Genomic DNA, 66,945 nt, shown 5'->3' with positions numbered 1-66,945 from the left:
GCATCCAACCGCTTCAGGCTCGTGACCACCCGATGTGGCTGTACTCGGGTCTCGAAGACACCACTCGGATTCACCCAGAGGAGGTCCCTGACAAGATGTTGGAAGGGTGGCTGTCGAGTATCACAGGGAACAAGGACAACCCCCGAGGAGCCAGGAGGATTCCTCCACTCAACCAAACATACGAAGTGGACAAGGTCTGACCTTGCGTTTCCGACTGTGATCTTGCTTTCTTTATTTGTTCTTTTTGGATCAGTTGATTGACTTTTGTCTCGTTTGTTGTCCTCTAGGCCACTACTGAGATGTACTCGACACCCAATGGAGCACAGGAGCAGGCCGAGGAAGGAGAGGCGAGTGGAGGCGAAAGTGGAGACGAGGGAGAAGAGTGGGAATCTGACGGCGAAGGAGAGGGGGATGACGACGACGACTCCAGTGAAGAGGAGGAGGAAGAAGTCGAACCTCCCCGCTCGGAACGGCGATCCAAGCTTACACACGACCCTGCGCGAGAACGTGGTAAGGCGACTGTCCCTGTTGGGCAGTCGTCGAAGCGCCCTCGGACCTCATCTCCAGTGCCGACAGAAAAAGCTCCCAAGCACCCATGCGCGACGCCGTCCAAGCCGCCCAAGGCTCTGCCCAAGATGAAGATGACTGTCCCCACCATTTCTGGGTAATAGTAGAATTTGTTTTCCTTTGTCGAACGTGACGGACTCTTGGTTGACTCATTGAATAAGCTGACTGACTTTCAAAATTTGAAGTGCTGCCACCTCGGAGATCTCCGCCAAGGACGATGATCAAGAGACGGAAGACGCTGTTACCTCCAACCCCGGTACGATTACTGATGCTCTGCTTTTAGTCGACTGACGATTTCTTATAATTCCGGTCGATTGGATTTTTCTTGTAGCTCCTCCTCATGTCATTGACCTCCCTGATGATGACGATGAAGTGCCGCTGAGGGCGCGAAGGGACAGGAGGGCGCCGGCTGGCAAGACCCCACAAACTACTCCGGCGCCTGAGGCCGCAGTCCGGGAGGGTGGTGATACCACTCGGGTTTCTGTGACCTTCGCTGAACCTCTGACGAGTGTCCGGCCTTCGACGTCCACTGCAAATCCGCCTTCGCTTTTTGCCACACACCACGTCCCTGAGGACCAAGTGGGTGCCGCTAAAGAGGCTATACGCCAGGCGGGGATCATGATGGAGCAAGTGAAGGTGGTTCGGGAAGCCAGCCAAGCAGCTTATGACGCGAGCTCAGCTCTTCAGAGCAACGTCCAGGTCAGTCGATTCACCGCTTGTTCTGTTAGGATATGCTATCTGAAGAATCTCTTTTCCGAAGATCTTTATATTTGTACGCCCAATGGGTGTGTCTATTAATCTTTTTGACGAGTGGGGGCATGCTAAGTGCACCCACTGGGTGTAGTCCCCGAGACTACGGTGGACTGCTGGCAGTCGACTGTAGTCTTTATATTGTGTTGCTTTAGCTGAACTTCTTCACTCGGTCTGGTCAGGCCATGTCGAATGGAACTGTACACGGTCGGCTGCGGGCAGTCGATTTTTTTGGTCGAACCAGTGGGGGCACGCTGAGTGCACCCACTGGGTGTAGTCCACGAGACTACTGTCGGATGTTTTTGATTCGGCTGTAGTCTTAGAAACGCCATCATTGTCTCTTGGTTACTCGGAAGCAACTTATCTTGGATGTCTGTCGACTGATTTTTTGCAGAAATCCTGCGAACTTGTGGCTCGCTACACTGAGTTGGAGAACAAACAGATCCAGCTGAACCTTGCCTTGAAGCTTGCTCAGGAGAACTTGCAGAAGGCGAGGGACGAAGCAAAAGGTATGGCTGGTGAGCTTTTGTCGACTGTCCTTTCTTTCTGGCCGTCCTCGATGTTGATCTCACTTGCTGTTTCGCAGACAAAATGGAGGAGGCTCTGAACAAGAAGGATCAAGACCTTGCCGAAGCGCAGAAGGAGGCCCTGAACAAAACAAAGCTTGCTGAAGAAAAACTGGCTTCAGTCGGTACTCTTGAAAAGGAAAACTCCAGGCTGAAAACTGCTCTCGACGCGGCTAATCGAGAGGCCGGCCGTCTGAAGAATGGCAATATAGCTCGGAATGACAAGGCAAGTGAACTGGCGGGGAAGAGGAACGATCTGGAGGCTTATCTCGGTGGACTCGCCAAGAAGCTGTTCGTCATGCTCGAGGGTAATTACTCCGGCCCGACTGACTTGCAGTTACCAAATCTGCGTAGAGCCACTGACTTATCCTTGAATTGTGTTTACAGAATTCTGCCAGAACTTCAAAGAGGAGACCAGTCGAGTGGAGACAGACTTGGACCCCATCAATTCTCCAGTGAAGGACGAGGCTGCTATGAATGTGATCCGACTGGAATCTCGTGTTGCCGGCGTTGTTGACTATCTTGCTCGGTTGAAGGTTGCGATGTCATGGATTGACACGTCGCTCTGGCCTAGGACGACGCTTCAGAATGACCTCGAGTCCCTGATGACTCGACTGAATGAAGTCCCAGGTCGAGTGGCGGAATGGAAGAAATCTTTTGCTAGATGTGGCGCTGACGTCGCTCTGTCTCTGGTCCGCGTCCACTGCAAGGAGGCGCGAGAAGAAAAGTTGGCCGCCATCCAAGTTGCCAATACCAGGAAGCACAACTTTCAAGACTTCATGGAGACTTTCATTGCTGCTGCCACTCGCATTGCAGACGGGATCGACTTGGACAAGTTCGTCGCCCCTTCCAGTCCTCCGCATGAGGAATAAAAACTTTTATGCTTCACTTTAAATTTGCCTCAGAATGCCGAGTGGATTTTGTAATCGTTAAACTCTGTCAAGCTGGAGGCTCGAGTACTTTGATCTGCGGTCTAGAACCTTTGGATCTTATCTGAACTTGATTTATCATTGAATATCTTCATAAATTATCTGTTGAGTGGAACTTGTTCTTCACTTGAAATAACTTTGTATTTGTGGTGCAACTACGAAGCAGAAGGTAGCAGTCGATTTGCACCTCGTCGTCCTTGCGGATTGGGATGTGTTCCGTACTTAGGCGAGCACTGGGCTGCAGCTAAGCCTCCGAGTGGAAGGTCTGCTCTCCACTCGGTAGGATTTTAAAAACTTAGGCGAGTACTGGACTGAAGCTAAGCCCCCGAGTGGGAGGTCTGCTCTCCACTCGGTAGGATTTTTTCAAACTTAGGCGAGTACTGGACTACAGCTAAGCCCCCGAGTGGGAGGTCTGCTATCCACTCGGTAGGATTTTTTCAAACTTAGGCGAGTACTGGACTGCAGCTAAGCCCACGAGTGAGAGGTCTGCTCTCCACTCGGTAGGATTTTTTCAAACTTAGGCGAGTACTGGACTGCAGCTAAGCCCCCCGAGTGGGAGGTCTGCTCACCACTCGGTAGGATTTTTAAATACTTAGGCGAGCATTGGGCTGCAGCTAAGCCTCCGAGTGGGAGGTTTGCTCTCCACTCGGTAGGATTTTTAAACACTTAGGCGAGCACTGGGCTGCAGCTAAGCCTCCGAGTGGGAGTCTGGCTCACCACTCGGTAGGATTTTTAAATACTTAGGCGAGCATTGGGCTGCAGCTAAGCCTCCGAGTGGGAGGTTTGCTCTCCACTCGGTAGGATTTTTAAACACTTAGGCAAGCACTGGGCTGCAGCTAAGCCTCCGAGTGGGAGGTTTGCTCTTCACTCAGTAGGATTTTTAAATACTTAGGCGAGCACTGGGCTGCAGCTAAGCCTCCGAGTGGGAGTCTGGCTCACCACTCGGTAGGATTTTTAAACACTTAGGCGAGCACTGGGCTGCAGCTAAGCCTCCGAGTGGGAGGTTTGCTCTCCACTCGGTAGGATTTTTAAACACTTAGGCGAGCACTGGGCTGCAGCTAAGCCTCCGAGTGGGAGGTCTGCTATCCACTCGGTAGGATTTTTTCAAACTTAGGCGAGTACTGGACTGCAGCTAAGCCCCTGAGTGGGAGGTCTGCTCTCCACTCCCACTCGGTAGGATTTTCAACACTTAGGCGAGCACTGGGCTGCAGCTAAGCCTCCGAGTGGGAGGTTTGCTCTCCACTCGGTAGGATTTTTCAAACTTAGGCGAGCACTGGGCTGCAGCTAAGCCCCCGAGTGGGAGTCTGCTCTCCACTCGGTAGGATTTTTAAACACTTAGGCGAGCACTGGGCTGCAGCTAAGCCTCCGAGTGGGAGTCTGCTCACCACTCGGTAGGATTTTTAAACACTTAGGCGAGCACTGGGCTGCAGCTAAGCCTCCGAGTGGGAGTCTGGCTCACCACTCGGTAGGATTTTTAAACACTTAGGCGAGCACTGGGCTGCAGCTAAGCCTCCGAGTGGGAGTCTGGCTCGCCACTCGGTAGGATTTTTAAACACTTAGGCGAGCACTGAGCTGCAGCTAAGCCTCGAGTGGGAGGGGGATTTCACACGCAAACAAAAGCAACAACAATTATAGGAAAATTTGTAACACTCTTGTCTTTGATAAATAGACTACATAAGTTTTTCTTATTACATCTCATTCGAGTGAGAATTCAAGTGTGAAAGGGGCGGAGCAGTTCTGCATTCCAAGCTCGCGGCTCATCAATCTGGCGATCGACATTGTAAAGGTGATACGCTCCATTGTGGAGGACTCTGGTGACGATGAAGGGACCTTCCCAAGTAGGAGCGAGCTTGTGTGGTTTCTGTTGATCCACTCGGAGGACCAAATCTCCTTCTTGGAAGGCTCGACTCTTCACATTTCTGGCATGGAATCGACGCAAGTCTTGCTGATAAATGGTCGATCGGATCATAGCCATTTCTCTTTCTTCTTCCAGGAGGTCGACTGCGTCTTGCCGGGCTTGTTCTGCTTCATCTTCGGTATAAAGCTCGACTCGGGGTGCATTGTGAAGTAGATCACTCGGCAGGACTGCTTCCGCTCCGTAAACCAGAAAGAACGGAGTTCTTCCAGTCGACCGATTCAGGGTAGTCCTCAATCCCCACAGAACCGACGGAAGCTCGTTGACCCAAGCGCCTGCTGCGTGCTTGAGATCACGCATCAGCTGAGGCTTTAGTCCTTTGAGAATCAGACCATTTGCCCTTTCTGCTTGTCCATTCGACTGGGGGTGGGCGACCGATGCGTAGTCGACTCGTGTGCCTTGAGAGGCGCAAAAAGCTCTGAACTTGTCTGAATCAAAGTTTGACCCATTGTTGGTGATGATGCTATGCGGGACTCCATATCTGAATGTTAACTCTCTGAAGAAACTGATAGCAGTGCAAGCATCAAGATTCTTGATAGGCTTAGCTTCAATCCATTTGGTAAACTTGTCGACTGCCACAAGCACATGTGTGAAACCGCTCCTGCCTGTTCTCAATGGGCCAACCATGTCCAGTCCCCAAACAGCGAAGGGCCAGACGAGTGGAATGGTCTTCAGGGCTGATGCAGGCTTGTGCGACATGTTGGAGTAGAACTGGCACCCTTCACACTTGTCGACTATCTCTTTTGCCATTTCATTCGCTCTTGGCCAGTAAAATCCCGCTCGGTATGCTTTAGCCACAATGGTCCGAGAGGACGCATGATGACCACAGGTCCCCGAGTGGATATCATCAAGGATTATCTGACCTTCTTCTGGTGTTATACACTTCTGACCGACTCCAGTCGCGCTTTCTCTATACAACTGTCCCTTTATGACTGTAAAGGCCTTGGATCGACGGACGATCTGTCGAGCCTCTTCTTCGTCCTCCGGGAGTTCCTTTCTCAGGATATACGCGATGTACGGTATCGTCCAGTCAGGGGTAATTGCCAAAACTTCCATGATTAGGCCGACCACTGCCGGAATTTCAACTTCAGTCGGATCTGTGGCACTCTTTGGCTGCGGGGCTTCATTTGTAAAAGGGATTTTCTTGGACTGATGGCGAGTGGATGTGTTCCAAAAACACATTGCTGGGGATGGCTTCTCTCTTGGAGCCTATCTTTGCCAAATCATCAGCCGCTTGATTTTTCAGTCGGGGGATGTGATGAAGCTCTAACCCCTCAAATTTCTTCTCTAACTTTCTCACTGCATTGCAATAACCAGTCATAGCTGGACTTCTGACGTCCCATTCTTTCATCACCTGATTAACCACCAAATCTGAGTCGCCATAGACCATGAGGCGACGGACGCCGAGTGAAATGGCCATGCGCAACCCATACAAAAGTGCTTCATATTCTGCTTCGTTATTGGAGGAATCGAAGTGAATCTGGAGAACATGTCTGAGCTTATCTCCTCGGGGGGAAACCAATACTACCCCAGCACCGGAACCATTCAGCATCTTAGATCCATCGAAGAACATGGTCCAGTGCTCCGAGTGAACTTGAGTCGGAAGTTGCTGTTCGATCCACTCGGCGATGAAATCTGCAATTGCTTGGGACTTGATAGCTTTCTTTGCCTCAAACTTGATATCCAGGGGAAGAAGTTCAATCGCCCATTTGGCCACTCGACCAGTTGCATCTCTGTTGTGCAAAATCTCTGATAGTGGAGCGTCGCTGACGACTGTAATGGAATGATTAGAGAAGTAATGTGCAACCTTCTTCGTGGTCATATAAATCCCATATACAAGCTTCTGGTAATGAGGATATCTTTGCTTTGAAGGAGTCAAAACTTCAGAAACATAATATACTGGGCGCTGAACTTTGAAGGCCTTTCCTTCTTCTTCCCGCTCGACCGTAAGTACCGTACTGACAACTTGTCCTGTGGCTGCAATGTAAATCAGCAAAGGCTCCTTACTGATTGGGGCAGCAAGCACCGGCTGGGTGGAGAGCAGAGCTTTGAGCTCTGTAAACGCTGCATCAGCTTCTGGAGTCCACTCGAACTTGTCGGACTTCTTCATCAGTCGGTAAAGAGGCAATGCCTTTTCACCGAGGCGAGAGATGAATCGACTTAAAGCGGCCAAGCATCCTGTAAGCTTCTGGACGTCATGCACATGCACAGGACGTTTCATCCGGAGTATAGTACCAATATTTTCAGGATTGACGTCGATTCCCCGTTCGGAAACGAGAAAACTGAGTAACTTCCCACCTGGAACTCCGAACGTGCACTTTGACGGATTGAGCTTGATATCATACCTCCTGAGGTTGGCAAAGGTTTCAGCAAGGTCAGTCAGCAGGTCGGAACCCTTCCGTGACTTGACCACAATATCATCCATGTATGCCTCCACATTCCGACTGATTTGAGTGAGCAAACACTTCTGAATCATCCTCATGAACGTGGCTCCAGCATTCTTGAGGCCGAACGGCATGGTGACATAACAGAAGCACCCGAATGGAGTGTTGAAAGCTGTTTTGATCTCGTCAGGCCCGTACAGACGGATCTGATGGTACCCGGAATAGGCGTCTAGGAAAGACAAACGCTCACATCCCGCAGTCGAGTCGACTATCTGGTCGATGCGGGGGAGAGGAAAATGATCTTTCGGGTAGGCCCGATTGATATGCTTGAAATCAATGCACATGCGAAGTGACTTGTCCTTCTTGGGGACCATGACAACATTGGCGAGCCACTCGGAGTGGTAAATTTCTTGGATGAACTCCGCTGCTAAGAGCCGAGCCACCTCCTCGCCAATGGCCTTCCTCTTCTTGACGGCGGACCGTCGAAGATGTTCTTTCACAGGTTTAAATTTTGGGTCGACTCATAGACGGTGCTCAGCCAGCCCCCTGGGAACTCCAGGCATGTCAGCAGGCTTCCATGCGAAGATGTCCCAGTTCTCATGGAGGAACTGGATGAGCGCTTCTTCCTATTTGGAGTCGACCGTCGTTGAGATGTGAGTCGGAGCAGCGTTTGGATCGGTCGGGTGAATGTGAACCGCCTTCGTTTCACTAGACGACTGAAAAGCTGATTCTGAAGCAGGCTTCTTAGCTCGTAGCAACTCACTCGGATCTGCAGTCTTCTGATACTCTTGCAGCTCGACCACCGCCATCTGAGTGTCAGCAATCTTTGAGCCTTTCTGAAAACACTCTTCTGCTTTCTTCCGATTGCCTGTAACAGTGATCACACCTTTGGGACTAGGCATCTTCAATTTGAGATACACATAACATGGTCGAGCCATGAAGCGTGCATAAGCTGGCCTGCCCAAAATAGCGTGATAAGCACTTTGGAAATCCACAACTTCGAATGTCAACTTTTCCTTGCGGTAATTCTTGGAATCACTGAAAACCACATCAAGAGCAATTTGGCCGAGTGACTCGGCTTTCTTCCCAGGAATGACTCCATGGAAACTCATGTTACTGGTGCTGAGCCTGGACATCAGAATGCCCATCCCTTTCAATGTTTCTGCATACAGTATGTTTAAACCGCTGCCTCCATCCATCAGGACTTTGGTCAGTCGAGTGCGTTCGACAACTGGGGGTCGACCACCAGAGCTTGCCTCCCAGGGGTGGCAATGTGCGTAGGGTGATCAGACTGGTCGAATGTGATGGCAGTCTAGGACCACTTCAGATAATTGGGTGTTGCCGGAGCAACCATATTTACCTCACGGTTAATAACCTTCAGTCGACTTTTGCTCTCAACATCAGCAAAAATCATCAGGGTGGAATTGACCTGGGGGTACCCATCGTCACTATCTTCCTTGTCCTTAACTTTGTCCGACTCCTTTTCCTTATCTTTGGACTGCTTGCCCTGAAACTGCTGGATCAGAAGCCGACACTGTCGAGTGGTATGCTTTGGGTAAATGAGTTTACCCTCTTCATCTTTCTTGGTGTGGATGTGACACGGTAGATCCAAAACATCATTTCCATCTTGGTCTTTAACTTTCTTGGGGTTCCAAGGTCCTTTGGGTTTTCCCTTAAATTTTCCCTGGGTTACGACCAGGGCCTCCCCAGGAGCGGCTGGCTCAGCTTTCCGCTTCTGTTTCCGACTGGAATTTCCTCCGGTTTCCTAGGCGACAGCTTTATGCTTGCCACTCCAGAGTCGATCCTCATCTTCACCATTAGCGTATTTGGTGGCAATCTCCATCATCCGATTCAGAGACATCTCTCCGGTTCGACCGAACTTCAGATTCAATTCTCTGTACTTAACGTCTTCTTTAAAGGCACAAACTGCTTGATGATCTGGTACATTTTCAACTGTGTGATGCAATGTGATCCACCTCTGGATGTAATCCCTCAGAGTTTCATTCGGTTTCTGCACGCAAGACCGCAATTCCATAAGGCCTGTAGGTCGCTTGCATGTTCCTTCAAATGTGGTGACAAACACTCGGGAGAGATCCTCCCAAGTGTAAATGCTGCTGGGTGCTAACTGATTCAGCCACGCTCTGGCTGAGCTTTCTAACATGAGAGGCAGGTGCTTCATGGCTACCTCATCGTTCCCACCGCCAATCTGGACAGCCACTCGGTAATCTTCGAGCCAAGTATCGGGCTTGGACTCACCGGTGAACTTACTAACTCCAGTTGCCAACCTGGAGTTGGGAGGAATTACAGCGGCTCTGATGGCTCGACTGAAACACTCCGGTCCTGAAACATGCACTCTGCTACTGGTAGGCGCATCTCTGTCGTGGCCTTCTCGGTGAGCTCTATTCCTGTCGACCAAACCTTGAACGAGAATGGATCTCGCATCAAAGCCTGGTTCCCTGGGGTCGATGTAACACCCCGGATATGACTTTCCCAATTTGTACTCCAACTCTTGCCGTTTCCGGCGTTAACTTATTTTATTTTCTCAGGTTCGGTTTTTTGTCTCCGTGTGTTGTTGCCTTTGTCATGCATCTCATATCATGTCATCATTTGCATTGCATTTGCATACGTGTTCGTCTCATGCATTCGAGCATTTTCCTCGTTGTCCGTTTTGCATTCCGGCGCTTCGTTCTCCTTCGGTGGTCAATTCTACCTTTCTTTTGTGTGTGGGGATTAAACATTTCCGGATTGGACCGAGACTTGCCATGCGGTCTTGGTTTACTACCGATAGACCGCGTGTCAAGTTTCGCACCATTTGGACTTTGTTTGATACTCCAACGGTTAACCGAGGGACCGAAAAGGCCTCGTGTGTGTTGCAGCCCAACACCCCTCCAATTTGGCCCAAAACCCACCTAAGCCCTCTCCATCATCTATAGCGTTCGATCACGATCGCGTGGCCGAAAACCGCACCTCATTTGGACTCTCCTAGGTCCCTCTATGCCTATTTATAGACCCTTCCCCGAAATCCGGATCTCCTTCGTCCCCGAACCCTAACCCCGCTTCTCTCCGCGCGCCGGACGTGTCCGCCGGCGCCGGACAACGTCCGCCGCCACCGCCGCCCAACCGGGATCCGCCAAGTGGCACGCTGCCACCCACCGCCGCCGCGGCCCGCTCAGCCCACGGGGAGCACGCCCCGGGCCGGATCGGGCCCGAGCCGCCCCGCACCTCACGCCTCCTCCGTCCCCGCGCCCGGTGGCCGGCGCCGCCGCGCGCCATTGCCGGCCTCGCCGCACCGGCCGGCGACCGCCGCCCCGCAGCTCCTCGCCGCCCCGCCACTCGCCGGCGACGCCGCGGCCGGCGACGCCCGCCGCCGCCGCCCCGGCCTTCCTCCTCCCGCCTCTCCGCCGCCTTCCCGAACTCTCCGGCAAGCCGCCGGCCTTCCTCCCCGACGAACTCCGGCCGGCGAACCTCGATCCCCGTGCTGCTACAGTAACCACCCGATCCAGATCTGGATCTCGGGTTGACTTTTTATCCCTAACCCTAGCTCATATGCTCCTGTTCATCGTGCTATAACTTTGCATCCGTAGCTACAATTTGGGCATATAGCATATCAAATTGTTCATCTCAGAGAGTACATCATTTCGTTCCATTGCATCATTTTCATTTGAGCTCATCTTGATGCCCGAAATGCTATTAGAAGAGGGCTACTTGAGATATTTGTCAGATCTGCTACTCCATTTGCATATTTGTCTTTTTTTGCCATGATTATTGTGTGCATGATATGCCCATGAGCTCTACATATGTTTTGTTAAGGGTTTTGCCATCTTTCCAGAGGTGCAACCCATGTATTTTTGTGATGTGTGTGGTGACTAGTGCAAGCTTGCGAAGTGAGGCACTTGGTAGTGCTGATTTCAGGGACTTAGCAATTCCACTAAGTCCTTGATCTGTTTATTTCATATGGCCATATGTTCATGTTCTTTCCTAGCGATCCGTGCCTCTTTTGAGGATGATCAGTAAGGATGTTTTGTTAATCTTGTAGTTCTCTATCCATCCATGTCTTTATTTGCAATTATGGAGCACCCTAGCTTGAGTCAATCGAGCTCTACTTTTGCTACTTTATGAATCTGGGCAGATTGTCAACGTGTTTGCAATTTTGCCGATGATGTTGTAGTTGATCCGTGCATGCTATGCTATTGTTCTTGCCATGTCTAGCTTGCATTTTGTGTGTTCTTGATGGGTGTATACTTAGCTTGTCATGACTTGCTCCGTAGTGAGTGCATCGAGCTCGTAAACATGCCTACTTGATATCTGTTTCAGCATGCTCCAGTTTTCACTAAGTCTGTGATCTGATTATGTTTTTGCCATGTTCACATGCTTGCAATTGTATTTTCTGATCCCTTTTGGCTCAAGGTCACTAAGGGAATTTTGTTAAGCTCTTTGAGTAGCTCCATGCCATGCTTTACTTTGCCATGTTCAGGTCCTGTAGCATGTAGTTTTGTTGCTCCAAAGAGAGCTACCTGATCTGAAATTCCAGACAAGTGTTAATTTCACTAAGTCTGAGATCTGTTTGCCATACGCATTTTTGTCATGCTTGTTTGAACCTGTTAATGGATGATTTGGCCGTAGCTCAGTGCTAGACTTTTGTTAAGCATCTTGAGTGCATCCCTGCCATGTATTTTGTTGTCATGTTTGGGTGTTGTGTCATGTTCATCTCATTGCATTTAGATGACCACTTGCTGTAAATCGCAGACCGGTGTCATATTTGTATCGCTTGCCATTTCCTAACCGTAACTCCGATTCCGGTGATCTTTATATCGTTTTCAAGCGATTTCATCTCATATTTCCAGTGGCACACTTGGATTTCCATGTTGAGGTCAGGATCTTGCTTTTCCTGTCACATCTTGCATATGCATCCCGCTTCGCATCCCGCATTGCATACCATGTTTGCATCATATTGGTTGATCCTTGCACGTGGTTGATTGTGTCCTTATTGCTTGTTTGTATTGTTTGGGTAGAGCCGGGAGACGAGTTCGCTAACGAGGAGCCCGTTGAGTTTGCTTTCGAGGATCCAGTCAACTCTGACAACTTTGTAGGCAAGATGATCATACCCTCGAAATCACTACTATCTTTGCTATGCTAGATTGCTCGCTCTTTTGCTATGCCAATGCTACGATGCCTACCACTTGCTTTCAATCCTCCCAAATTGCCATGTCAAACCTCTAACCCACCATGTCCTAGCTAACCGTTGATTGGCTATGTTACCGCTTTGCTCAGCCCCTCTTATAGCGTTGCTAGTTGCAGGTGAAGATTGGAGGTCGTTCCTTGTTGGAACATTTATTTACTTGTTGGGATATCATTATATTATCTTGTTATATTAATGCATCTATATACTTGGTAAAGGGTGGAAGGCTTGGCCTCTCGCCTAGTGTTTTGTTCCACTCTTGCCGCCCTAGTTTCCGTCATATCGGTGTTATGTTCCCGGATTTTGCGTTCCTTACGTGGTTGGATTATAATGGGAACCCCTTGATAGTTCGCCTTGATTAAAGCTTTTCCAGCAATGCCCAACCTTGGTCTTACCATTTGCCACCTAGCCTCTTTTCCCTTGGGTTTCCGGAGCCCGAGGGTCATCTTATTTAGCCCCCCCCCCAGGCTAGTGCTCCTCTGAGTGTTGGTCCAACTGATCGATGTCTGGGGCTACCAGGGGCAACTCTGGGCTGGCCTACCCGACGTCTGGCTCATCTGAGTGTGCCCTGAGAACGAGATATGTGCAGCTCCTATCGGGATTTGTCGGCACATTCGGGCGGTGTTGCTGGTCTTGTTTTAACCTGTCGAAGTGTCTTGAAGAACCGAGATACCGAGTCTGATCGGAACGTCTTGGGAGGAGGTCTTTCCTTCGTTGACCGTGAGAGCTTGTCATGGGCTAAGTTGGGACTCCCCTGTAGGGATTTGAACTTTCGAAAGTCGTGCCCGCGGTTATGGGCAGATGGGAATTTGTTAATGTCCGGTTGTAGATAACTTGAACCTTAACTTAACTAAAATGAATCAACTGAGTGTGTTACCGTGATGGCCTCTTCTCGGCGGAGTCCGGGAAGTGGACACGGTGTTGGAGTAATGCTTGCGCAGGTTGTTCTCTAGATTTCTCGCTCGCGCTTTGCCTCCTCTTCTCGCTCTCTTTTGCGAACAGGATAGCCACCATATATGCTAGTCGCTTGCTGCAGCTCCACTTATATTTACCTTGCCTTACCTATAAGCTTAAATAGTCTTGATCGCGAGGGTGCGAGGTTGCTGAGTCCCTGTGGCTCACAGTTTACTATCACACCAGATGCAGGGCCTGATGATTCCTCTCCAGGTGACGCGCTCGAGCTCAAGTGGGAGTTCGACGAGGACTCTCAACGTTATTATGTTTCCTTTCCTGATGATCAGTAGTGGTGCCCAGTTGGGGGTGATCGGGACCGTGTCGCATGTTGGGTTATCTTTTATTTTGGCGCCGTAGTCGGGCCATGAGTGTTTGGATGATGTAATGTTATTTATGTATCTTGATTGACGTGGCGAGTGTAAGCCAACTATGTTATCTCCCCTTTATTATTATATTACATGGGATGTGTAAAGATTACCTTACTTGCGACATATGCCTTCAATGCGATTATGTCTCTAAGTCGTGCCTCGACACGTGGGAGCTATAGTCGCATCGAGGGTGTTACAAGTTGGTAATCAGAGCCTTCCCCGACCTTAGGAGCCCAATTGCTTGATCGTTTTTAGCGGTCGAGTTGTGTCTAGAAAAATGTTTTGAGTCATTTAGGAATTATATATCGGAGAGTTAGGAATTCTTTTTACTTCCCAGTCTCCTCATCGCTCTGGTAAGGCATCCCGACGTAGAGTTTTGACTCTTCTCTTCTCAAATTTCACAAAAAAAATTTAGGATCACGCGGGTATCTTGGAATCGTTCCGATGGTTTTATGATGAGAACATTGTCTTGGTGCCTCCTGTCAGGGGTTTTGTGGAAGTGTCCCGGGGAGTTGAGCTCTGAGGTGTTGTCGTCATAATTTTATCATTGCAGTTCTGGAATACCTGAGTTTAGTACGCCGACATCGAAAATCTCTTTTATGCAGTTCGTTGGTGAGATAACCTCGACGCCACCCAGTACTGGGGCGGGAGTTCGGGAGTATCGCCATAACTTGTATAACGGATGCTTTTCGAAGGTTGAGATAGATGGTTTCCGAAGTTTTTCTAGGTTACGTGTTGAAGGATGGATACAGCTGGATGTAGGATTTGCTAGAATTGGGTGAGATATTATGCTTTCCCTGTATCCCCAACACCTGATTGCATAACCGGAAAGGTTCGGGAGTTTCATATGTGGGAATTCTCGTAGCTCTAGTTCTTCTTCCACGGATATTGGTTTGAGATTGGGATTTTTTTACCGATTATTCGTTCTTGATCCGTACCTTGTTGATTTATTTCTCTACCTGAATTCTACGTGGCTTCTCAATTTATGGATATGTGACCATTTCAAGAGGAATGCATTCGTTCATTTTGTTCGGATGTGAAGACTATATCCGCTGGACTGTATTCGTTCATTTTGAGCCGACTGGACTGTATCCGCTGCAACGGATCGACTGTGGATCCTGTTCCGCGACTGAGAAACAACGGAATTCTGGTCTCCCGCTGCCCGGAGCAACGCTCTGATTTGCAACAAGCCTCTGCCAGCCTCTGACTGGGAGGGCTGAATCGACTCTGCTATACGGGCCGAAGCCGCCAAATTCTGAACCGGAGCACGATATACCTGCGGGGGCGGAAAGAGTTGACGTCGACTGGATTCTAGAGCCCGTTGACGCGCTCGCCCATCGAGTATTCGCTGGAGATTCTCCAGTCGAGTGCGCTCGGCCAAGTTAGCCAAGCGCGCGTCCTCCAAGGCTCGGGCCTCGGGGGTTTCTCCAACGATAGGAGTGTGGAGTGCATCCATGTTCCGGCGGCGAAGTTCCTCCTGCTGCAACGACGTGAGAGGCTCGGGGAGATACTCCTCGTGAGGACGCGACGGGTCGCCCCCATCCGCGTCTCCGTCAGCGCGGGGGAAACCGGGAGGACTGTGTGGCCCATCGATCACCAGAACCTCTGCAGCTGGGTCATTGTTGTCGCATTCGGATGCGGTCTCCGCCGAGCCAGTCGAACAGGCCGTAGAGGGATTCGTCGGGCTCGATTGCCGCGACTTGTGGGGTGGCCGACTGGCGGGCCACCGCATGCCTCACCCACCTCTGAAGCCTCGACCGACCGGAGCGCTTGCGCCGGCGAGAAACGGGGCGGGGAGATGCCACGGGAGCCGACCGATACTGGGTCGACGACTGCCGCAGGAGGACACCACGGACGCATGCGCGAAAGTGCGTCGCCCCGCGGACGGGGAGCGCGTCGACGTCGAGTGGAGCCTCCTGAAGCCAAGCGGAGTCGTCGGCGATGAACGTGAGCGTGCCGAGACGGATCTCGCGGCCCTCCACCAAAACTCCGCTCGAAACCATGATCAAGGAGATCGGAAAAAATCACAACTTCTCAAACTAGGCGCTAAGACTCCTAGCCCCACGGTGGGCGCCACCTGTCGTGGTTCTAACTCTGACAGTGATGTAGGGGGGTATGTATGGAGAGGCTAGATCTTAACTATGGAGGAGTTGTAAGCACACGAGGATTACGAGTTCAGGCCCTTCTCGGAGGAAGTAACAGCCCTACGTCTCGGTGCCCGGAGGCGGTCGACTGAATTATGTGTGTATGAATAACAGGGGTGACAACCCTTGATACTGAGGAGGGGGGTGGGCTTATATAGAGTTCGCCAGGCCCCTCCAGCCCTCAGTAATGCAAGGTTTAAAGTACATTAAGACTGGGGGTTACTGGTAACGCCCCTAATAAAGTGCTATGATGACCATAAAAGCTACTTAATGACCGACCGTTTGCGTGCAGGGTGACTTTAGATCTCCTGGCAGTCGAGTGGTTGGATTTGGTCGAGTGATTGCTTCGTGGTCGAGTGTCTTGAATCTGTCGAGTGGGATACCTCCAAGTCGATTGAAAGGTGACTTCTTCTAGGGATGTCCTTGGGTAGGGTACTTAGGACAGGTCCATGCCCCTATTCTAGATACATAGCTTCATCAGCGCGCGCTAAATTTTAGCGCGGCTGTTGGAGCCAGCGCTGCCCGCCGCACTTTTTCAGACGATGGGCGCGCTGCAAAGCACTTTTTAGCGCGCCGCGTGTTGGGCGGCTGTTGGAGATGCTCTAAACAAAAGAGAATTCCTATTTTTCAACTCCCACTACCAGTACATATATATGCATACATATACACATGGGTTCGGTTCATGTGCCTATCCGATCCGAGGATGGTGTGTTAGCTTAGAAGAGTGGCCGCCATACACCATCATATTACATCAAAATTACCTATCAAGATGCCTTGTCTAGGAGAAGAAAGAAAATATTGGTTCAACCCAGCATCCAACGTGCACGCATATGATACACTCCATGATGCATCCATCATTGTGCAACCGCTTTCATTTCCAAGGTTCCGCCGAGGCTACACATGTCCATCCACCACCGTCCATGCCACGAACATCCAGCGGACCAGCAGTATCCAGCTGCGGGGGCTTCACCGGGACCTTTTGCCCACGTGGGCCCTCGGCATCGGCGCATCTCAGAATGGACGGACCAGGTCTCTCCCCGTTGGTTCGCGCTTCCACAAGGGAAAGCAACGCCCAACGAACATGGACGGGTGCGCTGGCTGTCGTTTTCAGGGCTCGCGCGTATGTACGAGAGAAAAGGGCGCTGCCAAACCTGCCCGAATCCAGCGTCGCCACACGAACGACGGAACATCTAAAATAATCATCAGGTTTCTCAAAAGAGAAAAAAAACTTCTGAAATATATCATCATGCGGCGTGTAGAAATTCAACCAGCAGAAAGGCTGCTTTGATGTTTAGTGCTTCGGCCTTTGTTTTCAATGCAAGTGTTTTGGGGTTGTCCAAACTTTTCAGCAAACTGTTGGTTAGCCTCGACAGCAGAAGGGTGCCTCATTTCAGGAAGGAAGACCGCACGCATCAGGTTTTATTCGGTCGGCGTCGGTTTTTAGGTCCTCATTTTGACTAACGAAAATGTGCTATAGTGTTCTTTTCAAAAAGAGGAAGAGAATTCCTCTTTGGTCTATATATATATCATCAAAAGCATGTCATCTGATTCGTATTCAAATGAAAATGACACGTGTGTAACATGTTGACGAGTCAACTCACCGAGATATATAATTTACCATGCATTTGCAGTACATACACTCTTACTCACGACTCACATCCTGAATAACTGACAGGACACGGAGCTCATTTGAACTGAACTAACACGAGAAAGGAGCCGCCGCAACGTCAAAATGACACGAAACCAGCACAAAAATCATATCCCAGAGAATGATCTGCACTGATACCAAATAGAACACCGTGAGTGAATGCATAACTCAAAGTATAGCCGAATGGAATTTTGAACATCAGGAATTACTAAAGGGCAAAAGTGGATTCTAGCCACAGATACAACACGGACGACTAAATACATGCTCCGAGTTCAAAAAGGCAAACAAAGACGACCAATTTGAAAGGTCAAGTAACATTATTTTTCTGTTTTTGTGGAGAACATATCCATTGCCATCACATTATGGTGCTACCAGCCTACCATGCTACTGTCCCTCCGAAAGCGATGTGAGTGGTCATTCAAAAATTTCGAGAAAAAACTTTAGATAAATCATTTATATAATCAAGCCTCCTGCATAAAGTATAAAGAGAAAACTATAAATATTAGCTTTATGTTTATCCTTTTGCCCTCATAACAAATTTTCTATTTTGGGTCACCGATTCTAGACCAGATTTTTATAAGATATAATATGACATGTTAGATTGATTTTATATCCATGTTATCGGAACTCTCAAAGAACAACTGTATCATTTTCCCAGGGGTGGCAGGCCCTAACATGATCTGATGTTTTCTACCTTCCTGTTACCAACCAGTCCCAAAGAAAATACAGAGGCCCACATGCGTTTGATGCAAATTTTTAGCTGCTCTATTAACATCTGCCAGCTGGTATGACCACGATCCTTCCATTTCTGAAGGATGCTAAGAATGTAAGCAAACTGTGGTGAATTTGTCTTTTTTGTCTGGAAATCTAGATCAGATTCATCTAACAAATTATATGACATGATAGACCATTCCATGTCAATGTTGTCGGAATTTCCAATGAAGAATTGTACAATTTTTTCGAGGGGTGACAGGACCTGATATGTTCTCATGTTTCTACCTTCCTGTTATGTACCAAATAGACACAAAGAAAAAGACAGAGGCCCACATGCGCTCGATGCAAATTTAGCTGCTCTATTAACATCTGCCAGCTGGCATCACCTCCATCCTTCCATTTCTGAATGATCAAGAACGTAAGAAGATTGGGTGGTGAATTTGTCTTTTTTGTTTGGAAATCTATGCCAGATTCAAATAACAAATTATATGACATGATAGATTGATTCTATGTCAATATTGTTGGAATTTTCAACAAAGAATAGTATAATTTTTCATGGGGTGGCAGGACCTGAAATGTTCTCTCTACCTTCCTGTTATATACCAAAATGTCACAAAGAAAAGATAGAGGCCCACATGTATTCTGTGCATTTATTTTTCGAGAAACATGTTCTATGCAAAATTAGCTGATGTGTTAACATCAGCCAACTGGTATAGCCATCTGTGAATGATTATGAGAATGTAAGCGGATTAAGTGGTGAAAATGATGTTGTATAGAGCAGTAATCATATATTGTTGACACTGTCCACATTCCCCTTGTCAACAAAATAACCATCTTAAGAGAAATGCATATGTGACTTTCGACGAGCGTGCATGTAAGCATTGGTCGACGTGGCATGGAAGCACCGTAACAGGAGAAAACACCAGATTAATTCTCTGAGGGTGGAACCCAAGTGTAGCAATAAAAAGTAATTAACATGCTTATGGGCACTTGAACAGTATTGTATAACCATGATGCTCACCTCTAATGCACAATCCAGGGTTTAGCTTTCTTGAATTCAGAAAGATAAGCAGACTAGGCCAATTGAACAAAAAATTAGCTGTATGGCAAAATAAAAGTGTATTGCATATAAAAATGCGCTATATGGGGTGAGCTTTGGCTAGAGCATCCATCTAACGTTATGTCAATGCCGACGGTGAAGTCTTAGGACAAGAAGCACTAGTGCATAGCGGACGGTTAAAGCAATTAGATCACTGCACAACATTGTTTGAGATGGTTTGCGCATACACAACGCAGGCCTCCATAAGCGTAAGTGCACAGTGGACGGTTAAAGCGCGCTTATAATATCAAGAGAGACCGGGGTAGACCAAACTTGACATGGGAGGAGTCGTAAAGAGAGATCTGAAGGACTGGAATATCACCAAAGAACTAGCCATGGACAGGGGTGCGTGGAAGTTAGTTATCCACGTGCCAGAACCATGACTTGGTTTCAAGATCTTATGGGTTTCAACTCTAGCCTAACCCAACCTGGTTGTTGTGGTTGTTGTTGTTTGTTTCTTGTAAAACTAATGAACTCAGTATACCATTTTTTCCAGTTATTTTTATCCTGTTTTTGTGACCTTGATGGCCGAATTGAGGGTTTATATATCTGTAAAGTTGGGCGCGCCTCACGCCTTTAGTCTAAAAACATGTAGTTTGTCAGATATTTTCAAAAGAAAAACTTTCATATGTTTGTGTGAGATGTTTCTTCCTTTGATCCAGTATGACAATGCATCTAATGGCATAACACGTAATAAAGTTTGTTGTGACACCATAAATATTCTTTTTTTTAATAGTTGGTTGAACCATGGCTATCTACCGTTTATTCGTGTGGGGATACACGCTTTTCAGCATAGGCTACTGTAGCTCATCATATTTTTAATCCCACCTAGCACGCGAACGCAAAGCACAACACATGGTAAAATCGTTAAAAATACATTAGAAGAAAATCTGTATTTTGTTTGACATTGTATGTGTTCACGTCTTCTGTATGGGTGCAAAATTTTATGAATAAATGATCCATTTTGTGCTCTGGGAGATAAAAAAGCACAAAACCGGTGCTCTAAAAATGTAAATATTGGATACTACGCACTTTAATTAGACTTTGGATATTGTGCACTATACTCATTGAGTTCACAATGCTGTATGGATCTCGAGATACCAAAATCCGCATCCTGCGGTTTAGAGATATGGACCAGCTGAACCATGGGTCAGCAAACCCCCTCTCCATTTTTCTGCTCTGTGGCTGAAGTACAAATTTCTGATAGTAGCATATACGGTGGTTGAATACTATTTTTTGAGGTGTGCATGAATACGTCCATATGCGAGTGTCATGGTTCTTTTGTATCCATAGTACAAAATTCGATGTGTTGGTTCTTTTGTATTTGTCTTCTGTCTAGAGTTTTCTTGTAAAAATGATGAACTCATAGAACATTGCTACTATTAGTTTATCCTGTTTTGCTATCTTGATGGCCGGTTTGGGACTTCATATCTGTCAAGCTGGGCACGTCTTCCATCTAAAAACATGTTTCTGTGAGATATTTTTAAAAGAAAAACTTTCAAATGTGAGTGTGAGATGTTTCTTTGGTCCAGTATGACAATGCATCTGATGGTAAAACATGTAATAGAGTTTTGCTGTCACACCGTAAGCATTTTACCCGCGGCTAAAGTACAAATTTCTGCTTGTAGCATATACGGTGGCTGAATACATTTTTTTTGGGAGGTCTGGTCGAATAATTTTGCTAGTCATATTCTAGTGCTTGGTAGAAAATGAGACAAACTCACCAATACTAAATTTGTAATATTGGATCTAATATTACTGCCATTCCAAGAAGCAAAGGCAGAAAAGCTAAGAATTGCTCACCGAGGTTACAGAAGAACCAGCCATGGGTTCTCACACTGAGGTTACTGAAGAAGCAGTCATCGTCGATTTCTTTTCTTTCCCCTGGCCTTGGCCCTCTTCTGCCTCGCCTCCTCTTTCTGCCTCTCAGCCTCCTCCCTCTCAAACTTCTCACTCTCCCTCTTCTGCAAGAAGTCCTGCACCGCCAGATAGATCACCTGCATTTCCAGCAAAAACACGAACCAGAAAATACCTACGAAATCAGCACCGAAATCCAAAAATAACACTGTCCATCAACGCAATTCGCCACCATTCATTATTTATTTTTCGAAACAGAGGCAAAAGCTTTGCCTTTTTCATTAATTAAGAAGAAGATAGCTGCCCAGTTAATTGCCGGAAAACTGAGCGAAAACCGATACATCGAGGGCCAAGCCCACACTAGAACTCAAACACCTAACGCCCGACACCGCGGATGACGCCTCGCAACAAGCCAACCCGCGAAACCTCATGCGAACTACTCCCAAAATAAAAAATACCGTAGAAGAGGAAACAAAGCGGCGACTAACATGTTGCAGAGTTGACCCTCACGGCGGCACATACCACCTGGTTGGCATGTTTGGTCTGCTCCGCTTTGACAAGGCGAATCAATCCCTGGGTGATCGCAGGCATGGCAATGAGGCATTTGATCAGCTCGGTTAAGTCATGCAAAGTGTCACCTTCATCAATCGCGAAAGCGCAGCCTTTTGCAACAGCCTGTACTTCATCGGAGATAGAACTAGCTAGGCTGATCTCAGTGGTCACCACCGGAGCAACTAACCCCAAGGTCAGCGGCTGCATGGTGTTGCCAATGTCCTCAGTACCTTGGTCCCTGTGGTTTGCCACCAGCGCCGCCTGCGTCGTCGGCAGCGACCCCTGCAGACCAACTGATGCCTCCGCCCGCTCCAGTAAGCTGGTTGCACGTGCCAACCACAAGCACAAAGAGTCCTCAAGCTTATGCAATGGACGGAGCGCCAGCTCCATCATGACCTGAGGATCAGAACCACTCGAGGCAAGCAAGGATTCAGAAGATTTTGCCACAACCTCATGATCAGAACTACCTCCACTAGAAGCTTCAGAAAACCTCACAGACTCGAGAACTTCAGCATGCACTACAGGAGCAACAACGGAAGCCCAAGAGCGGCTATCAGAGGACGGACATGGCGGAGCTGGAAAGGCACGCGCACAGCGGCGAGGAGCTCTGACGGAGGAGAGGCGAAGGCAACAATCCCTCTCACGGTGCCCAGAGCGGAGACATGTGAGGCATCGAATCGGATCGCGGCAAAAGGCGGCCTTGTGGTCCGGAGCCAAGCAGCGGAAACATCGACCATAGGTTCTCCGTCTGAAGGCCGCAGCTTGCACAAGCTTTGCAGATTGAGAAGCATGGTCACAACGCACATTGCCACGGGGACGACCCTTTCGTCCTACGAAAATCCAAGGACCTTCCCCAGGCTGAGCATCCACGGCCTGCGCTGTATCACAAGAAGACGGCACGGAAAAGCAAGAAGCTGATGACACACAATCCACAGCAGCATTCGTCGCCAGCGGCGCCAGCTCCCCCATCATTGCAGCGCCGGAAGTGCGGCCTTCGGCGACGGTCAGCGGCGTGCACGGCACGAACTCAGCATCTTCACCCGGCGACGACTGCGTAACCAAGGCAGCAACTTCGGCCCCATCCCCAACATCGGGGCAAGGCAGGATCTGCACACAGGGGACGACGCCATGTGTGGCCGCCGGATGCAACAGCAGAGCCAACTCCACCTCCTTCTCACCAACAACGGCTGTGCAGCCACTCTTGGCCCCAAGCAGAACCTCCGTCACATCTGCAGGAGCAGGGCTCCGGTCAGCCGGAGGCGACAGGGAGACGGAATCCAGATCCGCCTGATCTGGATCGAGCTAGGGGAGCCCAACTTTGGGGGACGCCCGAGGCTCCGGCGGCTCAGTGGAGACGGAGCCGACAATGGAGGCGGGGGCGGCGGGCGGCGGAGCCGGAGTGGTCGTCGACGCAGCCTTGGAGCAGCGCAAGCGGTTGATCTGGACCTCCCTCTGACCTCCATTCTCCGCTCGAATCCTACAGGCAGGGGGCGAGGGAGTACGCGAGGCGCTGAGAGGGTGGCCGGCGGGGCCGGGGTGGCCGCCGCCGGTGAGGGCTGGTGGAGGGGCGCAGGGTCGGGGTCGGGGGAGCGAGCCGTTGCTGCTCCCATCTTTTCCTCGGCGTCGTGGTTTATCAAAAAGAATTCGGCCACGTAGTTCCCACCATTCATTATTCAAGGGGGAGCGAACTGATTCGACAGACAACAAAGAACAGACGCGTCACGCACCCCGATTGTGAGGAGGGAGAGCCCGACGAACGAGACCGTGAGCAGCACCGACACCACGGTGGCGGTGATGCTGTCGTCGTCGGCGGCCACCCTCATCATGGCCTCGGTCTGCTCCACCTCTTCGATGGCGGCGGCAGGCGGGCGCAGCCTCCTGGCGAGGCGCAAGCGCCCGGTGCCTGCCCCGGCATTCCTACCACGGCGCGGAGCAGCGACGCACCTCGAGAAGAGCGCTGGCCTGGGTATCGCGGGTGGCGCGAGAGGGAGGGGAGAGAGGGAGCACGCTGCCGCCATTATCTTCCCGTCCCTCGCGCCAGCGGAAGGAAAGGGCATGCAAATGAACGGTCGGAACGAACGGGGAAATGGATGGGCCAATCTGGCGCTCAATGGGCCCGTACCGGGCAGAGTGGATGGGCCGAGGCCTGCCGTGTCGCGCGCCGAGCGGCCGAGAGAATTCCAGAGAAATCCATCCCCATCCAGACGAAGGAAACCGATGAGGACGCCACCGCTGTGCCGCGCGGCCGGACCCGTCCGCATTCGCCTCGCCAGTTTGTCTCTGACACGCACTCGAGGAAGAGAAAGCCAACGAACGAGCGCTCACCGCACCGCACTCGACTAACCGCGACACCGCAGCCCGGTGGTGGTTCCGCCTCGCTTCGCCGGCGGCGTCGTGGGATTGTGATTCGGGAGCGGGAGAGGTCCGGGATGGCCGGGGATCGGATGAGCTGGGCGAGGCTGCTCAAATGGAGCCTCTCCTACATGGACGGCGCGCGGCCTTCGCGCGACATCAGGTGGGGCGAAGGGAAAATGGAGGCTTTATGTCTTCTGCTGTTTTCATTTGGACTGCGGCTGAGGCAAGCGTGTGGTGTGCTGTGTTGTGCAGTGAGGAGGAGCGGAGGTGGCTGGCGGAGGCGGTGGAGCGGCACATGGCGGAGGACGTGGTGGGCCGTCTGAGGGAGATCGCGCTGCTGATGAGAACCCCGCTCTCCGTCCTGGAGGCGCAGGGCATCACGCCCGAGGACATCGAAGGTACGGATCAGTCGTCGAGGATGAACGGTGGTCGATTGGTAGTATTAGCTTGGATTGTAGAGTTTTGATGATAGAGTAAGGATGATGGATGTGTGGAATTGTGGTGCTAACCATTTGCCCACCCTTGAAAAGACTGGAATATGCATGGTTCTGAACAATTTAGGTGAAACATATGCGATTCTGAATATTCCCAGCATTCTGAATATTCTGTAATTCGCAACATTGCGATTGGTATTCGTAATTCACACTTGCCGGTTGGCGACAGTGGATTTGTAGTATTAGAGTGGATTTGAGAATTTGGATAAACTGAGGATGCTGGATGCGTGGAATAGTGGTAACAATTTGCCCGCCCTTAGAAAGATTGGAATATGATTATTTTGAACAATTTTTAGGTGAAACATATGCGGCAGTTAGGAATGTTCCAGCATTCTGAATATTCTGTAATCCGTAACATTGCGATTGGTATTCATAATTCACCAAAGCTTTTCAGGTCAACGGGAATAAAACCCTTTGTCTCGTCCTTCAAAATGTTAGGCCTCTTTTGAAGATTGTCATTTGTTATAATCTTATCTTAGCCCAATAACACTAGTATTTTTGTTTGCCCTTGATTGGTGCTGATTAATTACTTGTGACCGTTGCAGATTTGCTCGCAGAGCTGCAAGTACATGTCGAGTCTATCGACATAGCAAATGGTATGTCTGATCATTGTTATATTTTTACATTCCTTGCTACTCATGGAATACCATGGTCCAACTATGGTGTATGAATTGGCTTAGCATGGGAGGCATAAGTCATATCCTTTTGACGTCCTCTTGGGATACTCACGCAGCCACGCAGAGATCTCAGTCAAGCAATGTCCTTACACAACATTTTTTACTATTCTAATTTCTAAACAATTGAAGTCCCAGTGTCCACTGAACTTTCTGATTTCCGCAACTCATCCTTAGTACTCCACTGCTACGGGTTAGTGATCGTGAAAGCACTAAAGTTCTGCAGATGTATTGTTGTTATTATTATTATTGCATTTCTGTGACGTGAACTCGGATTTATTACCTTGAGTTGAACCTACAGTTCCATCTGTAGGAAACAAAGGTAGCACTTGGAAGACATACTTTACTGGTGTCAAACTGAAAACATTCACGTCACTGGATGATTCAAAGGGATATGTAGTTTCTCTTGAGGTGGCTAAACAAATGGATGGAGGCAACTGTAGTGGGTTTTGCCAATAAAACACTGCTCTTCAGGTGAATTCTCAGCTTCCCCTTCCACTATGCTAGTATTACAACTTCCAAGGGGAGCTGATCTGTTAGGGTCCAAAAGATTGTTGCGTGCCCAGAATTGTTTGATGAATGAATAGATCGATAACAAGCTTGAAATGCAGAAACAAGGGTCATGCAATCACCAAAGCATTGTGAATATATTGCCTGTGTGAGCTTTTCAGTTATGATTACAGGTCGTTGTTTATTGATTTCCCCGTTTGTTCCTCTGGTATGCTAGATCTGCATTCTGTTGGTGGCTTGGTTCCAGTTATTAGGTACCTCAGAAATACTAATGCACGCATCCGAGCCAAAGCAGCTGATGTGGTAACAACGGTTGTTCAAAACAATCCGACTAGCCAGCAGCTGGTCATGGAAGCTAGTGGTTTTGAGCCACTTGTATCCAATTTTACATCAGATCCTGATCTCACTGCACGCATAAAGGCTCTTGGTGCACTATCCTGTAAGTAGTTTCCTCTTTCTGTTCAGATGCTGTACCCAATATGTGTCTGTTAAGTTTCTGGTTTGACAATTCGCTCTCATCATGTTCAGCCTTGATTCGGAACAACAAACCAGGAGTTGCTGCATTTCGTCTAGCCAATGGATATGCAGGACTGAGAGACGCCTTAAATACAGAGAGTGCAAGGTTTCAGAGGTAACATAATTGATCTAGCCTGAGTATATTCGCCAAATGTCCCGCTAGCATGCTTGTGACAGACACGTGTCTTCTCTGACAGGAAAGCACTAAGCCTGACTCACTATCTGCTCAGTGAAAGCCATTCCGATTGCTCGGTATTTGCACAGCTAGGATTTCCTCGTCTTATGATGCGTTTGGTATCCAGTGATGACTCTGGTGTTCGAGAAGCGGCATTAGGAGGCCTGCTTGAGCTTGCAAAGGACACAACACTGGGGAATAGGAGTTTACTAGCAGAGCAGGACAGGCTACGACGGCTTCTCTGGGGGCGTATACAGAGCATAAGGATGATGGCTCCTGAAGATCTTGATGCTGCACGAGAGGAAAGGCAACTCGTTGACTCATTGTGGATTGCATGCTACCATGAGCCATCCACACTTCACCGGGAAGGATTTGTCGTTCTGCCTGGAGAGGAATCTTTTGAACAACCTCCTGATGTGGCTGGTAGATTCTTCGAGCCACTGCGCCGAGCTCCATTGCAGAGGGCACCTCCTAGTCCTGATGAGAGATCAGATCCAGGAAATGGAACTGCGGGAGGAATTATGCTGCTTCTAGGTCCAGCACCAGGTAACTCAGAGTAATTGATCAAATTGATCATCCTGAACTGGGCACCTACGTGAAGAGGAGAGACTAGGCGTTTGATGTCCTTTATCTATAGCTAGAAATGTCAGGGCTAGTTCTATCAACTGTGTAATTCGAGTCAATAATCCGAGTCTGAAGTGGTATCTTGTTGTTGAGTGTTGTGTATAATTTGCAGTCTGCAATAATGTCACCCTATGCTCGAGTATGTGTATGTAATTGTAATGTGTTGTCTAAATATTGACAGTCGTATGTACTAATATGAACCATAATTACAAATAAATATTGCAGAAGTCATTATGTAGGTTTTGTGGAAAGGAGGTGACGGAGCGAATGAACTAACCAGAGCTCGACATTGCACATGCTGCTGCTATTCTTCCCACGCCATGATCACATAATTGTGCTACTGCTCGACAGTGCACATGATGTTAGAGCATTATTAGTAGAGCCCTCAAACCCCTAAAAATAACTGCTTTTTTACAGTTTTCGTCGAAAAAAAGCCATAGACTAGAACCCCTTAACCCTCAAACCCTCAAATTTTTTTAAAGGTCCAATCCTTAAACCCTTTCCCAATCCTCAAAAGTAAGGGTTGGGGAGCAAAACCTATCCCAACCCTCATTTGGCGGTTATACTCGCGCGGGAGGGAAAAATCCTCCCAACTCCCGCGTCCACGCTCGCGACCGCCGCTGCTAGTCGCCCCCGTCGCCGGCGGCCACCCCGTCAACCTCCCGCGCGCAACGACAACGTCGTTCATGGAGAATATTCCGTTATAAGGGTTGGGTTTAAAAGTTCTAATCTTTGTCTCTGTTTTTCAATTCGTAAAAGTGCATAAAAAATTTATTTCTGGACCCTTAAAATGCTAGTGAAGGTTTGAGGGTTCTACTAGTAATGCTCTTAGCCTGCTTATCGTTGCCATAGCTAGGACGTCTCTAGCCAGCTGCAACCGTCAAGCTTCTTCAGCCGCCGTCTCTTCACCAACCTTTTGATCTTGAGAACGTCGTTCTGCTTGCCAGCATCTGCCAGCGCGCCCGAGAGCAGCACGTAGCTCGCAGCGTTTTCTGGCTCGACGGTGCGCACGCGGGACGCCGCCAGCTCCGCGAGCTCGACGTTCCCGTGACTCCGGCAGGCACCGAGCAGCGCCCCCCAGACGAAGCAGTCGGGCTCCACGGGCATCGCCCTGATGAAATCGTGCGCCTCGACGAGCCTCCCGGCTCGGCCCAGCAAATGCACCATGCAGGCGTAGTGCTCCAGCCTCGGCACGATGCCGCGCTCATCTCGCATGCGCTGGTACAATGCCTTCCCGGCCTCGACCATGCCACCGTAGCTGCAAGCCGTCAGAACGGCGGTGAACGTCAGGTGGTCCGGCGTCGCTTCTTCGCCCAGCATCCGGTCGAAGAGGCTGACTGCTTCCCGGCAGTGGCCGGAATTCGCCAGCCCGAAGATCATGGAATTCCATGTCACGGTGCTCCTTTCTGCCATTTTGTCGAACAAGCGGCACGCTTCGTGCACAAGCCCGGACTTGGCGTACATGTCGACGAGCGCGCTGCTCACCGTGAGCTCCTGCTCGACACCGGTCACGACAGCGTAGCCGTGGACCTCCTTCCCATGCTTTGTGTCACCGACTCCGGCAAATGCTGGCAAGATGCTACTAAGCGTGGCCGAGCTTGGCAGGACACGGGCGCCACCGGCCACCATTTCCCGGAACAGGGTTCGCGCTCTGCCGTACTGGAAGTTCAGCACCGAGCCAGAGACGAGCGTCGTCCATGTCACCACATCTGGCTGGAACCCGTCCTCTTGCATGGCGCCGACCAGATCGCTGGCCATTCTGCCATCGCCGGCCATGGCAAAGCCCGACACGGCAGCATTCCAGGTGACCAGATCGGGGCTCAGGCCGAGGCCCCGCATCTTGACAGCCAGCGCCAGCGCGTGCTCTGGAAGCCCGTGCCGCGCGTAGCCCGCGAGCAGCGCGTTCCAGACGACGAGGTCTCTCGCCGGCATTTCATCGAACACCTTGCGGGCGCTTGGAATGAGGCCGCACTTGGCGTACATGTCGAGCAGCGCGGTCGCGACGACTTTGTCCGAGGCGAGGGCGGGGCGCGTGAGCACGAGCGCGTGGATGAGGCGGCCGGAGGCAGCGTCGGCGAGGTGCGCGCAGGCGCGGAGGGCGGTCGGCACGGAAGCAGGGTAGGGGTCCACCGTGCCGGCGATGCTGGCCTGGAGGCTCAGGCGGGTGAAAAAGAGATGGAGCGCGTGGCCGTGGCGACCTTGCCGGGAAGAGCTGGCGAGCTGCTTCATCCATGAGCTAGTTTCGGCTCCGCGCATTTGCTTGCCGACTCGAAGGCCCTCTCCACAGCTCCACTTCCAAAGTTGGCGAAGTTGTAGTTGAAAACTGCGGAGCAGCTATTTCCTGAATTTCGTGGAGCTGGTGGAATTCCGAACAGCCTGAAATACACACTCGTACTTCCAGACTGCGGAGTCTTAAAGGTAGTTCAGTAGCAAATGCAGATTGTGGTATGTATCAGTGGCATCTGAAATGATTGTGCTGGGTTTGTGGTTCGTGAATGATAGGTATGGTTTTCTCCTCCAAAGTTCTAGTCGTGTGATGGTGCCAGAGCTGGAGTTTGATGGCGTGTTCGGGTGATGTCATTGTTTGATTTGTTCAACGGTAATGTTTTTGCCATTGATGAGCTAACTTGGAGCTCCGCAAAGTTGCATATCAGCGATAGAGCCGCATCGAGCTTGGTGTGAAGGTGATCCGTCATTTTTTTCCTTTGGTTACTTTTGTGGTGGTGTCAGAGGGAAGTGACAGGCATTGATGTCAAGCTTAGATGATTCTTCGGTCTTGATTGTAATTTTACTTCTTGACTAATATTTCTTTGTGCAAAGGCTAGCATTTTATTGTCTTTTTTGTTTTTTTAAGTCGGTATATAAATGGCTTGTACTATCATCCTATGATATAATGAAACACGTATTACTAAGAAAGAAAGAAAATCAACAACTTTATTTTAAAGCATAATCGTCTTATTAGGGTTTTGGACCTCGGAAAATCTCTCCAACAACTACCCTTGTCGATTGGCGATATGCCGGTGACTGACATCTTGTCGTCTTCCTCCTCCTTCGGATCTCCCTCGAATGATCTCCTCCCTAATTCCCCCTCTTCCTGATCTCTTCCCCAGTTCTCCTTCTCCCGCTCTCTCCCTTCCGATTCCTCCCCCATATCGTTGCTTCTATACTCACCTAGACTGGCCTTCCTTCCCTATATTTTCTGAAGGGCCTTCCTTCTCTATTTGGGTTGTTGCTTGCCGATTTCGCTTATCCCAGCGGCAGCGGCTGATCCCCACATTCGCCCACCTCACATATGCTCTTCTCTCGTATTTGCCTTCCCGCTTACGCTGGCCCCTATTCCCACCCTGCCACTCGTCTCTGGTTTCTCTCCCTTCTTGATCGGGCCATTCCATCGTCCCCTACCCTCTCCACACCATATCAGTCGCTCCCGGCAGTCTCTTCTAGCACTGGTTGCCGGATTGCCCCTCTACGATGGTCCCGTATGTGTTGAAGGTCACACTGGGAGAATCTTTCAATCTCTAATTGAGAAGTGACACTGGGCTCTTACCTGCCACCGGCACCATGAAGATGATCTCATGGAATTGTCGGGGTATGGGGTGGGGACTCCGCAATGAGTGTATGTCGTTCCTGGCAAACCTCATCCACTCCACATTGGCACTGGTAATTTTTACTTCAAAAATTAAATCCTCTAAAGTTTCCTCCAATGATCTTATAAACTGTTTTGATATCTTCGATAGCATTGTAGTTCCTTCAAGGGGATCTTTTGGAGGATTATGGCTGATGTGGAATGATGAGCTGAATGTCTATGTGGATAGTGCCTCATTTTATGCTATCTTAGCAAATGTAGTTCATATAGCCACGGGTATTGAGTTTGGTTTTGTATGTATCTGTGGAGACCCATACCACTGCCAGACTAATGTAATATGGGAGCGGTTGAGAATTTTGTGCATGATGACCTATGTAAAGCCTATGATATGTATGGGAGACCTTAACGATATCATGTATGATGTAGATAAATGTAATGTCAACGTAAGTTATTACCGTATGACTGCTTTCCACACTTTGGTGAAGAACCGTGGTCTCTTTGACATCAGTTACAGCAGTCCGACTTATACTTGGCGCACTAGACAACATACTTTCAATCCTCTTTACCAACATTTAGACCGTTATCTTATTAATTCTGATTGGTGTGTTGTTTGCCCTAACACGAAAGCGCTTAATTTTCCGATTATTTTGAGTGACCATGCTCCTATTATATGGCAGTTTCGTAGGCCGAAACAATCGTTTAAGTTTGAGAATTGGTGTTTAATGAAGAGTGATTTTCAGGCTCATGCCAAAGCAGCTTGGAATATCAACAGGAATGCACCGTTTTGTGTTATGACTAATGCTTTTGCTCTATATTAGAGAAAATTGACATGCTACAACAAAGAGAATTGTCGTGTTGTAGCACAAAAGTTGTCATGCTACATGATGCAAAAAAAAGATTCAAAAAGGGATTCCATGTATAAAAGCCTAATACAGGAGTTGCCATGCTCTAGATAAAATTAAAGTAAAAGTGCCACTACTTCAGGATTTCCATCTATAGACAACACATGAAGTTGTCATCTGAATGAGATTTGGAGGGAGAGAGTAAGCAGCGATGCGGAAGGAGAAGGGATTGATCGGTTTGAGCTGTCGCGCGAGGGGAAAATGAAGCAAATGGTTTGCGCCACAGGGGTCACCATGTCGTGGATCGACACACCACGATGTGTCGCGCCAAGAACATTCCCAGAGAACGAGAACGTTCGTTCATTATGATTTCCGAAAGTGAATGTCTTATAGAGTTATGCTTGTTTTGTTTCATAGATAATTGGAACCAACGCAATTCCAAAATATTTCGCCACCCGTAAACACTTCTTTTTAATAGATGATGAAAAAAGGCAAATCATTTACCCCGCTAGAAAAGTATAATAACAAGAGTAACAGAGAAAACTTGTGCAACACTTTACATAGTACCAAAGTGTCTTAAAACATCCAGATGAAGACTAACCCCATTACGCCTGGGGTTCAACATTGTGATGATTCGACATTGGCTGATTCTTGGACAAATCAATTGGGCGATAGGTCGGGTCGCAAAAGTGCTTCTCTTCGGCAGTAAAAGAGACGATTTCGAGTGCACTATTTTTCATGTCAACCTCAACCTGCCATTCCTCGTCGTGTCCAGGATACATGATTCGCCTGAATATCATGTAAAGAACATCGTCGTCCATGCTCAGGGTGGGGCCATACCAAATAAGGTTGCTCCAGGATAGCTTTTCTGCCTTGACTTCCGGCAGCTTATGCTGTAAAAAGGAGTGCATTTCATCACTTAACGGGATGTCGTCGGTGTCCACGGTACAGCCGGCATGCCAGTCCCCTGAAGAAAGCATCATATTCCAAGCAGTCGCCTTCAGCCGAAGTCGACACGTCTACCCTCCAAGGTCACGCCATCGTCCTCCTCGTCGCCGTCTTCGTCTCCATGAAAATGTATCTCCACAAACTTGAGCAGGTCGCCGACGCAGACGACGTCCCGTAGCGACCAAACGCAGCACGCCGCGAAGCGATGCTCGTTGCCGGGCGTCGGACCGGGCAGCGGGACGAAGCGCGTGGTGAAGCCCTCGTCGTCGTCGGCGAGGTTGCACACCACGATGCCCCACCAGAGGTCCACCCAGCCCAGCGAGTCTGCCCCGACGGCGATCACCTTGTCCGTCCTGTGGCTCCACACGTAGTTCTGGCCGGTGCGGGGGTCGAGCGGGGCCAGCCTCGTGCTCCAGGCCTTGGTCCTGGACGAGTAGAGCAGGAGCTCGTAGTCGCGGGCGCGGCCGCCGTCGACGTACTTGACGCCGACGCCGACGGCCACCACGTAGGCGCCCCCGCCGCCGCGGGGCAGGATGCCGGGCGCCTTGAGGCGGTTGAAGCGGCGGGAGCGGCTCGAGCGACGCCGGGCTCCCGCGGCCCGCCCCCCACCGGTACACGAGATAATGCGCCGACCGTGACCGGTTTCGCATCAAGGTGACGTGGAGAAGCGCGACGTCGCCCCCAGCGCCGACCACGGAGGAGTCGTTCTCGAAGAGCAAGGCTTCATCCTGCACGCAGCGGCAGCGGACGACGAAGGAGGAGACCTCCGGCGGGTGGAGGAGCCGGAAGGACACCTCCACCTCCACGTCCACCTCGGGCACCGCCCGCGCCAGGTTTTCGTATTTCACCAGGGCTTTCGCGGTGGAAGGCTGGGCTGTGGCGGAGGCCAGGCTCTCCCAGCGGTACTTGCCGCATCTCGTCGCGGTGTCGAGGAGGATCCAATTAGGGGAGCTGCTTCCGCTGGTGGCATCGTCGTCGACAGTCGGCGTGGCCATGGGGCGACAGGTATCGGGGGATTAGGGACTCTCAGATTCCTATTTTTTGAGTTATAAATAGAGGTCGTGACTGGGGCGCCAAACATTGGATCCGTCCCGTGTTTGGATTAGACTTCTTGACCATATCTAAAACCAACTGGGCGCTGTCGGTTTGTAGTACTCCCTTCATTTTAAAATATAGTGCGTTCACGTTTTTTGAGGTTCAATTTTGACCATAAATTTAACCAACAAGACCAACTGCGGTGGAAGAAAAAATTATAATATAACTGAAAACTTCTTTCGAATACGAATTCACTGATATAGTTTTTGCTCCCGTCACAATTAGTTTTGGTAATTAAATTAAAGGTCAAAGTTAAAGCATAAGGATAAAGGAAGCACTACATTATGAAATGGAGGGAGTACTTCCTCCGTCCCAAATCCTAAAGTCAAGACACTTCAGACAAAATAAGGGTCCTAAAACCAAGACACTTGGGGCCGTTCGGTGTCCCTCAGCTCCCGGAGCTTAGAAATTTCGACACTTGGGGCCGTTCGGTGTCCCTCACCTCCCGGAGCTTAGAAATTTCAGGGCAGGCAAAACGATGCTCCCCAGCTCCACGTATTTTGAGGAGCTGATGGATTGCCGAACAGACCCTTAATTTGGGACACAGGGATAGTTTCTCTAAATTATTAGGAAACTAATCAACCTATACGTCGAACTGCAAACAGCACCGATATACAAACAAGAAACCCTCATATTGGTTGAACACATATTAGAAACGATTAAAAGATGAACAGGTGAGTTACCACCCACCATAAGTTAGCTACATCGTATAATAAATACGTGAAAGGCGCAACACTGCATTGTCAATTAAGCTAACCGACTGAACAACAAAGTGTTACATGGAAACAAATTGACCATGACACAAAGCCTTGCCAAAACATATTCCTTGGTAACACTAGGAGCTCAGCTTTCATCTATTCAACCAGCTTCAAGCTCTGCAAAACAAATCTTACTTCCTACTACAAGCAAACAACTCACCCTGACACTAACTTATCTCTCTTCCTCACCAAAGGAACAAAACTTCATTATTCAGCAGAACACAAGCCACCTGCCCGCTCACACACACATGCATAGCCACTTCGAGACTCAACGCCTCAATTATGCATTAAACATCCCGTCTTGAAGATGTGTGCTTAATGAAATGCACTCAGAATCTCTCGCCAAATCTGAAGAAGACGGTTCCAGCCCCAGTATTGTGATCTACGATGTACTCTCCTCTTACCAAACCAAGCTTGACGCCAACACCATAAGAAGATCCATGGCCAACGCGTCGGAAGAACTCAGTAGGGTTCCCTTTCACATCCTTGGAACTCCCAAGGTCGGTGCCATGCTCAGCAAATCCATAAACATATGTGTTCTTCACGGGTATGCGCACCTCACCAGCAACCTGTGTGGATTAAGAGGCAAATAAACATGAGTTGCCAACAAAGCAATGACCAACATATCTTACACTAAATTATGTGATGACACATGTCAATTATTTCAACTTGTCCAATCTAATGAAACAAATCAAAAGAAAAGCAGTAACTCACAAAACACAACATTATTGATGTGAAAAATGATGCATCAGACTAAATTCCAAGGTTCTGTAGTAATACTCACCTCCAGAACATTCCTAGATGCACCCAGTTCACCCATACCATAGCCCCTAACTGAGTAAGGCCCTCCAAGTGTAAATGCATCATAGCTTGGCAGATCTCCTACACAACCTGCATAATGACCATGAAGAACCAACACAGCTGGCAGCGGCTTGCCAACACCTTTCTCTTGATTATTTAAATTAATGAACTTTGTCAATGTAAGCTGATGACGGTTGAAGAGTGGGCTTTTGCTTCCGATGCCAAGACCTTGATCCAACTGCAGTTAACAAGAAAATTCTCATAAGAATATATCGCCACGGAAAATTTTCTACGAGCACATGATGGTATTAGACAGTAACAGAGACAAGTTCACAGGCTTGCAGAGCTAACAAAACATTTAACAAATAAACTACAGACTGTTTGCTTTGTGTTTTAAGAAACATAAGGCTGCAGGTCAGCATACCTGGAAAATACATCTGTCGCCAATGACTGCACCGTTTACAAATTCTGTATTGTCTCGAGTAATATTTGCTTGTAGAAATGCCATTCGATCTACACCAGTACCACTGAGGGTTGTGGGAGGTCCATCCATGCTCAAGCCGCCACTAGGCATTGCCCGAGAACCATGTGTACAGATACTGTTGGTTTCATCACGTGTTGTGATTTCTTCCACCACGAGGCCATATGTGAATTTGCTCTGCCTTGTGAAGCTCTGAAATCCATAAGTGTATTTTCCTCATGTTAGAGACATTTCTTGAATAGTAGTTTATGAAAAACAAAAGAAGTACAAGGTGATATCAATTTGTGCAAACCTCTGTTATGTTGGCTTTAAATCCAACTCGGTCAACCCACACAGGTGGAGCTTCATCCATATTGGGGCCAGCAACAAAGACAGGACTCAATTTCCTGGTGTTGAAGCAGCTAGTTTTGAAGGTGCGGTTCTTATTACGGTCATCCACGCCGTCCAAATACGGATGGACATATTCAAGCTTGAATGAAAGATCATCCTAAGGACCCACAAAACACATGGATAAGCACATACATGTGGAAAAACAAAATTCAGAATTGATAAAACTTCTCAGGAAGGAATGCTAGATCCATATTAGGTTATCTAACGACTGACAAATACATGGCCAGAACGAAACGAATCAATTCTTGTTGATGGTGCTAGCACGTTAGCAGACATGTATTGTGTGTCTTACACAGGGCTGCACTTTATCTAACAGTTACAACATGGCAATTGAAGTTAAATTCTGTTTAAGGATTTTGCAGACAAAAGTGTAGACATGTACAGATGTACACTTCCGAGATGGTAGCGTGATAAAGAAAACAGGTAAATATCGGAACATGCTTAACTTATCCTGCGAGTCTATGCCAAAAAAGATTCCTCAATGAATTAGCAGACATGTATGTGTGTCTTGCACAGGGTTGCACTTTATCTAACAGTTACAACATGGACTATTCTTTTCTTTTATATCGTAGCAGGCAATTAAAGTTAAATTTTGTTTTAAGGATTTCACAGGAAAAAGTGTAGACATGTACAGATGTACACTCCCTAGATGTTATCGTGATAAAGAAAACAGATAAATATAGGAACATGCTTAAATTATCCTGCGAGTCCTTGCCAAAAAATATTCCTCAATGAATTATCTAACAGTAATTATAAGCAAACAATCAAAAACCACAAGAAAAGGATAACACATCACCAACTAACCTGAGGGTTGAGCAGGTTACTGGATGTAACGGAACCAACAATGGATCTGTTAAGACCATAGATGTTGCGGTGTTCAAATGACACAGTTCCTCCAGGTTGAATGGATGCCTAAAAGAATTTTTTTATCAGATACACTGGCGCATAACAGGATTGCAATGTTCTGTAGTTTACTCATTAGTCATGTATTTTAAATGAAGAATTCGCAGAGAACAGAAAGCTGCAAAATCAGTAGGTATATTACCAGGGTGGGCCTGCCTTGACGTCCAGGTACAATACTCCACTCTGTGCTTACTTCAGCAGACTTTGGTTCTAGTTCCTTAAGCTTAATTTCAACTACAATACCACCTTCTTTTGTCTCATCAGGACGTGGATTCACTTCTATATTGGAGAATAACGCGAGCGAATTTATATTCTTCAGGGCTTGCTTTCCTGCTCCAATATTAAAGATATGACCAGGTCGAAGCTGTAAGAGCAGTAGAAGTACAAGTTAAATGCTGAAGTCCCAGAAATAATAACAGATAATCCATTGGAAAACAATGATAGCAGCAAAATGAGCATCTGAGAATCGTGATCAAATTCAATATCAGTCAGCACAAGAAAACACTCATCTTTATTGAAGGCATGCACAAGGAGACCATACTAACAGTAGCAGTAAGTATGAAGCAAAAAGTGGTCTGTCATACTACAATCATCAAACCATGCATCATGAAAGGGTATGGTCTTGGCTGCTACTCTTGTAGCTAAACAGCACATTAACAAAATTACACAGAAGCACTAAAAGAAAGTTTCCAACTGTCAAGATAACCCAAGGACATCCTAGTTCAACAGGATATTGGAACATAGTAGTGCTAATAAAACTCCCATGTTTGTTTCATAAGCTAGTGGTACTCAGTATACCTGCTGGGGCACCCAACTGTCAAGAGAACCCAATGCCATCCTAATTCGACAGGATATTGGAACTACTACTACACATAAACCTTGCTAAAACGACTGACAAGTCACAACATAGTGCATTGGTCAAAATAAAATGTCAGAAACATCACAGAAGCTAAATTTACTCCACTATTCAAAATGAAATGCCACAGATATCACTAGATGCTAAACTTTAACATCTTAATTGACTGTACAACATCATAGTACTGCTAATAAAACTGTCCTCTTGTGTTTGTTTTAGACGCTAGTGGTGTGCGGTATACCTGCTGGGGCAGCTCCCGGTCAATGATAGGAATTTGGGTATTCCCTTCCACAAAATTCCCTAGCTTATCCTGGAACTGGTACTCCACTTTGGTTATGTCCCCCTCGACGACCTCACACACAACCTCACTGGTGTTAAGATTTCCAAAGTTCACCACTTGTGCGCATACAAAGCCCTCATTGTGGTACCATTTCTGAACATGGTCCCTGATCTTCTGCAGCATCCTGGCACTCACCTTCTCCTGTTTTTTCATCATTGCCAGAACCTCCCCTCGGACGGACTCTGGCAAAATGCACGGCATGGCGCCGCGGACACGCTGCTGGTAATCACGTTCCTGCTTCCGAAGGTAGTCCATCTTCTCCCTCTCAGTCATGTCCTGATCGAAGTCAGCCTGGCCCGACTGAGCCATAAGCCCAACATTGATGCACTTGAACTGCTTGGCTGCACTCCAGACGCTCTCTGTGAAGGAGACGGTGAGGCCAAGGGTGCCGTCAGGTTTGGCCTTCCCTTCTAGGTCAACCCGCTCGAACATGCCGCAGGAGACTAGCGTCTCGAGCTCCTTCAGAAGCTGCGACTTGGTGTACACGCCGCCTGGCTGCAGGGTAACCATCTCGAAGAAGGAGTCCTCTGGCCCGGCATCCGTGGCGCCACCTCCGCCAGGCGCGGCACGGTCGAAGAACTTGAGCTCCGACAACTTGTATCTCTTCAGCCCGCTCAGCTTCGAGAGCGGCACCGTGATGTTGGCCGGGAGGCCATGCGGGTCCCAGTCGGGCGACGACTTGTCGTCGGCATTCGCCGCGCCGGCGGAGAAGATCCGCGACCAGAAGCCCCCGCCGCCGCCGCCGCCGCCGCCTCCACCACCGGCACCACCGCCGCCGCCGCCCCATCCGCCTCCCCCGCCGAGGGGGCCCCCGGGGCCGCCCCCAAAGCCGCCAGAGGAGGCGAGGAGGAAAGCGCCGGAGGCGGCGGCGGCGATGGCGGAGCCAAGGGCAAGGTCGGTTTTGGAGGTCTTGGATTCGGATTTGGGGGCGGAGGATGAGACGGCGAAGGGGTTGTTTCGGGGCTGCGAGTTGTGCGATGCGGCGGCGGACATGGTGACGGGGCGCCCCCGGCCTCGCCTGGAAGGCCCGGCGGGCGACGGGGTGAAGAAGAGGCTCTGGGAGGTGAGCGCCATTTGGCTGCCGCGGATTAGGTGAGAGGGGGAGGGGAGGGGAGGGGGGCGAGGTCTTCCTCTCCTGGAGGCTGGAGCTGGGCAAGGGTTTCTTCCCTATCCTCTGCCCCCCGCTTCGCGTTTTTGTTGAGGGTTTAGCTGTGCTGTGCCTTTGCGTGGCGGCGTGCTGCCACCCGACTCTCCCATTGGTGCCAACTGCCACCGGCCTATGGCTATTTTTTCTTTTAAATTAAATTTTTTTGAGAGGCTTTTAAATTAAATTTTGATGCTGCTTTAGATTGCGAAAACAATATACCAATGTGTTGTTTTCGGAAAACCTAAGGTCATATACAAAGTATCAAATATCCTTACAAACACGCCCTTATAGAAAATAAAATTACATTTAAAAATCTTGAGGATATCAAAGTCATCTTCCATCATGAATATACCGGCCACAAATTAAACTCATGAACTTGTAGAAGTAGCAGCTGAAAAATCATCAATGTAGACCAGGAGATGCTGGCGATCACAATCTACAAAGCAAATCGTTGTCTCAGAGAAGAAAACACCATAAGAGCCTATAGAAACAGTTGGGCCTGGCTGAGCATATGCAAGCAAAACCCAACATCTGTGTGTTGGTTGGTTGCTTACATTGCATCAAGGCCAGATGGGTGCATGTTGTTTGGTTGCATGTGTTTGTGCTTTTGGATGAGCAGGTGCAAAGCACGACTGTTTGGCTGTGTGCAAGTACTAGGTCTGCTCACCCCTTTCAAATATGGTGGACTTACCACCCATTTTGCAACACACAACACACTACGATCAGCCGCAATAGAAGAATAGCAAGAACAAAGCAAAAAACACCAACAACAGCAGAAGAACAACAAGAACAAAGCAAAAAAAACATCAACAGCAACAGAAGAATAGCAAGAACAAAGCAAAAAACATCAACAGCAGCAGAAGAATGGCAAGAACAAAGCAAAACAGATGTTCACAGTAGGACACATTATGATCAGATCATAGTAGAACAGGCAGATCATAAGTACTACTAGGCATAAGTTTAAAACAGCAGGGCATTCTATGCCCCTGCTGGACCCAGGGTGTTGACACTTCAGTTCAGACTTGACAAACAAACTACATGGCATGCGTGATGTCCCTGACGCAGTTGTGCTTGGAGCACCGGACCATGCAGATGTTCGAGGTGTTGGCGTTGAAGATCTGCACCTTCAACCCTAGCACGGAGAGCCTGAAGACTAGGAGGTTGCCGGGGACGATGTTGTGCAGACGGCAGTAGTCCTCCCAGCCGCGCCCGAGTACCATGTGCCCCTTGAACATCTACGCCTGGACCCAGAACTCGCACCACTTGTTGAGGCCGATGACCAGTGTAAGTGCATCTAGTGCCACCCCTAGTTGGTTTTGGAGTATTGACGACAAACCTGGTTGAGGGACTAATGTGTTTGTGAGAATTGCAGGACAACACAGGTAGTAGTCCCTCATTGATTCGGTTTACCTACCGGAGATTACCCCTAAAAATGTATGAAGACATTGAAGACAAAGATGGTATGTGAAGATATTCATATTGAAGACTATGACAAGAGAAGACATCGCGTGAAGACTATGGAGCGCGAAGACTTAGTTGTTTCGTTGTTTCCTTTTCTTCTTGTTGAGTCATAGGAACCACCGTACTGTTAAGTGGGGTCCCAGTGAACAAAGTCAGAGTGACTGAAGTGATGCTTAACCACAATCCTATGTCTTCGAGCGAAGACAATGAGAGCAAAACTTATCCAGAGTTAGATAAGTCAGCTTTACTTGTAGCCCAAGTAAAGTTGTCGCGTGTGTTTGAAATCTGACCGTTGGAACACGTGTCAGTTCCTTAGTGACCGAGGGTCATTTCGGACAAATCAGGTCGGGTTGCCTAGTGGCTATAAATAGCCCACCCCTACACCATAAATTGGTTGGCTGCTCAGAGTTAGTGCACGGCTTTTGTTGTTTGAGAGCAATCCACCTCGAAGCCTTTGAGAGAGAGAAATCCTTGCGAGAACAAAGCCCTAAACACTCAGAGCCAAAGAGTGTTAGGCATCACTGAAGTCTTCATGTCTGTGTGATCTGAAGACTTGTTACACTTGAGGACTGTGAATCCTCCAGTTGGTTAGGCGTCGTGTTCTGAGCATTCAAGAGTCATTGTGGATCGCCGGTGAACGAAGTCTGTGAAGGTTTGGAAGTCTACCTTGAAGACTTACCTGAGTGATTGGGCGAGGACTAGGTGTTTTTAGCTCAAGGGGAATAAGGTGAAGACAAGGTCTTCTGAGTTAAATCTCAGCCTCCCTAACCAGACGTAAAGTTGTCACAGCAACTGGAACTGGTCCAACAAATCATTGTCTTCAACAAGCAACTGGTTCTATCCATCCCTTCCCTTTATTTACAGTTGGTACTTGTGAAGTCATTGTCTGTTTGCATCATCTGTTTATCTTCACTGTGTGACTGTTTGTTCTGATTGGCTTCATACTATCTTCCATCCTGATGCATACTGCCTAGCTGCTACTAGTCTTTGTGCTTTCACTTAATGGAATACTTGACTATGGCTTGCCTAGTGTAGTCTACCTTCCGCTGCATGATAATAGGTTCATTTCTATCGTTTGTCTTCGAAACTTTCATGTTTTGAAGACTTTCATAAAAATCGACTATTCACCCCCCTCTAGTCGATAACTAGCACTTTCAATTGGTATCAGAGCAAGGTACTCCCTTGTTCTGTGTTGGTTTAACCACCTGGAGTTTTAGCTATGTCGACTGCAGGGATAATCAAAGTCTCCGCTGCGTGCCCCGTCTTCGATGGAACTGAATATCCCTACTGGAAGAATAAGATGCGCATGCATCTTGAAGCCATTGATGTCGACCTCTGGCATGTCGTCAAGAATGGCGTTCCCAAGACTGGTGAAGGTGTCACCCCTGCTGATGTCAAGAAGTTCGTTCAACTGGATTCTACTGCCAAGAACATCATCTATGGTCATCTGCCCAAAGGACAATATGGCCGTGTGAGTGCTCTGGAAACATTGAAGCTAGTATGGGACTGGCTCTCCAAGGTCAACGAAGGCGTCTCAACCCAGAGAGATCAAAGGATCAGTGTCCTTCGCAACCTCTTCAACCGCTTCAAGAGAAATGACAATGAGAATGTTCAGCTCACGTTTGATCGCCTCACTGACATCACAAATGAGCTTCAAGCTCTTGGCGCTACTGAGATTACCAAGCATGAAATCGTCAAGACGCTCCTGAGATCACTAGACAGCTCATTTGACACCCTAGCCCTGATGATTCAAGAACGCCCTGACTTCAAGACACTCGATCCGTATGACATACTTGAAAGGCTCAACACACATGAGTTTCAGCTTTCTGAGAAAAGAGGTATCTACGGTCCCAACTATGGCCGAACTCGCGCCTTGAAGGCAAAAGCCGTTTCCTCATCTAAAGAAGAATCTGACTGCAGTTCTGATGATCCTGAAGACATTGGAAGGGAGCTTGCTATGCTTGTGAAGAAGTTCCAGAAATTCACCAAGAAGAAAGGCTTCAGAAAGTCTTCACGATCCAACTCAGGGAATGATGAAGCCTCTGCCCATGACTACAAGAAGAGAACATGCCACAAGTGCAAGAAACCTGGTCACTACATCTCTGAGTGTCCGCAGTGGGACAATGAGAAGAAGAAGAAGAAGAGCAAGGAGTATGATTCTGATGACAAGAAGAAGAAGAAATACTCAAAGTCTTCTTCCAAGTCTTCCTCAAAGTCTTCATCACACAAGAAGAGCTCATCTGGCAAGGCTCGTGCGTTTGTTTGTCAAGGAAATGGATTCAAAGGAGGAGTCTGCTTCTGAGGAGGCGGAGGTGGAGTCTGAGGAGGAGTCCGACTCTGGCGTCGCAAGTCTGGCTACAACCTACGTTGCCAAGTCCATCTTCAACACTGAAGACAATGGTTCCATCACCCACGCTGATGACAAGGACGACTCCGCTCCCACCTATTGCTTCATGGCATGTGGTGCCAAGGTAAACTCACGCAATGCTCACTATCAAACATCCAGTGAAGATGACCCTGATTGTGATTCCAAACCCAGCTACAAAACACTTGCTAAAATTGCAACTGAATAACAGAAAGCTATGGAACATATTCAAAAACTGTTAGACAAAAGCGATGACCTGTTGGACGCGGAAATGACTCGACCTCAGTCCTTAATTGAAGACATAAAAAATCCTCATGTTAAGTATGAGGAACTTGAAAGTCGTCATGAAACGCTCTCAACAACTCATGAAAAGCTTTCCTATGATTATCTTCAAAGGAAGCAAGAACTTGAGAAATTGAGAGCAATTCATGAAGATCTTCAAAAGGAAAACGAGTCACTTCGCGCTCAACAAATCAGTCCCGCTCAGGAAGGATTTTGTAAGTGCATCTAGTGCCACCCCTAGTTGGTTCTGGAGTATTGATGACAAACCTAGTTGAGGGACTAATGTGTTTGTGAGAATTGCAGGATAACACAGGTAGAAGTCCCTCATTGATTCGGTTTTCCTACCAGAGATGACCCCTAAAAATGTATGAAGACATTGATGTCAAAGGTGGTTTATGAAGATATTCTCATTGAAGACTATGACAAGAGAAGACATCGCATGAAGCCTATGGAGCTCGAAGACTTAGATCTTTCGTAGTTCTTTTTTCTTCTCTGTTGAGTCATAGGAACCACCGAACTGTTAAGTGGGGTCCAAGAGAACCAGTCAGAATGACTGAAGTGATGCTTAACCAAAACCTATGTCTTCGAGTGAAGACTATGAGAGCGAATCTTGTCCAGAGTCGGATAAGTCAGCTTTGCTTGTAGCCCAAGTAAAGTTGCCGTGTGAGTTTGAAATCTAACAATTGGAACACGTGTCAGTTCCTTAGTGACCCAGGGTCATTTCGGACAAATCAGGTCGGGTTGCCTAGTGGCTATAAATAGCCCACCCCCTACAACCATAAACGGTTGGCTGCTCTGAGTTAGAGTACGGCTTTTGTCGTTTGAGAGCAACCCACCTCGAAGCCTTTGAGAGAGAATTCCTTGCGAGGATAAAGCCCTAACCACCCAGAGCCAAAGAGTGTTAGGCATCACTTAAGTCTTCTTGTTTGTGTGATCTGAAGACTTATTACACTTTAGGACTGTGAATCCTCCAGCCGGTTAGGCGTCGCGTTCTGAGCATCCAAGAGACATTGTGGATTGCCGGTGAACGAAGTCTGTGAAGGTTTGGGAGTCTACCTTGAAGAGTTACCAGAGTGATTGGGCGAGGTTTGTGTGACCTTAGCTCAAGGGGAATACGGTGAGGACTGGGTGTCCTGAGCTGCGTGTTTAGGACTGGGTGTCCGGGACTGTGTGTCCTCAGGTTTAAATACCTAGCCGCCCTAACCAGACGTACAGTTGTCACAGCAACTGGAACTGGTCCAACAAATTATTGTCTTCAACGAGTCACTGATTTCATCCTTCCCTTCCCTTTACTTACTGTTGGTCCTTGTGAAGTCATTGTATGATTGCACTATCTTTTATCTTCACTGAGTGACTGCGTGTTCTGTTTGGCTTCATAATATCTTCCTACCTGATCCGCACTACATTGCTACTATTAGTCATTGTGCCTTCACTTTGTTGAATACTTGACTATGGTTTGCCTAGTGTAGTCTACCTTCCGCTGCATGGTAATAGGTTTATTTGTATCGTTTGTCTTTGAAACTTCCACGTTTTGAAGACTTTCATAAAAATCGCCTATTCACCCCCCCTCTAGTCGATATAACACACTTTCAATTGGTATCAGAGCAAGGTACTCCCTTGTTCTGTGTGATTCGGTTTAACCACCTAGAGTTTTAACTATGTTGACTGCAGGGATAATTAAAGTTTCTGTTGCGTGCCTCGTCTTTGATGGAACTTAATATCCCCACTGGAAGAATAAGATGTGCATGCATCTTGAAGCCATTGACGTCGACCTATGGTATGTCGTCAAGAACGGCGTTCCCAAGGCTGGAGAAGGTGTCACTGCTGCTGACGTCAAGAAGTTCGTTCAACTGGACTCTACTACCAAGAATATCATCTGTGGTCATCTGACCAAAGGACAGTATGGCCGCGTGAGTGCGTTGGAAACGTCTAAGCTAGTCTGGGACTGGCTCTCCAAGGTCAACGAAGGCGTCTCAACCCAGAGAGATCAGAGAATCAGTGTCCTTCGCAACCTCTTCAACCGCTTCAAGCGAAATGACAATGAGAATGTCCAGCTCACGTTTGATTGACTCACTGACATCACAAATGAGCTTCAGGCCCTCGGCGCTACTGAGATCATCAAGCATGAAGTCGTCAAGACACTACTGAGATCACTTGACAGTTCATTTGACACCCTAGCCCTGATGATTCAAGAATGTCCTGATTTCAAGACACTCGATCCGTCTAACATACTTGAGAGGCTCAACACACATGAGTTTCAATTTTCTGAGAAAAGAGATATCTACGGTCCAAACTATGGGCGAACTCGTGCCTTGAAGGCAAAAGTTGTCTCCTCATCTGAAGAAGAATCTGACAGCAGTTCTGATGATCCTGAAGACATTGGAAAGGAACTTGCTATGCTTGTGAAGAAGTTCCAAAAATTCACCAAGAAGAGAGGTTTCAGAAAGTCTTCACGATCAAGCTCAAGGAATGATGAAGCTTCTGCTCATGACTACAAGAAGAAAACATGTCACAAGTGCAAGAAACCTGGCCACTTCATCTCTGAGTGTCCGCAGTGGGACAATGAGAACAAAAAGAAGAAGAAGAGCAAGGAATATGACTCTAACGACAAGAAGAAGAAGAAATACTCAAAGTCTTCTTCCAAGTCTTCCTCAAAGTCTTCATCACACAAGAAGAGCTCATCTGGCAAGGCACGTGCGTTTGTTGGCAAGGAAATGGATTCAGAGGAGGAGTCCGCTTCTGAGGAGGCGGAGGTGGAGTCTGAGGAGGAGTCCGATTCTGGCGTTGCAAGTCTGGCTACAGCATACGTTGCCAAGTCCATCTTCAACACTGAAGACAATGACTTCATCACCGACACCGATGCAAATGACAAGGACTACTCCGCTCCTACCTACTGCTTCATGGCACGCGGTCCCAAGGTAAACACACGCACTACTCACTATCAAACATCTAGTGAAGATGACTCTGATTGTGGTTCAAAACCCAGCTACAAAACACTTGCTAAAATTGCAACTGAGCAACAGAAAGCTATGGAACATATTCAAAAACTGTTAGACAAAAGCGATGATCTGTTAGATGCTGAAATGACTCGATATGAGTCCTTAATTGAAGACATAAAAAATCTTCACGTTAAGTATGAGGAACTTGAAAGTCGTCATGAAATGCTCTCAACAACTCATGAAAAGCTTTCCTATGATTATCTTCAAAGAAAGCAAGATCTTGAGAAATTGAGAGCGGCTCATGAAGATCTTCAAAAGGAAAACGAGTCACTTCGCGCCGAACAGATCAGTTCCGCTCAGGAAGGATTTGAACCACCATGTCTTAAATGCATTGAGCGTGATAATGCTACTTCTGTTGCTGAATGTTCTACTGCTGCTACTGTTGCAATATCTTCAACTGTTGATGTGGGAACTAACCCCTCTGCTGAGGATACCACTGCTATTGCTGATCAAAATGCTTGGTTGAAGACATTGCTTGAAACAGGGATGTACAAAAGTCTTAAAGGGCATCAGACACTATGTGATGTCCTCAAAAAGCAGATCCTGAACCGAAACCCGAGGAAAGAGGGTGTTGGGTTCGTAAGGAAAATGAATGCTGATGGCTCTTACCGGAAACCTGAGCAGTACCCCAAAACCACATGGGTTGCGCAAAGGAACTTTCAGCAGAACCATCCACTCTATCTGGCTTCACGTGTGCCAACCCCATTGTCATTGATGAATCCTTTGATGCAAACTATAAACTATTTAAGAATCAGAATGGTGAAGTGTTTGCCAGGTATATTGGTACTAACTGCAGGAATGGGCCACCTACGAAGAAGATCTAGGTGCCGAAAAAGTGTTTGGAGAATCTTCCTGTGAATGTCATCATGACACCACAAGTGAAGAAGACAAACCCCAGACCACAGGCTTCATACGGTCCAAAGGCTTCATACAGACAGAGGACTCACCTGAGTCGCACAAACGCAAATGTTTTGCAGGGAAACCATACTCAGGCCTATGAATATGAGCGCGGTTCATCGAACCGCCATGTTCATAAGACCAAGAACTATTCTGCTTATTCTTATGAGTACTATTGTCCGCCTGCAAGACTTTTTGCTAGGACTCCAAAGCCAAAGTTCTCAGACGCTGCACTTAGACTTATTTCTTCTAAGCCACCCTTGAAGATGTGGGTGGCTAAGAAAGCTTAAACTCTCTTTTGCAGGGAAAGGTCTCCAGCAGAAAACCAAAATCATCTGACGCTATTGCTGGGGACCTTAAACATCTTGTAGGGCGCAAGATCAAATGCCCGAATGGTCTTACTATGTACTTCGTTCCTGAATCGCTTGCTACTCTCCCTATTAGTCCTAATTTGGATCTAAGCTTTCATAACCCACTGGTTCGTCAAATGTTTTTGCTTCACAATTCTCTTCGTGAAGCCTATCCCCCTAACTGCACTGTAGGGTACGACACCAGCATCTTCAGAATGGAATATTGATAGTGGGTGTACCAATCACATGACTGGCAAAAGAAGCCTTCTTATGGACTCAACCTTACGTCCATCCGACAAGAGTCACATCACATTTGCTGACACTGGTAAAGGTAAGGTATTGGGTTTAGGTAGAGTTGCAATCTCAAAGGATCAACACATGGATAAAGTCATGCTTCTTGAATCCCTTGGCTTCAACTTAATGTCTGTCTCAATGCTTTGCGATTTAAATATGATCGTAATGTTTGGAAAATATCGTTGCCTCGTTCTAATGGAATCTGACAAGTCTCTAGTGTTTGAAGGGTATAGGAAGGATGATTTGTACGTGGTAGATTTCTCAGCAGGACCACAGCTTGCTGTATGTCTTCTAGCAAAAGCTTTAGAATGCTGGCTCTGGCATCGGAGGCTAGGGCATGCTGGCATGAGGAACCTCCACACCCTTGCAAAGAAGAAGCATGTCATAGGCATCGAGGGCGTCAAGTTCAAGAAAGATCACTTATGCGGTGCCTTTGAAGCAGGAAAGATGACGAGGGCCAAACATCCCTCGAAGACAATCATGACAACAACTCGACCCTTTGAACTGCTTCACATGGATCTCTTCGGTCCCACTCATTACTCAACTCTTACTACTACTGCTTGTCTTTATGGCTTTGTCATTGTTGATGATTATTCTAGATATACTTGGGTCCACATAATCCTCTACAAGACTGAGGTGCAGGATGTCTTCAGACGCTTCACCAATCGAGCAATGAACAACTATGGCACCAAGATAAAGCACATTAGAAGTGACAATGGTACTGAATTCAAGAACACTGGCCTTGATACATATCTTGATACTTTGGGCATCACACATGAATTCTCAGCTCCGTACACGCCACAGCAGAATGGTGTCGTCGAACGCAAGAACAGAACACTCATTGAGATGGCCCGAACGATGCTTGATGAATACAAGACTCCAAGAAAATTCTGGCCTGAAGCCATTGACACTGCATGCCATACAATCAATCGTGTTTATCTTCACAAGCTTCTGAACAAGACATCTTATGAGCTCCTTACTGGCAAGAAGCCAAATGTTAGTTACTTCAGAGTATTTGGCGCCAGGTGTTGGATCAAGGATCCACATCACACTTCAAAATTTGCACCAAAAGCACATGAGGGTTTTATGCTTGGATATGGAAAGGATTCGCACTCCTATAGAGTCTTCAATCTCTTTCATTATAAAGTGGTTGAAACAGTAGATGTGCGGTTCGATGAGACTAACGGTTCACAAAGAGAGCACCTGCCAAATGTGCTAGATGAAGTTCCATCCAGCAAATCAATCAAACTAATGGGAACTGGAGAAATCATACCCTCTGAAGCTCAACCTGAAGAGGAACTTATCATCTCCGCACCTGATCAACCTGAAGACAATGCTCAGCCTGAAGACAATCCCACTAACAATGACAATGATCAGCAAGAGCAAAATCTTCGCCCTGTACATCCTCGTGTTGCCAATGAAGTGCAGATTGAGAGAATAATTGATAACATCAATGCACCCGGTCCGCTCACTCGTTCAAGGGCAACACAACTAGCAAATTTCTGTGGGCACTTCGCATTTGTCTCAATAACAGAACCCAAGAAAGTTGAAGAAGCCTTCATGGAACCTGAATGGATTCAAGCTATGCAAGAAGAGCTTCAACAGTTTGAGCTGAATAATGTATGGGAACTGGTTAAGCGTCATGATCCTCGGAAGCACAATATAATAGGCACCAAATGGATATACCGCAACAAGCAAGATGAGCATGGTCAAGTTGTCAGAAACAAGGCTCGTCTCGTTGCTCAAGGATATACTCAAGTGGAAGGAATTGACTTCGATGAAACATTTGCTCCTGTGGCTCGACTTGAAGCCATACACATACTGCTGGCCTATGCAAATCATCATAACATACTTCTATATCAAATGGATGTGAAGAGCGCTTTTCTCAATGGCAAGATTGAAGAAGAAGTGTATGTTGCACAACCGCCTGGCTTTGAAGATCCAAAACATCCTGACATGGTATACAAGCTCAACAAGGCACTGTATGGCCTCAAACAAGCCCCTCTGGCTTGGTATGACACACTCAAATACTTCCCGAAGAGCAAAGGCTTCATACCTGGTTCACTCGACCCCACTCTCTTCACGAAGACATATGATGGTGAACTGTTTGTATGCCAAATATATGTGGATGACATTATCTTCGGCTGCACCAATCAGAAGTACAGTGAAGAGTTTGGATATATGATGCAAGAGCAATATCAGATGTCCATGATGGGAGAGCTGAAGTTCTTCCTCGGTCTTCAAATACGACAACAACGCAACGACATCTTCATATCTCAAGAGAAGTTTCTCAAAGATTGCCTGAAGAAGTTCGGTATGCAAGACTGCAAAGGCTTCACGACGCCAATGCGAGCCAAACATCATCTGGGTTCCGACGATAATGGTAAAGAGTTTGATCAAAAGGTATACCGCTCCATGATTGGTTCTTTACTTTATCTATGTGCATCTAGGCCAGATATTATGCTTAGTGTTTGCATGTGTGCTCGATTCCAAGCGGCACCAAAGGAGTCGCATCACTTAGCTGTGAAGCGAATTCTTCGATATTTGGCTCACACCCCAACTCTAGGATTATGGTATCCAAAGGGCTCAGAGTTTGTTCTGGTTGGATTCCCGGATGCTGATTATGCTGGTGACAAAGTGGATTGCAAGTCTACATCAGGCACATGTCATTTTCTGGGACGATCACTTGTATGTTGGTCTTCAAAGAAGCAGAACTGTGTATCTCTCTCCACTGCTGAATCTGAATACATCGCTGCTGGATCTTGCTGCGCTCAGCTTCTGTGGATGAAGCAAACACTCAAGGACTATGGCATTTATCTGAAGCAAGTGCCACTCTACTGCGACAACGAAAGTGCCATCAAGATTGCCAACAACCCAGTTCAGCACTCGAAGACAAAGCACATTGAAATTCGTCATCACTTTCTCAGAGATCATGTTGTGAAGGAAGATATTGATATCATACACGTCAACACTGAAGAACAATTGGCAGATATCTTCACCAAGCCCTTGGATGATAAGAGATTTTGCAAGTTATGGTGTGAGCTAAATATCTTGGAATCCTCAAATGTCCTGTGATCAGGCACACATCCTAACACTTATGCATATTGATGACTTAGATGTGCAACACACGAAGTAAAGTATATCTTCAATCAATGAAGACATACATTCTAAGTGTGAATACATTAATGTGGAATTTGACTTCGGAGCGCCACGATAATTGTGCGCCGTGTATGGGTCTAATACTTCCTATACGGTGGGTAACGCCACCACCAAAGGTTTTGTTTGAAGTGTTTCACTCATGGTGTTACATTTGCTATGTCTTCACATTTGGTTTGGCTTCAATCTCAACATGTCTTCATGATTATCTTCGCTATGTTGATTATATATATATACTAGTGTTCTGTCCTCTACAGCATTCACTTATAGCTATGTCTTCTTGTTGAATCTTTTGAACTAAGTGAATGTGATCGGACCGTAGCCTCTCTATGCTTTCTATCTCAAACTCTATCTCTCCAAATCATATGCATTCTTTTGAAACTGTCAAATATCTTCTCTGCGTCCTTGTCAGCAGAAGATACAGAGACAAACATTAAGTTCGTTTTCAATGCTCATTCCTTCACCTGAAACCCGGAGAAGTGGGAACGACCACCCGACAATCCAGGCATGCGTGGGACATGGAACAACCCCCGATATGTTGCATGATGGCCACGCGTTCCTCAGATGTGAATCGCCAGGGGCACCTGTGTAATAACACTGAGCCGCCCCTGTCCCTATAAATACACGCCTCACCACAGTCATTATCTCTTCTTCCACTCTCGCACGAACCCTAGCGCCACTGCTAGCTCTCGACGATGCTGGCGACGAAGCGCTTCGCTGCCGCAACCTCTTCGACGCCGTCTTCACGCCGACCGCGGACATCGTCTTGTCCTCCGTCGCCAAGTTAGGGCACGGATGATCGAACTGCTCGGCCTCCTCTTCCACTCCGTCTAGCAGTTCTTCGTGTGGTAAATAAAACTTCCTTTTTACGGCCCCTTTGATCCTATAGCTTCGTCACTTTCTACCACAAGCAGTTTCTATTCACACAAGTTGGATCTTTTTCATACTGCATCTCATAATATGCCTAGTATATTCACTTCTGCTTCACAAAGTAGTTAGATTCCTCACTTGTACTGATCCATGGATTCGTACAAATCTGGAACCAACTCCTTATCTATGAGTGAATGTCTTCGCACGATGAGGTCAATGTCTTCTAAACTGATTTATCTTCAAAATCTTTTGAGAATGCATATGACCTCTTCCCCTTTCCTCGCACCTTAATGCTGTCACAGGTACATGTCTGTGGGAGAATCCCTTGGTTCTCATAGTCTGCATTCATTTGCATAATTCTTACAGCATCATATAAATTCTCCCGAAGCCAGTTCTTGTTTGTCCAGCAAGCGAAAGCCTTTGAAGCCTTTGAACGTATTGAAGCCTTTCAGTTTAAAGTTCATGGCTTCAGAGAAATCTGCAAGGAAGGGAGGCAGACATCGTCGTGGGGGAACATCAAGAGATTTGCCTGATGACCTCTCAGAACTTTACAAGACAGATCCTGAAGAGGATTATAATCAGCGCAAGACCCGAATCCAGTGGATTCGAAGATATTGGGCAGAACAGTGGTAGAAATACAGATTCGTGACCAAGGAATATGTTGAGAAGAGTGCTATCAAAAGTCCTTGGGGTGATATTCTCTTCCGAGGCCTTCCACCCAAGAACAGAGCTGAAGCTATTGCTCAGGGTTTCTATCCCTGCATGGTCCGTGGACCTCAGCCTGAAGATGCCAACCCATCATCATTGTTATGGTGTCGTGACGATAATCTCTTCAAGCGCAACTTCCAGCACGCAAAGGCATCGGCCAAGGAAAACAAGAAGTCATTGGGACTAGACTTCAACCCTGGTCCTTCTGCTCCCCGGGCTGACGGCACACGCGATGCAGAAGCCAATGTCATCGGTCCTTTCTACAACCTTGAAGGTCTCATCACCCATATTGTGGTTTAAGGGACTGCCGTGAATGAGCCTGCAGATGACGCTGAATCAGATGAAGCGCCTGCAGCGCCGAAGCCAAAGAAACTGAAGCAGCCAAAAGCTTCAAAGCCTGCCTCTGCACCAAAAATCTCTCGGGCGAAGCCACTGGCCACTGCACCTCCTGAAGACAGTGTGCAGTCTGAAGATTTGTCACGCATCTCCAAGCCCAGAAGGTCAAGATGCCTCTGCCACACACCGGCCAAGAACTAACAACTGCTGCTATTCTGCGCAACGATGCCATTGATCTGTCCAGTGATGAAGATCTTGCAGATGACGCTCTTGAGCAACTGATCAAGAGCAAAGAAGAAGCAGAAATCTTCAACAATTTGCCTCTCTTTGATGTGGCAATCATCCACGACTTCATTGATGAGTGGTTCGAAACGCCCAACCTCAGCTTCGAAGACCTGCAACTTCCCATTGGTCTTAGTGTCGCCTTCCACGGTGCCATTGCTTCAGAGCTAGCTCTAGCTCAGCGCATCGTCGAACTGAAGCAGAAGATTGACTTTGAGAAAGCTCAGTTCAAGAAGCATATGGCCAAGCTCAGCGTACAAGAGGTCAAGAACTTCAAGCTCATGCTGCACGAGCTTAAAGAAGCCTTTCTCAAGAAGCGTGAAGAAGCTCAAGGTTCTCGTGAGCGCATGAAGAGCCTGGCTGACAAGTGTGTGCAAGCCTACAATGAGGCTGAGAAGCGCAAGGCCCTTGGGCGTCCTGGCATTGACCCCAGGATGGCTGCAAAGAAGAAGAAGAAGCCCGCTATGGCCGAACCCGACGCACCAAGGCAGGAAGCAGATCCCATTGTCTTCCCAACTAGCATGACTGGCTCGAAGCCAAAGGCCAGGTCAACCGCTTCAGAACTGAAGAAGACGAGGACTGCTGAGGCTGAAGCCAGAAAGAGGAAACATCCTGAAGCCTCTGCTACTGCTCCCTCCAAGAAGAAGCGGAAGACCAAGAAAGAATGGGCTGCTCCCACAGAGCCCTTGATTGTTGAACACATCTCAATGGTTCGCCCTGACGCTAAACCTCAAGAGCGCCAACTGGCTGTCCATGAGCCTGCTTTCATAGAGGCTCATGAAGCTGAAGACTTTCCAGCAGCTGATCCCATCGCTGCTGAAGACATTGGTCACCATGACCATGTTGAAGATGATGCAGTTCTTCCTCAGCTCGAGCACCAACATGTATCATCGCCTGTGCTAATGCACTGCGAGCTCATCAGCATTGGTCGTCCTCTGACGCCAATTGCTCAGGATGCATCATGGGCTGATCACCCACAAGCACAAGAGGAAGAAGACTTTGAGGCCCAGCCAACTCCAACTCCACAGGCGTTGCCAGCGTTACGCAGGCTTCGCAAAGGACCAAGGCCTCCAGTCTCTGAGTCTGAAGCTAAAGTTGCTGAAGACATTCCGGTTGCATCACCCGATGAAGAAGAAACCCCAAGCGCTGCTACACCCCTGTCTCAGCAAGAAGCTGTTCTCGAGGAGAACATGACTGTGACCGACCCTCCAGCTCATCAAGTGGAGGTTGAGAATTTTGAGGCTGCCACCGACGCCACTGACGCTGTCATGGCTGAAGCCAATGTGGAGCCTTCACCAACCCAAGCACCAGAAGTCAGTGAAGCCAATGATGCTACTGCTTCTGTTCCTGCGCCTGCTGCTGGTCCTCAGTTTGACTACCATGTTGAGCACAGGCCTCAGGTACAGAAGCCAATCCCCAGATTGCCCAGGTTTCTAGGTCTTGCATCAGCACCTGGATCCTTCAATGTCAATGGCTTCAAAGCAGACAACACTTTCTTCAATAGCTCCAGGAACCCCTACTCAAGGGACAGAATATCTTCTGATCGGTTCTGGAGCTATCCTCAGCGAAGCTATTACTCCTGCATTCTATACAATAAAGGTCGCATCTTCCCACATAAGCGTCTTGACATTGAAGCAATAGCTGGTTTGCCTTGTCTGGAAGAAGCTCTGGATTGCTTCAAAGAGGTTGGATTGCTGCCGTTTGTCACCGACCAAGAGCACTGGAATGAAGAGTTGATGCTCCAATTCTATGCCACACTTAACATCCGTGGGTACAACAGAGTGAAGGAAATATGCCCTAGAGGCAATAATAAAGTTATTATTTATTTCCTTATATCATGATAAATGTTTATTATTCATGCTAGAATTGTATTAACCGGAAACATAATACATGTGTGAATACATAGACAAACAGAGTGTCACTAGTATGCCTCTACTAGACTAGCTCGTTAATCAAAGATGGTTATGTTTCCTAACCATGGACAAAGAGTTGTTATTTGATTAACGAGATCACATCATTAGGTGAATGATCTGATTGACATGACCCATTCCATTAGCTTAGCACCCGATCATTTAGTATGTTGCTATTGCTTTCTTCATGACTTATACATGTTCCTATGACTATGAGATTATGCAAATCCCGTTTACCGGAGGAACACTTTATGTGCTACCAAACGTCACAACGTAACTGGGTGATTATAAAGGTGCTCTACAGGTATCTCCAAAGGTACATGTTGGGTTGGCATATTTCGAGATTAGGATTTGTCACTCCGATTGTCGGAGAGGTATCTCTGGGCCCTCTCGGTAATACACATCACATAAGCCTTGCAAGCATTGCAACTAATGAGTTAGTTGTGAGATGATGTATTACGGAACGAGTAAAGAGACTTGCCGGTAACGAGATTGAACTAGGTATTAAGATACCGACGATCGAATCTCGGGCAAGTAACATACCGATGACAAAGGGAACAACGTATGTTGTTATGCGGTCTGACCGATAAAGATCTTCGTAGAATATGTAGGAGCCAATATGAGCATCCAGGTTCCGCTATTGGTTATTGACCGGAGACGTGTCTCGGTCATGTCTACATTGTTCTCGAACCCGTAGGGTCCGCATGCTTAAGGTTTCGATGACAGTTATATTATGAGTTTATGAGTTTTGATGTACCGAAGGAGTTCGGAGTCCTGGATGGGATCGGGGACATGACGAGGAGTCTCGAAATGGTCGAGACATAAAGATTGATATATTGGAAGCCTATATTTGGATATCGGAAGTGTTCCGGGTGAAATCGGGATTTTACCGGAGTACCGGGAGGTTACCGGAACCCCCCGGGAGGTTTATGGGCCTTAGTGGGCCTTAGTGGAAGAGAGGAGAGGTGGCCAAGGCTGGGCCGCGCGCCCCTCCCCCCCTAGTCCGAATAGGACAAGGAGAGGGGGGCGGCGCCCCCCCCCCTTCCTTCTCTCTCTCCTCTTTCCCCCCTCCCGAATCCTATTCCAACTAGGAAAGGGGGGAATCCTACTCCCGGAGGGAGTAGGACTCCTCCTGGCGCGCCCTCCCCTGGCCGGCCGCACCCCCCTTTGATCCTTTATATACGGAGGCAGAGGGCACCCCTAGAGACACAAGTTGATCCACGTGATCATATTCTTAGCCGTGTGCGGTGCCCGCTTCCACCATAGTCCTCGATAATATTGTAGCGGTGCTTATGCGAAGCCCTGCGACGGTAGTACATCACGATCGTCACCATGCCGTCGTGCTGACAGAACTCTTCCCCGACACTTTGCTGGATCGGAGTCCGGGGATCGTCATCGAGCTGAACGTGTGCTAGAACTCGAAGGTGCCGTAGTTTCGGTGCTTGATCGGTCGGGCCGTGAAGACGTACGACTACATCAACCACGTTGTGCTAACGCTTCCGTTGTCGATCTACAAGGGTACGTAGATCACACTCTCCCCTCTCGTTGCTATGCATCACCATGATCTTGCGTGTGCGTAGGAAAATTTTGAAATTAGTACGTTACCCAACAGTGGCATCCGAGCCTAGGTTTTATGTGTTGATGTTATTTGCACGAGTAGAACACAAGTGAGTTGTGGGCGATATAAGTCATACTGCTTACCAGCATGTCATACTTTGGTTCGGCGGTATTGTTGGACAAAGCGGCCCGGACCGACATTACGCGTACGCTTACGCGAGACCGGTTCTCCCGACGTGCTTTGCACAAAGGTGGCTAGCGGGTGACAGTTTCTCCAACTTTAGTTGAGCCGAGTGTGGCTACGCCCGGTCCTTGCGAAGGTTAAAACAGCACCAACTTGACAAACTATCATTGTGGTTTTGATGCGTAGGTAAGATTGGTTCTTGCTTAAGCCCGTAGCAGCCACGTAAAACTTGCAACGACAAAGTAGAGGACGTCTAACTTGTTTTTGCAGGGCATGTTGTGATGTGATATGGTCAAGACATGATGCTAAATTTTATTGTATGAGATGATCATGTTTTGTAACCGAGTTATCGGCAACTGGCAGGAGCCATATGGTTGTCGCTTTATTGTATGCAATGCAATCGCGCTGTAATGCTTTACTTTATCATTAAGCGGTAGCGATAGTCGTGGAAGCATAAGATTGGCGAGACGACAACGATGCTACGATGGAGATTAAGGTGTCGTGCCGGTGACGATGGTGATCATGACGGTGCTTCGAAGATGGAGATCACAAGCACAAGATGATAATGGCCATATCATATCACTTATATTGATTGCATGTGATGTTTATCTTTTATGCATCTTATCTTGCTTTGATTGACGGTAGCATTATAAGATGATCTCTCACTAATTATCAAGAAGTGTTCTCCCTGAGTATGCACCGTTGCGAAAGTTTTTGGTGCTGAGACACCATGTGATGATCGGGTGTGATAGGCTCTACGTTTAAATACAACGGGTGCAAAATAGTTGCACACGCGGAATACTCAGGTTATACTTGACGAGCCAAGCATATACAGATATGGCCTCGGAACACGGAGACCGAAAGGTCGAGCGTGAATCATATAGTAGATATGATCAACATAGTGATGTTCACCAATGAAGCTACTCCATCTCACGTGATGATCGTACATGGTTTAGTTGATTTGGATCACGTAATCACTTAGAGGATTAGAGGGATGTCTATCTAAGTGGGAGTTCTTTAAGTAATATGATTAATTGAACCTAAATTTATCATGAACTTAGTACCTGATAGTATCTTGCTTATTCATGTTTGATTGTAGATAGATGGCCCGTGCTGTTGTTCCGTTGAATTTTAATGCGTTCCTTGAGAAAGCAAAGTTGAAAGATGATGGTAGAAATTACACGGACTGGGTCCGTAACTTGAGGATTATCCTCATTGCTGCATAGAAGAATTACGTCCTGGAAGCACCGCTGGGTACCAGGCCTGCTGCTGGAGCAACACCAGATGTTATGAACATCTGGCATAGCAAAGCTGATGACTACTCGATAGTTCAGAGTGCCATGCTTTACGGCTTAGAATCGGGACTTCAACGACGTTTTGAACGTCATGGAGCATATGAGATGTTCCAGGAGTTGAAGTTAATATTTCAAGCAAATGCCCGGATTGAGAGATATGAAGTCTCCAATAAGTTCTATAGCTGCAAGATGGAGGAGAACAGTTCTGTCAGTGAGCATATACTCAAAATGTCTGGGTATAATAATCACTTGATTCAATTGGGAGTTAATCTTCCAGATGATTGCGTCATTGACAGAATTCTCCAATCACTGCCACCAAGCTACAAGAGCTTCATGATGAACTATAATATGCAAGGGATGAATAAGACTATTCCCGAGCTCTTCGCAATGCTGAAAGCTGCGGAGGTAGAAATCAAGAAGGAGCATCAAGTGTTGATGGTCAACAAGACCACTAGTTTCAAGAAAAAGGGCAAAGGGAAGAAGGGGAACTTCAAAAAGAACAGCAAGCAAGTTGCTGCTCAAGAGAAGAAACCCAAACCTGGACCTAAGCCTGAAACTGAGTGCTTCTACTACAAGCAGACTGGTCACTGGAAGCGGAACTGCCTCAAGTATTTGGTGGGTAAGAAGGATGGCAAGGTGAACAAAGGTATATGTGATATACATGTTATTGATGTGTACCTTACTAATGCTCGCAGTAGCACCTGGGTATTTGATACTGGTTCTGTTGCTAATATTTGCAACTCGAAACAGGGACTACGGATTAAGCGAAGATTGGCTAAGGACGAGGTGACGATGCACGTGGGAAATGGTTCCAAAGTCGATGTGATCGCAGTCGGCACGCTACCTCTACATCTACCTTTGGGATTAATATTAGACCTAAATAATTGTTATTTGGTGCCAGCGTTAAGCATGAACATTATATCTGGATCTTGTTTGATGCGAGACGGTTATTCATTTAAATCAGAGAATAATGGTTGTTCTATTTACATGAGTAATATCTTTTATGGTCATGCACCCTTAAAGAGTGGTCTATTCTTATTAAATCTCGATAGTAGTGACACACATATTCATAGTGTTGAAACCAAAAGATGCAGAGTTGATAATGATAGTGCAACTTATTTGTGGCACTGCCGTTTAGGTCATATCGGTATAAAGCGCATGAAGAAACTCCATACTGATGGGCTTTTGGAACCACTTGATTATGAATCACTTGGTACTTGCGAACCGTGCCTTATGGGTAAGATGACAAAAACACCGTTCTCCGGTACTATGGAGAGAGCAACAGATTTTTTAGAAATCATACATACAGATGTATGTGGTCCGATGAATGTTGAGGCTCATGGCGGATATCGTTATTTTCTCACCTTCATAGATGATTTAAGCAGATATGGGTATATCTACTTAATGAAACACAAGTCTGAAACGTTTGAAAAGTTCAAAGAATTTCAGAGTGAAGTTGAAAATCATCGTAACAAGAAAATAAAATTCCTACGACCTGATCGTGGAGGAGAATATTTGAGTTATGAGTTTGGTGTACATTTGAAACAATGTGGAATAGTTTCACAACTCACGCCACCCGGAACACCACAGCGTAATGGTGTGTCCGAACGTCGTAATCGTACTTTACTAGATATGGTACGATCTATGATGTCTCTTACTGATTTACCGCTATTGTTTTGGGGATACGCTCTAGAGACGGCCGCATTCACATTAAATAGGGCACCATCAAAATCTGTTGAGACGACGCCTTATGAACTGTGGTTTGGCAAGAAACCAAAGTTGTCGTTTCTGAAAGTTTGGGGCTGCGATGCTTATGTGAAAAAGCTTCAACCTGATAAGCTCGAACCCAAATCGGAAAAATGTGTCTTGATAGGATATCCAAAGGAAACTATTGGATACATCTTCTATCATAGATCCGAAGGCAAGACCTTTGTTGCTAAATTCGGAAACTTTCTGGAGAAGGAGTTTCTCTCGAAAGAAGTGAGTGGGAGGAAAGTAGAACTTGACGAGGTAACTATACCTACTCCCTTATTGGAAAGTAGTACATCACAGAAATTTGTTTCTGTGACACCTACACCAATTAGTGAGGAAGATAATGATAATGATCATGAAACTTCAGAACAAGATACTACTGAACCTCGTAGATCGACCAGAGTGAGATCCGCGCCAGAGTGGTACGGTAATCCTGTTCTGGAAGTCATGCTACTAGATCATGATGAACCTACAAACTATGAAGAAGCGATGGTGAGCCCAGATTCCACAAAATGGCTTGAAGCCATGAAATCTGAGATGGGATCCATGTATGAGAACAAAGTATGGACTTTGGTTGACTTGCCCAATGATCGGCAAGCAATTGAGAATAAATGGATCTTCAAGAAGAAGACGGACGCTGACGGTAATATTACTGTCTACAAAGCTCGACTTGTCGCAAAAGGTTTTCGGCAAGTTCAAGGGATTGACTATGATGAGACCTTCTCACCCGTAGCGATGCTTAAGTCTGTCCGAATCATGTTAGCAATTGCCGCATTTTATGATTATGAAATTTGGCAGATGGATGTCAAAACTGCATTCCTGAATGGATTTCTAGAAGAAGAGTTGTATATGATGCAACCAGAAGGTTTTGTCAATCCAAAGGGAGCTAACAAAGTGTGCAAGCTCCAGCGATCCATTTATGGACTGGTGCAAGCCTCTCGGAGTTGGAATAAACGCTTTGATAGTGTGATCAAAGCATTTGGTTTTATACAGACTTTTGGAGAAGCCTGTATTTACAAGAAAGTGAGTGGGAGCTCTATAGCATTTCTGATATTATATGTGGATGACATATTACTAATTGGAAATGATATAGAATTTCTGGATAGCATAAAGGGATACTTGAATAAGAGTTTTTCAATGAAAGACCTCGGTGAAGCTGCTTACATATTAGGCATTAAGATCTATAGAGATAGATCAAGATGCTTAATTGGACTTTCACAAAGCACATACCTTGACAAAGTTTTGAAGAAGTTCAAAATGGATCAAGCAAAGAAAGGGTTCTTGCCTGTGTTACAAGGCGTGAAGTTGAGTCAGACTCAATGCCCGACCACTGCAGAAGATAGAGAGAAAATGAAAGATGTTCCCTATGCTTCAACCATAGGCTCTATCATGTATGCAATGCTGTGTACCAGACCTGATGTGTGCCTTGCTATAAGTCTAGCAGGGAGGTACCAAAGTAATCCAGGAGTGGATCACTAGACAGCGGTCAAGAACATCCTGAAATACCCGAAAAGGACTAAGGATATGTTTCTCGTTTATGGAGGTGACAAAGAGCTAATTGTAAATGGTTACGTCGATGCAAGCTTTGACACTGATCCGGACGATTCTAAATCACAAACTGGATACGTATTTACATTAAATGGTGGAGCTGTCAGTTGGTGCAGTTTTAAACAAAGCGTCATGGCGGGATCTACGTGTGAAGCAGAATACATAGCTGCTTCGGAAGCAGCAAATGAAGGAGTCTGGATGAAGGAGTTCATATCCGATCTAGGTGTCATACCTAGTGCATCGGGTCCAATGAAAATCTTTTGTGACAATACTGGTGCAATTGCCTTGGCAAAGGAATCCAGATTTCACAAGAGAACCAAGCACATCAAGAGACGCTTCAATTCCATCCGGGATCTAGTCCAGGTGGGAGACATAGAGATTTGCAAGATACATACGGATCTGAATGTAGCAGACCCGTTGACTAAGCCTCTTCCACGAGCAAAACATGATCAGCACCAAGGCTCCATGGGTGTTAGAATCATTACTGTATAATCTAGATTATTGACTCTAGTGCAAGTGGGAGACTGAAGGAAATATGCCCTAGAGGCAATAATAAAGTTATTATTTATTTCCTTATATCATGATAAATGTTTATTATTCATGCTAGAATTGTATTAACCGGAAACATAATACATGTGTGAATACATAGACAAACAGAGTGTCACTAGTATGCCTCTACTAGACTAGCTCGTTAATCAAAGATGGTTATGTTTCCTAACCATGGACAAAGAGTTGTTATTTGATTAACGGGATCACATCATTAGGTGAATGATCTGATTGACATGACCCATTCCATTAGCTTAGCACCCGATCGTTTAGTATGTTGCTATTGCTTTCTTCATGACTTATACATGTTCCTATGACTATGAGATTATGCAACTCCTGTTTATCGGAGGAACACTTTATGTGCTACCAAACGTCACAACGTAACCGGGTGATTATAAAGGTGCTCTACAGGTGTCTCCAAAGGTACATGTTGGGTTGGCATATTTCGAGATTAGGATTTGTCACTCCGATTGTCGGAGAGGTATCTCTGGGCCCTCTCAGTAATACACATCACATAAGCCTTGCAAGCATTGCAACTAATGAGTTAGTTGTGAGATGATGTATTACGGAACGAGTAAAGAGACTTGCCGGTAACGAGATTGAACTAGATATTAAGATACCGACGATCGAATCTCGGGCAAGTAACATACCGATGACAAAGGGAACAACGTATGTTGTTATGCGGTCTGACCGATAAAGATCTTCGTAGAATATGTAGGAGCCAATATGAGCATCCAGGTTCCGCAATTGGTTATTGACCGGAGACGTGTCTCGGTCATGTCTACATTGTTCTCGAACCCGTAGGGTCCGCACGCTTAAGGTTTCGATGACAGTTATATTATGAGTTTATGAGTTTTGATGTACCGAAGGAGTTCGGAGTCCCGGATGGGATCGGGGACATAACGAGGAGTCTCGAAATGGTCGAGACATAAAGATTGATATATTGGAAGCCTATATTTGGATATCGGAAGTGTTCCGGGTGAAATCGGGATTTTACCGGAGTACCGGGAGGTTACCGGAACCCCCCGGGAGGTTTATGGGCCTTAGTGGAAGAGAGGAGAGGTGGCCAGGGCTGGGCCGCGCGCCCCTCCCCCCCTAGTCCGAATAGGACAAGGAGAGGGGGGCGGCGCCCCCCTTCCTTCTCTCTCTCCTCTTTCCCCCCTCCCGAATCCTATTCCAACTAGGAAAGGGGGGAATCCTACTCCCGGAGGGAGTAGGACTCCTCCTGGCGCGCCCTCCCCTGGCCGGCCGCACCCCCCCTTTGATCCTTTATATACGGAGGCAGAGGGCACCCCTAGAGACACAAGTTGATCCACGTGATCATATTCTTAGCCGTGTGCGGTGCCCCCTTCCACCATAGTCCTCGATAATATTGTAGCGGTGCTTATGCGAAGCCCTGCGATGGTAGTACATCAAGATCGTCACCACGCCGTCGTGCTGACGGAAATCTTCCCTGACACTTTGCTGGATCGGAGTCCGGGGATCGTCATCGAGCTGAACGTGTGCTAGAACTCGAAGGTGCCGTAGTTTCGGTGCTTGATCGGTCGGGCCGTGAAGACGTACGACTACATCAACCACGTTGTGCTAACGCTTCCGTTGTCGATCTACAAGGGTACGTAGATCACACTCTCCCCTCTCATTGCTATGCATCACCATGATCTTGCGTGTGCGTAGGAAAATTTTGAAATTACTATGTTACCCAACACAGAGATCCGAAGACTTGGGTCCTGGAGTGGATGACAGGAAATGTTCATCACGAAGCCAAAGCCTTTGATATCATTGAGCTCACTGGTCTCCCCACTCCTGGCGATCTCTACGAACATGGCTGTCAGCTTCACAGTGAAGCTGTGGAGAGCATCTTTCAAAAGCCTGAACCAAACATGAGTCAGATGCTCAGTATGATGAAGCCATTGCCCCAAGATGCTGCATATCCCAAGGAGTTCTTCGTTGAAGACCTTGAGTATCTGCCAAGAGCTATTTATCACATCATAAGGCGAACTCTCTGGCCCATCAAAGGACATTCTCCACATGCCAAGCTGGAAGGTGCAATGAAGACTTTGGTCTTCTATATTCTTCATGGCAAATGCTTCAATGCACAGGACTTCTTCATCCGCCAACTTGCTGCATCAGGCTCTGATCTTTTTGGCTTGAAGTTCTATGCTCCATGGATAATGCGGCTGATCAAACTCCACTCCGCTATCTCATATCAGCCATCTGCTCGCAATCATCGGATCTTTCTGCCTGATGTGGATATGTCCGTTGAAGCCATTTATCCTGAGCCTGCCAAGGAACCTCTAAGTCTTCAGAATGCGGAGCATCAAAGTTTTTCTCAGAACATTGAAGGAGTTGAAGTAGTCACTCGTGTTTATCCTGTGGCTGGCACTACACGTGCACCACATCTTGCCCTTACTGAAGCCACCGATAGCACAATTGCCCAACGACCCAAGAAGCACACTCGTGTTCTCAATGAACGAGAGTTTCTGGTGGCTCTCCATCAGAAGCAGGATAGGCATCATGACTGGCTGAAGCGCCAAATGCAAAGCCTCTTGGTGGATGTCAACCGCATTCGCAATCTTGCCACCAAGAATGCCTTTGTTGCACATGAAACCTCTCGACGCACATGGAAAGGGCTGACGCTTATGTGCTCTGAAGATGATCTTCAAGAGGATGGCTTCTCTGAACGCTTCAAGTTTGACTCCACACCTCCTCGAAGGGCAGTGCTGCGACGAACTCCATCTCTTGAAGACTCTGAGTTCTCTTCCTCTGCTGCAACTGTGAATGCCAGAGTGATCGAGGATGAAGACGATGCTACTTCACCGCCACCTCCTTCAGCAAGCTTCGACACTGCTCCAAGTTCGTCTGCACCGCCGAACACCATCGACGACCCTGCTGCTTCACCTACTCTTCATGGGGACGAGTAGATGCTCTATGTCTTCAAACCTTTTTGGTCCTTACTGACAAAAGAGGGAGAAGTATATGAGTTTGATAGTCTTCAAGCGGGTCCACATGGGCGGTTGCTTTATATTTTGCCTCGTGTTTACAACTCTCGTTTTGATACATTTGGTTCTTTGAGTTGTAACAGTTAAACTCGATGGTCGTCTGCTACTTATTTGCCACTTTGTGATGCGATGATAAATTCCGCATGTGCGACGATAAATTCCGCACTTAGATCATTTTGGCAGACGTCCATTTTCCATTATGCATGTCATTATCTTCACATACCTTCTCATGCATAATGAATTGTCATCATAAGTTGAAGAGGATCTCCACAAGTACAACCTGCCATGTGCATTTGCATTCCAAAAGCAAATTACTTACATGCACATCTTCAGGGGGAGCCCTTGCAACCTATGAAGACAATTCCTTACAATTTCACATATTATATTCCCCGTTGAAAACTTCAACTAGTTTGTCATCAATCACCAAAAAGGGGGAGATTGTAAGTGCATCTAGTGCCACCCCTAGTTGGTTTTGGAGTATTGAAGACAAACCTAGTTGAGGGACTAATGTGTTTGTGAGAATTGCAGGATAACACAGGTAGAAGTCCCTCATTGATTCGGTTTTCCTACCAGAGATGACCCCTAAAAATGTATGAAGACATTGATGTCAAAGGTGGTTTATGAAGATATTCTCATTGAAGACTATGACAAGAGAAGACATCGCATGAAGCCTATGAAGCTCGAAGACTTAGATCTTTCGTAGTTCTTTTTTCTTCTCTGTTGAGTCATAGGAACCACCGTACTATTAAGTGGGGTCCAAGAGAACCAGTCAGAATGACTGAAGTGATGCTTAACCAAAACCTATGTCTTCGAGTGAAGACTATGAGAGCGAATCTTGTCCAGAGTCGGACAAGTCAGCTTTGCTTGTAGCCCAAGTAAAGTTGCCGTGTGAGTTTGAAATCTGACCGTTGGAACACGTGTCAGTTCCTTAGTGACCCAGGGTCATTTCGGACAAATCAGGTCGGGTTGCCTAGTGGCTATAAATAGCCCACCCCCTACAACCATAAATGGTTGGCTGCTCTGAGTTAGAGTACGGCTTTTGTCGTTTGAGAGCAACCCACATCGAAGCCTTTGAGAGAGAATTCCTTGCGAGGATAAAGCCCTAACCACCCAGAGCCAAAGAGTGTTAGGCATCACTTAAGTCTTCTTGTCTGTGTGATCTGAAGACTTATTACACTTGAGGACTGTGAATCCTTCAGCCGGTTAGGCGTCGCGTTCTGAGCATCCAAGAGACATTGTGAATTGCCGGTGAACGAAGTCTGTGAAGGTTTGGGAGTCTACCTTGAAGACTTACCAGAGTGATTGGGCGAGGTCTGTGTGACCTTAGCTCAAGGGGAATACGGTGAGGACTGGGTGTCCTGAGCTGCGTGTTCAGGACTGGGTGTCCGGGACTGTGTGTCCTCAGGTTTAAATACCTAGCCGCCCTAACCAGACGTACAGTTGTCACAACAACTGGAACTGGTCCAACAAATCATTGTCTTCAACGAGTCACTGGTTTCATCCTTTCCCTTCCCTTTACTTACTGTTGGTCCTTGTGAAGTCATTGTATGATTGCACTATCTTTTATCTTCACTGAGTGACTGCGTGTTCTATTTGGCTTCATAATATCTTCTTACCTGATCCGCACTACATTGCTGCGTATTAGTCATTGTGCTTTCACTTTGTTGAATACTTGACTATGGTTTGCCTAGTGTAGTCTACCTTCCGCTGCATGGTAATAGGTTTATTTCTATCGTTTGTCTTCGAAACTTCCACGTTTTGAAGACTTTCATAAAAATCGCCTATTCACCCCCCTCTAGTCGATATAACACACTTTCAGATTTGAACCACCATGTCTAAAATGCATTGAGCGTGATAACGCTACTTCTGTTGCTGAATGTTCCACTGCTGCTACTGTTGCAATATCTTCAACTGTTGATGTGGAAACTAACCCCTCTGCTGAGGATGCCACTGCTATTGCTGATGAAAATGCTAGGTTGAAGACATTGCTTGAAACAGGGATGTAGAAAAAGTCTCAAAGGGCATCAGACACT

At 47.3% G+C, this 66,945-nt stretch overlaps 4 protein-coding genes across 5 annotated transcripts; 1 reads left to right on the top strand and 3 right to left on the bottom strand.

The window, feature by feature from the left end:
• Positions 1-17,280: 17,280 nt before the first annotated feature.
• Positions 17,281-23,702, bottom strand: LOC125552173. 2 transcript variants are annotated; one of them, XM_048715654.1, is made up of 3 exons: positions 23,354-23,702; positions 21,021-21,214; positions 17,281-17,535 (listed from the first exon to the last, which is right to left on the bottom strand). In XM_048715654.1, exons 1-2 carry the CDS (start codon positions 23,681-23,683, stop codon positions 21,077-21,079), a joined length of 468 nt encoding a protein of 155 aa, XP_048571611.1. In that variant the 5' UTR covers positions 23,684-23,702; the 3' UTR covers positions 17,281-17,535; positions 21,021-21,076. The 2 variants fall into 2 exon arrangements, with proteins under 2 accessions (XP_048571611.1, XP_048571610.1); XM_048715653.1 differs by having other exon boundaries at positions 17,281-17,530; positions 23,354-23,701.
• Positions 23,703-23,838: 136 nt separating this feature from the next.
• On the top strand, positions 23,839-27,208 carry LOC125552171 (hsp70 nucleotide exchange factor FES1-like). Its single transcript, XM_048715651.1, has 6 exons — positions 23,839-24,141; positions 24,234-24,379; positions 25,021-25,071; positions 25,877-26,098; positions 26,188-26,290; positions 26,373-27,208. Exons 1-6 carry the CDS (start codon positions 24,056-24,058, stop codon positions 26,908-26,910), a joined length of 1,146 nt encoding a protein of 381 aa, XP_048571608.1. The 5' UTR covers positions 23,839-24,055; the 3' UTR covers positions 26,911-27,208.
• A 125-nt stretch (positions 27,209-27,333) lies between these two features.
• On the bottom strand, positions 27,334-29,313 carry LOC125552172 (pentatricopeptide repeat-containing protein At5g59600-like). Its single transcript, XM_048715652.1, has one exon. It carries the CDS (start codon positions 29,228-29,230, stop codon positions 27,827-27,829), a length of 1,404 nt encoding a protein of 467 aa, XP_048571609.1. The 5' UTR covers positions 29,231-29,313; the 3' UTR covers positions 27,334-27,826.
• Positions 29,314-34,162: 4,849 nt separating this feature from the next.
• LOC125552170 (protein TOC75, chloroplastic) lies at positions 34,163-39,152 on the bottom strand. Its single transcript, XM_048715650.1, has 7 exons — positions 37,876-39,152; positions 36,921-37,142; positions 36,680-36,787; positions 35,778-35,972; positions 35,429-35,677; positions 34,988-35,242; positions 34,163-34,772 (listed from the first exon to the last, which is right to left on the bottom strand). Exons 1-7 carry the CDS (start codon positions 39,046-39,048, stop codon positions 34,533-34,535), a joined length of 2,442 nt encoding a protein of 813 aa, XP_048571607.1. The 5' UTR covers positions 39,049-39,152; the 3' UTR covers positions 34,163-34,532.
• Between the last annotated feature and the right edge of the window lie 27,793 nt (positions 39,153-66,945).

Source organism: Triticum urartu, chromosome 4, assembly GCF_003073215.2.
Source record: "Triticum urartu cultivar G1812 chromosome 4, Tu2.1, whole genome shotgun sequence".
Lineage (NCBI taxonomy): Eukaryota > Viridiplantae > Streptophyta > Magnoliopsida > Poales > Poaceae > Triticum > Triticum urartu.
Note: the sequence above shows the minus strand (reverse complement) of the source record. Positions and strands in the feature narration are given on the sequence as shown.

Excerpts from the sequence above, each read along its gene's own strand:
- LOC125552173 (XM_048715654.1), bottom strand. The coding sequence starts at position 23,683 with ATGCCCTTTCCTTCCGCTGGCGCGAGGGACGGGAAGATAATGGCGGCA. Across the intron at positions 21,215-23,353 it reads TCTCCCTCCTCACAATCGGG|GTGATCTATCTGGCGGTGCA; the intron begins GTGCGTGACGCG and ends CTGGAAATGCAG.
- LOC125552171 (XM_048715651.1), top strand. The coding sequence starts at position 24,056 with ATGGCCGGGGATCGGATGAGCTGGGCGAGGCTGCTCAAATGGAGCCTC. Across the intron at positions 24,380-25,020 it reads CACGCCCGAGGACATCGAAG|ATTTGCTCGCAGAGCTGCAA; the intron begins GTACGGATCAGT and ends TGACCGTTGCAG. Across the intron at positions 25,072-25,876 it reads GTCTATCGACATAGCAAATG|ATCTGCATTCTGTTGGTGGC; the intron begins GTATGTCTGATC and ends CTGGTATGCTAG.
- LOC125552172 (XM_048715652.1), bottom strand. The coding sequence starts at position 29,230 with ATGCGCGGAGCCGAAACTAGCTCATGGATGAAGCAGCTCGCCAGCTCT.
- LOC125552170 (XM_048715650.1), bottom strand. The coding sequence starts at position 39,048 with ATGGCGCTCACCTCCCAGAGCCTCTTCTTCACCCCGTCGCCCGCCGGG. Across the intron at positions 35,678-35,777 it reads TTAAAGCCAACATAACAGAG|AGCTTCACAAGGCAGAGCAA; the intron begins GTTTGCACAAAT and ends TATGGATTTCAG. Across the intron at positions 34,773-34,987 it reads CATCTAGGAATGTTCTGGAG|GTTGCTGGTGAGGTGCGCAT; the intron begins GTGAGTATTACT and ends TAATCCACACAG.